This window comes from Hibiscus syriacus, unplaced genomic scaffold (assembly GCF_006381635.1).
Source record: "Hibiscus syriacus cultivar Baekdansim isolate YM2019G1 unplaced genomic scaffold, ASM638163v2 tig00112293_pilon, whole genome shotgun sequence".
Lineage (NCBI taxonomy): Eukaryota > Viridiplantae > Streptophyta > Magnoliopsida > Malvales > Malvaceae > Hibiscus > Hibiscus syriacus.
In genome coordinates, this window is record NW_024063296.1 from 3,609,113 (window position 1) to 3,681,201 (window position 72,089).

At 35.0% G+C, this 72,089-nt stretch overlaps 4 protein-coding genes across 5 annotated transcripts in view; 3 read left to right on the forward strand and 1 right to left on the reverse strand.

Annotated features, from left to right (window-relative positions):
- Positions 1-17,782: 17,782 nt before the first annotated feature.
- LOC120177630 lies at positions 17,783-19,487 on the forward strand. Of its 2 annotated transcripts, none has more exons than XR_005521441.1 (2): positions 17,783-17,961; positions 18,390-18,819. XR_005521441.1 is itself a non-coding variant. In XM_039183713.1 (2 exons), exons 1-2 carry the CDS (start codon positions 17,883-17,885, stop codon positions 19,119-19,121), a joined length of 372 nt encoding a protein of 123 aa, XP_039039644.1. In that variant the 5' UTR covers positions 17,783-17,882; the 3' UTR covers positions 19,122-19,487. The 2 variants fall into 2 exon arrangements, 1 of the variants encoding a protein (XP_039039644.1); XM_039183713.1 differs by lacking the exon at positions 18,390-18,819 and adding an exon at positions 18,829-19,487.
- Positions 19,488-33,083: 13,596 nt separating this feature from the next.
- Positions 33,084-37,064, reverse strand: LOC120177635 (keratin, type I cytoskeletal 14-like). Its single transcript, XM_039183716.1, has 3 exons — positions 36,774-37,064; positions 35,780-35,951; positions 33,084-33,309 (listed from the first exon to the last, which is right to left on the reverse strand). The coding sequence occupies exons 1-3, from the start codon at positions 36,934-36,936 to the stop codon at positions 33,225-33,227; spliced, it is 420 nt and encodes a 139-aa protein (XP_039039647.1). The 5' UTR covers positions 36,937-37,064; the 3' UTR covers positions 33,084-33,224.
- Positions 37,065-39,545: 2,481 nt separating this feature from the next.
- On the forward strand, positions 39,546-40,178 carry LOC120177579. Its single transcript, XM_039183676.1, has one exon. It carries the CDS (start codon positions 39,546-39,548, stop codon positions 40,176-40,178), a length of 633 nt encoding a protein of 210 aa, XP_039039607.1.
- A 29,071-nt stretch (positions 40,179-69,249) lies between these two features.
- Positions 69,250-72,089, forward strand: part of LOC120177605 (CLP protease regulatory subunit CLPX3, mitochondrial-like) — a 6,910-nt gene continuing 4,070 nt past the window's right edge. Inside the window, 5 exon segments of the mRNA XM_039183697.1 lie at positions 69,250-70,233; positions 70,315-70,376; positions 70,504-70,601; positions 70,694-70,773; positions 71,178-71,228. Of these exon segments, the coding sequence (XP_039039628.1) occupies positions 69,322-70,233; positions 70,315-70,376; positions 70,504-70,601; positions 70,694-70,773; positions 71,178-71,228 (1,203 nt within the window). The 5' untranslated portion in view covers positions 69,250-69,321.

Genomic DNA, 72,089 nt, shown 5'->3' on the forward strand with positions numbered 1-72,089 from the left:
ATGTCGAGTCATGACTTCCTGTAACTTAGGTAACAATGATATATTACTAGATGTCACATTGTTTGTAATATTAGAATGGTTCCATTATTACTACTAATGTTATAGGAACTACAGGGTCACACCCAATGGTTGAAAAAAGCAATTTATAAATGAGTATATGCACAATTTTATTCTACATGAATAAATGTCATTAATATATATATATATATATATATATATATATATATATATATATATATATACGCATGTAATTTTAATTACACATTAAAATATCAAGTTTAATTAAATATGTAATTATGGGTAATTATTCCATTTTAAATTCAGATTAAAACCCTAATAGCTAGGGTGACACATGTTAAGGGAGATGTTGGTCTAGTAGCCTTTTTTATCCCCTTTTCAAAAATTTTGAAATTACTCTCAATGGTTTTTCGCCTGAGTGAATTGAGTAGAGGCCGAGACGATATTCGTTGAGGCTAGGATTTGAATCTTTTGTGAGATCATGAGTCGTTGTTGTATTGTTGTTATTCGAGGAAACCAAGTTGAGAAATCATATCTCTTTCTCTCGAATCTCAGTTTTTCTTACTTGGATCATTGGTAAGGCCGTCGTGTTTGTTTCTGATGCGCCATGGGGTACGCCGATGATCCTGAAAATTTGAATATTTGGGATTAGTGTTGTGATAACCTAATTCGATCTGACCCAAAGATCGAAAGATTAGAGTGTCATACGGGGCCATCGAATTTGCTAACCCAAAAGTTTCCTTTTAAAATAACATTTCATTCATCAATAAAATGTCATGAGTTTAAAACATAAATGAAATCAAAAGTATCCAAGTTTACAAAACTAGGAGCTCTCAAATAAATCCCAAAATAAGATGATCATATTCTTATCAAAATAGAATTAAGACTCAATACATTTAAAAAGACTTAAGACGTACTCTGATGCCTCGGTAAATCTAGATTCATGAATCGCTGATAAACTTCTCAAGATCTCTCCTAAGAACCTCTGCATGGAAATGGATTCGGATGATGGTATTGATACTAAGTCTCTTACAAAACTCTTAGATCAAAGTTGGGTTTCTTGCCCATTTCGAGATGATGGTATTGATACTAAAACTTTTAGCATCGCTATTGACCCTTAAGCATCGATAACCACCCTTAGTACGTTTCCAAAATTGTATATTAATATCTAAATAAGCCTTGTAGTATGAATACCCTTTTTGGAGTATTGGTACTTCTTTATTAGGACACTGATAATGAACTAGGTATCAATACCAAAATTAGGTTCAATATTTAGAAATTAATTCAATATCGACACCCTTGCAAAAGCTATTGATGACCTTTATTTGGGTGATATTACTCCCTAAGTATTGGAACCAATATGGCTATTGGAATTTATACTAACATTGTAATGATAATCCACCCTTGGGTATCATACTCAAAGAAAATCAATACTCTATGAACAGAGTATTGATACTACTAAACAAAAAACAATTTGTTTTGGTTATCTAAAGAATAATATCGATATTGTTCATCCAATATCCATATCTAAGCATAGAAATCATGCACTTTTACTAAAAAATTACACCCAACTTTATCCATAAGACCTCTAAGGCCCTTAAATGTTATTTAACTCTTATGTAAGTTAAGAGGGGTCATGATAGATCAATTTACAATTGTATAACATTAAAATTCATAATCTACCATGGATGTACTTACATGTTTCATGAATTCATACAAGCTAACTAGGCATATATAATGATCTACAAGTGGTATAGATGAGTTAAAAAAGTGTTACCTTAGTCCTAAGTTGATGGAAAATGACCTCAACTCAACCAAGAACAATTTTCTCCTTATCCTTGCTCTTCCCGAACCTCTTTCACTAATCATAAGACAAGTAACTGAGTTACTAACTATTTTAGGAACTTAGAAAGAAGTTAAGAAGGTTTTCCTAAACTGAAATCTAAAAAAAGCACACTGATTTGGAAAGGGTTTCTAATCCCCACTAAACTCCTACCTACGGCCACCATGGCCACACTATGGAATTATGGCCTTAAATGGAAGCTTTAGGGATATAGATTTAATCACTTACATTTTCTAATTTGGACTATAGATGTAAACCAATAATGTTTCTACTTTGGTGATGGATATCTTGTAGAAAAGAGAGGGAAATGGAAAGTATAATGTGACAAGAAAATTGAGGTAAATGAGAATGAGGGTGCAATTTTTACTCATTGATTTAGCCGTATGACCTCATCATAGGTGAGGGAATTCAACCTTTAAAATTATAAATGGTATAATCAGTCCCTTGATTCCTCAAACTTTGGTTTCAACTTATAAATACCCTTTTTATCTCTATTTGGGCTCAATACAAGCCCAACCCAACTCAAACTTGGGCCAAGTTTTCCTATAAGGCATATGGGTTTATGGCAAGCCCTCTCAGGTTAACCCGAATTTACTAACATGAGATATGAGGAATTACAACTTTCCATACCTAAGAATAAATTTTGTCCCAAAAATCTACTTGGATAAAACAAATGCGGGTATTTTAGTTGCATATATTCCTCGGTCTCCAATGTTGCTTCCTCGGCCTCCAATGTTGCTTCCTCGGCAACATGGTTTTTCCACATGACTTTTACTAGCGAAATTTTCTTGTTACTTAGTTCCTTAACATCATAAGAAAAATACTTATCAGATCTTCTTCGTAAGACATGTCTTGGCTCACCTCGATCTGCTCTAAGGTTATGATGTGCGAATGGTTAGAATGGTACCTCCTAAGAATGAACACGTAAAACACATTGTGAATACACTCTAACTCTGAAGGTAAATGTATCTGATAAGTTGTAGGTCAAATCCTCTCAAGTAACTCATAAGGTGCTATTAAGCTTGGGACAACTTTTCTTTACATCCAAATCGAATCACCTTCTTCTAAGGAGATACTTTAAAGAACACCTTGTCTTTCACCACAAACTCGATATCCTTATGCTTCAAGTTATTATATGACATTTTATATCCGAGACTTCTCTCAAACGAACTTGAATTAACCAAAACTTCTCTTTGGTTTCTCTAATTAAATTGGAAGCCATTATCTTTCCTTCACTACACTTTGTCCAACATAGTTGGGTCTTACACTTACGTCCATAAAAGTCTTCATACAAAGCCATTTGAATGCTAGATTGGTAACTGTTATTATAGACAAACTCTACTAGCGAGAAGTGGTTATCCCAAATACCCTCAAGGTATATGATAGTGCACTTAAGAATGTCCTCTAGGATTTGAATGACACGTTCGAACTGGCTATCTATCTGAGGATAGAAAGTGGTGCTAAAGTGTAATTTTCTTCCTAATATTCATGAAGTGCTTTCTAAAACAGTGAGGTGAAATGAGGATCTCTATCGGAGATGACGGAAGTCGATAACCCACGTAATCTCATAATCTTTGGCATGTACAACTAAAATAAAATAAGATATCTTGGTCAAATAGTACTATGACTACATTACTCTGTCTAGTCATAGGTAACTCGGTCACGAAGTCTATAGTTATGATATCCCATTTCCACTATGGAATCTGTATTGGCTAGAATAACCCCTTTAGGAACCTAGTGTTCCGTCTTGTTAACATGCTAAGCATCTGAAGACAAACTCGGATAATTTCCTTTTCGTGCCATGCCACCAATACAACTGTCAGAGCTCTAGGTACACCTTGTTACTACCTAGTTGTATAGAAAATAGATTATAGTATGCCTCATGAATAATCTTAATACGTAGCTTCTCTTTAGCATGTACACACAACCAACTCCTAAAAAATAACATATCCCCATCTCGTAAGTCAAAACCTAGTGCCTCATTATGGTGGAATCATACTACATAAGCCTTTATATGGTCGTGGGTACCTTATAACCTTTTAACTTCGCTCACTAACTTGAGTTCAACTCGCAACTATAATAGAAACCCACCATCACTATACAAGCTCAAATGTGCTAATAACGCCCTCAGTTCTGACATCGATTTCTACTCAAAGCATTCATCACTATATTTGATTTTTCCTTGGTGTTAGTCGATCATGCAATCATAGTATTTTAACAACTTCACCCATCTACGTTATCTTAAGTTCAAATCCGTCCACTCAAATAGATACTTAAGGCTCTTACGACCTGTGAAGATGTGACTTTTCACAAACATGTAGCGCCTCTAGAAATTTAGCGGTGAAAAACTATTTTAGCAAGCTCTAAGTATGGGTAGGGTAGTTAAGTTATGAGGCATGAGTTGTCGAGACACATGATACAAACATTTCTATGCAGAACACATCCTAACCTGTTCAACAAAGTGTTAATCCTTATTAGACTCTAATACGACCTGTGAAGATGTGACATTTTCTCACAAACATGTAGCGCCTCTAGAAATTTAGCGTGAAAACTATTTTAGCAAGCTCTAAGTTATGGGTAGGGTAGTTAAGCTTATGAGGCATGAGTTGTCGAGACACATATGATACAACATTTTCCTCTTGCATTAGAACACATCCTAACCTGTTCAACAAAGTGTTAATCCTTATTAGACTCTAATTGGGTCAAGACGGGGGCCTAAGTTAGGATAGCCTTTAACTGGTCAAAGCTCTTTTGTTGCTTCTCATCCTTCACAAAGGGAACTCCCTTCTACGGTTAGGTCATAAGAGATGTTATCATCGAGGAACCTTTAACAAATCAGGGATAGTACCAAGCAAGACCAAAGAAACTATGCACCTTAGTCACACTCTTCAGCAATTCCCAATTCACAACAGCTTGAATCTTTGAAGGGTAAACTCAGATGTCGTCTGTTACTACTACATGACCCAAAAATGAAACATTTGACAACCAAAACTTGCACCTCCCAAACTTAGCAAACAACTATCATTCTTGAGGCATTTGTATAACAATGCAAAAAAGTTGATCATGCTATTCTTCTAATCTCAAGTACACAGGGATGACATCATTGAATACTACCACAATTTATTCTAGGTATGAGTGGAAAACTTGATTCATCAAGTCCAAAAAGTTTCAGAGACAAATTGGAATTACCAGGAATTCATACTGACCATACTTCGCCCTAAAACTCATATTTGCTACATTAGCATTCTTAACTTTCAGCTGATAGTATCTCGATCTCAGGCCGATCTCGGAGAAATAAATGCCCCACTAAATTGGTCAAAAAGGTCGTTTAGCATAGGAAGGGGATAACAATTCTTTGTAGTTAACTTATTCAACTGTCAATAGTCAATGCACAACCTCAGCGACCCACTTTTTATTGAAAAACAAGACTGGTGATCCCAATAGAGATATGATTGGTCAGACGAAACCCTTTTCTATCGACTCTTAGATTTGAGTCTTTAACTATTTTAGCTCAATTGGTGCCATGCAGTAGGGAGTAATGGACATGGAGCTAAACCTTAAAATATTTAAATGCCAAACTCTAACTCTTTGTCGGGTGGTACCCTTGGAAACTCCTATGAGAATACGTCAGGGAAATTTTGGCATCGACCACGTGAGCAAAAAAGGCTTAACAACTCCAATCGATCATTCTCTAAGCTCTTTTGGTTGAAACAATATTTGAAGAAAACCTCGACCGCTCCGTAGTCATTACTAACTTGGTGTCATCAACCCTTCTAAGATTAAGTTGTTTAGCTTTGCACCTTAAACTGGTGTAATATTCGATGAAACTTGTCAACCAGGATGTCTAATCCTAAGGGATTGAATACTCGAACTCTTATTTCTAACTCCAACAGATCATAATAGATATACGGATGGGTGGAACCCGAGTCGACTTAGGTAGTAGTTAGAATGAAAAATACTATAAATGTATACGATATCACATCAGTAACATCACACTCTTCTTAGGCTCTCACTACGTACTGCCTAGAAGCCACTATAAGCATAATATAGGCTACTAATTTAGTTGTTCCTCTACTAAGCTATCTAGATGCAATGTCACCATCTCGCAAGGACCCTAACCTTACTGAATAAATGGTGTTCATCTTTGAGTTAATGTAGGAGTGATACTCTGAGTCTTTGGCCAGTCCTTGATGTAGTGGTTCAATAATCCACAATTGAAATAACCCTCGAACCACGTTGACACCTCACATAATGCCTTCTCTCACTGTTTGCTTATGCCTACCACAATAGTTTGAACCATGTCTTAACCTCTTAGACTGCCATGTTAGGGACCTCCATAACCCCTAAGATTCTCTGGCCCTCTTGGTCAGGATTTGAAGCTCTTTGGGTTTGTCTTGTAGATCCACTCATCTATGTGGTCCTTAGATTCTGGACCCTTTCAATTGTCTTCTCTTGGTAGGTTAAATCTTTGTGTGTGAGAATATTTAGATACAACCATCTCTTAATCTAAAGAAAATATGGTTCTCAGTTGATACCAACTTATATGTATATCTACTCAATTGGAGGAACTCATGCTCGTACTCATATACTGATCGATCACCCTGAACCAAATGTATAAATTGATCACTCATGTCATTTGTGTAAGCCACACGATATACTTCTGGAAGAAATTAGCTAAGAAATACTTTCATGTTGATCTCTTTGGCTCAAATACCATTACTATCATCTCCCAACAATCTATTCATCACCATTCAGTAGAGAGATAAGGTAATCAAGCATACCCTCAGGGATAAGGTGTAGCTTACGGAGTGTGTAGAGGATCTCACTAAGCCACTGGTTGGTTGTTATGAGGTCGTCACCCTTGGAACCGAAGAAGTCTATGGTCTAATATATGTGGAACATCTCGTTTGGAGACTCTTGAGATGATATGACAAGTGGGGCTGGTTATGCTGGTTGGATAAGTAGAACAACTGATGTCCTAGGGATGGCAGAAATTGAGTGCTAAGGTAATATCCAAAAAGAAGTTCATCTCATCGACCTTTGTATCATTTGGAATCTCAAACTCCTCAGAATCTGTAATGAAATTACCAATAGTGTTGCAAGCTAAGGAGGCGCGACTGTCGTCTCTATCCTCATGACTAAGAGATAAATTATCAACCATGAATATTTTCATAAATTTAGAAAAAAAGAGAGGTTATTATCTCTATTCCAGATATTAAGTAATATTGACACTCTAGCGGCATGTACACACATAGACTCTTATTGACTCTAACCAATAGGTCCTAAGAACTAAACCTAATGCTGGATACCATTAGTTCAAAACTAAAGCGACTAACCTAAAAATTTCCTTTTAAAACAAAGTTTCATTTATCAATAGAATAGAATTAGTTCAAAATGTAAATGAAATCATAAGTATCCAAGTTTAAAAAATGGGGAGCTCCCAAATAATCCCAAAATAACATCATCATACTCATATCAAATAGATTTACGACTCAGTACATGAAGGTCTATAAATAGTACATGCCCTATAAAAAGAATCGAGATGTACTCTAATGCCTCGACAAATCTGGATTCACGAACCGGTGATAAAATCCTTGAGAGATCTCCTAAGAACCTATACACAGAAAAAAAATTCTAAACACTAAGCTCACAAGCTTAGTACCATACTCATAATTGTACTATAAAATGTGCATTCATTACAAGAGCATGATAGCATGGAAAGGTATAAGCATATAGAATCACTAACATGCAAACCTACGATAGGCATCATAATGTAGTCGGAGGGTTATACTTATAGGGAAGTATACCCCTAGCCTACCTATGATACCCTTATTTATTTAAGGTGAGATTAGAATTGTATCAGACATGTATACTTGACCAAGTTACTCTTGAGAGTATTTGATGCAACTGCACCCAACCACAACCAAAGTACCTTGGCACAAGCTGCGATATAACTGGATAAAATAATCAATAAGACGATTGTCGTACTGCTAGATTAACATGGGTGTCCTTGATATTTCCCGAGCATCATACAAAATTACTAATTTTATGTTATCTTATTTCATATCATTCTTATCTTTTACTAAATTCATTAGTTGTTGTCATTTCTAAGTTCATTTAAGAAGTTATGGTAATTCTAGACCTTTTCTCAAACCCTGGATCAAAGTTGGGTTTTACCGATCAAGACGATGATATTGATACTAATGAATTTTATATCGATATGACCCTATCTATACACACACTTCGTACTAATACCAAAATTGTATACTAGATTATGAGAAAGCATTGTAGTATCAATACCCCAGTTTAGAGTATTGATATTGCTTTACTAGGGTACCGATACCACCCTAGGTATCAATACCAAAATTAGGTTCGATGTTTGGAAAATAATTAAGTATCAATACCCTTACTTAAGCTATTGATACTTTTATTTTGGGTGGTATCGATACAACCCGAGTATAGGTACCAAAACTGGCTATTGAAATTGGTATCATAACGTTAATATCGATACTTCACCCTTAGGTATCAATACTCAAAGAATAATATCGATACTCTAAGAACAAAGTATCGATACTACTAAGCCAAAAAATCCTTTGTTTTGGCTATTTAAATAATAATATCGGTACTTTTCATCCATTATCGATACCTAAGCCTAGAAATGCTATGCTTTTGCTCGAAAATGACACTCAACTTTACCCATAAGTTACCTTAAGGACTTTAAACGTTATTTAAGCCTATGTAAGTTATTATGGGTCATGATAGATCAATTTCAATGTTTTTAACTCAAAAATCATAATGTACCATGGATTCACTTACATGCTTCATGAACTCATGCAAGCTAATTAGGCACATCTAACGATCTATAGGTGGTATAGATGAGTTAGAAATGTGTTAGCTTAGTACTAAACTAGTAAAAAATGATCAAACCTCAACCAAGCACAATCTGCACCTTACTTTTGCTCTTAGAACTTTCCACAAACTCTTCTATTAACCACAAGACAAGTAAATGAGTTACTAACTCATTTGGGAAATTAAAAAAAAAGTTAATATGGTTTTCCTAAATTTAAATGTCACAAAAACTTGTTGATTTGGAAAGGATCTCTAAAGTCCCACTAAACCCCCACCTATGGCCACCATAGCCAAAACTTTCCTTAAATGAAAGCTCTAGGGATAAGGATTTCATCACTTACCTTTACTAATCTAGACTAGAGATGTAAACACACAAAGTTTCTACCTTTGATGATGGATATCTTGAAGAGAGAGATTGAAATTGAAATGGAGAGTAGAAGATAAGAAGATTGAAATTGAAATGGAGAGTAGAAGATAAGAAAATATATGAAAATGAAAATGAGAAGAGATGGAAAATCAAATGATACTCATGATTGCGACTCAGATGAGTGGCAATGCAAGGAAACTGGGAGATATGGAGATCGAATCAAGAGTCATCCTATACAATATGGATCCAACATCTGATGTGGGAATAATGGTCACTTGGCTCGTCAGTGAGATTGAAGAATTGAATATGAGGGCTAGGCCTTTTCTGTAATGAATTTGTCTTGTAGAGATGAAACTCTTATCTTTAAATGAAATTTGTTCTAAGAATGATCACTTTATGGAATCAATGCCTTCAGACATGCATTTGCAATTTATATACATTTTATATTTTGTGTGGCCATGTTATTTATATTTATTTTCTTTTTGTTATTTATTTATATAATCTTTGCATCTTATATTTGTGTCTTATTGTATTTTACACTTGTCATTTTATTTCATGCAATTTACATTCATCATTAAGGAAAATGTGAAGAAGATGCAAGAAGAAATAGAAGAGACTATGTTAAAAGTATAAGAATACATGTTCCTGAGATTTGCCAGTTACATGGGGAAAGGAACACTGAGCATGGAAAAGGTCTAGAGCATGGAAAAGTTCTAGAGCCTGAAACTGTGATTGAAGATCCAACTTACCCACTAGGATTCACCCTGACTCACACTAAAACTCATCAAGAAACCCTAATTCATACAAAGAAAGTACATATTAATCTAGCAACTGTTTCTATGAATTTGTAACAAGGAGCGAGCTCTCATTGAGAATATATCAATTTGAGTGTGTCCCTAATTTTGATGAAGAGGATAGGTTAGAGAAAGAAAATGGATGAAAGAGGATGAAAGTATTTGAAGAATAAGTCAAGGCTATAAAGAAAGGTACTGATGTGTATATGATATATGCGTGCTTGGTACCTGTTTTAATATTACGCTCTAAATTCAAAATACTGAATTTGGAAAAGTACGATGGCACAAGGGCCCCCTCTGTCCACATCAAGATGTTTTGTAGAAAAATGGCTGGTTATATAGGGGATGATCAACTATTAACACACTGTTTTCAGGAGAGTTTAACATGCTCAACCACTTAATAGTATAATCAACTCAGTAGAACTCACATCTGCTCATGGAAAGACTTGGAAAAGGCATTTATGGAATAGTACAAACATGACAAAGATATCAGGCCGAACCGAATCATGCTGCAAGGCATGGAGAAAAGATCGAATGAAAGTTTTAGACAGTACGCCCAGAGATGAAGATATGTGGTCATACAAGTTTACCTCCCACTCGATTAGGAGAAAAATATGCTCTTTATTAACACTTTAATTACTCATTTCCTAATAGAAGTTCACCCCCACTCGATGCGGAGGAAATAAATCATGCTGCAAGGCATGGAGAAAAAATCAAATGATAGAAATGACTGTCTGAAGTGGAAAACTAGATGGGGGAGAAATCACACGAAAACGAAAGGCTATAAGGAAACTCCAACAATATCACTTTGTCTCGACCTAAGCCCACAAGATCATTTGCCCAGAATATTACTAGAAAATGTCAAGGGGACCAAGGCAGGAAATGGAGAAAATGCATATTTACTCAATCCCAATGATTTATAATGAGCTATTATAAGAGTTGTACAATAGTCATGAAGTGTCGCCCTACCATGTGACACCTCTGCAACCACCGTACCCCAAATGTTTTAACACTAATTCTCACTATGAATACCACATAGGGGCACCCTGACATTCGATCAAAAAATGAACTACCTTCAAAAGGATTGTATAAGTTTTAATAAAGTAAAATATCATAAACCTTGGTGATAATGTACAACCAAACGTGGCTCAGAACTCTTTACCAAACCATGGAGGTATATGAGTCAATACTACCATTGAAGAAAAAGGAAAAAAAGGTCATAGATGATGTGAGTGATGTAAAATCGCCTATGAAGTGGGTATAGGGTCAGATGCATAAGGTATGATTATTGGTCTTAGGTTTGTTAGTTAAGTTCAATGATGAGAGTTCTTGTCAACACCATGATTACAAAGGCCATAACGTACAGAACTGTGTTGAATTCTGAGAGTTAATCCAAAAGATCATGGATGATAAGGAAAAATAATTCTACAAAGAGATTGAGAAGGAAAAATAAGAAAAATGTATTTGTGCTTCTTAGGATTCTTCCAAGGGAGTCTACAATTTCATTTTCCCTCTGTTCATTACACCAAAAGCCTAAGTGCTAGAGAAAGTAACCCTAAAGGTGATAATCATGCCTCCTTCTTTGTTCCCCTACAAGAATAACTAACATGCCCCTTGGAGATATGAATGCAAAATAGAGAATGTTGGGTCACCAGATGGTGTTACCCTCTAGATCAGTCCAAGGAACCTAAAAAACGGTCTTCTGATGATAAAAGGAAGAAGTTTGATAATTTGCTAATGAAAGAGGTTAAACCAACCATAGATGAGCCAATGAAAGAGAAGTAAGTTGTTTAATTTTTAAAATTTCGGATGCAAAGTGAGCATAGTATCGTGTATCAATTACACAAGTTGTCTGCTCGTATCTCATTGCTCGCTCTCTTGTTTAATTATGAGAAACATAGAGATACTCTATTGAAGGTTCTAAATCATACATTTGTATGGAATGAATTACCCAAATAACCTCATAGACCCGGCCTAGCGTTACGACCAGATCTAGTGAATTACATGTGATTGGTGAGTATTCATCAGACTCTCTAAACTTTCCAGAGCCCCACTTATCATCAAGAAATCTGATATAGGTGTTTGAGGAGTTTCTAGGGTTATATCTTCCAAAATCATTCTTAAACTTGTGGGCCAGTCACGAATTACATTCATTGGAGCCTTTTGCTTTGATTTTCTTTCCCATCTTCTTGCACCATGTGTTCTTTATCGATTGGCTGCACTAATCTCTATTGGAGTGACGATTTCTGAGCATTGAACCTTAACCCCTTTATCATCTACCTTGCACCTTTGAATTTCTTGCTCTAAAGGATCCTAGAACTTTCCCTCAAGGTTGCTAGGAACCTTAACTGAACAATCTTGGGCTCCAGTTGTTTTATCCAGGGAACCTCTTTAGGTCCCGGATGTGAACATTTTTAACGCAATTCTTTACACGAAAAGTAGAAGGAGGGAATTAAAAACCCTGTACTTTCTTTTTCTTCTTATCTACTCCCATGATAACACGAGAGATTGATCATTCTTAGCTTTCTTGACCAGTACTCGGTCCTCTTCTATGCCCCTCCTCTTTGAGAAAAGCTTATATTCTTCATTCATTGTTGGTCCTTTTTTGACCACATCTAATTTTTGGAGTTGGCTTGAGATATCTTGCTCCTTAACGGGTTCTTGATTACATGTTACTGTCATTTCGATTCCACCACTAACATTCACAATCCCATTCAAAGCATTTACGACGGTATCTTCTAGTGGTTTCTCTCCATAGATCACGATTCATGGAATTCCTGGAACCTTCTTGCTTGATCGATCATCTCCTGTTGCGTCCTTACGAGTTGCTCCAGAATTCTCTCGATCCTACCAACTCGTACTAATATCTCATTCATTATTTTCTATCTTTTCAGAAACACGCCCCGGGTAACTTCAATTTACTTTCAGAGCTTCTGTCACAGTATCTTTCACGAGTTACTCTCACATTTTCATGATTGATGCATGTAAAAATGCTTAAATTAAATTAATGTGAATGCAAATGTGGATGCCAAATGCAAATGTAAAATGGGTGTGCAAAAATGCGAGATGCAAATGCAACCCGATATTGATTCCAAAATAACTTAGTTTATAAAAAGTACTCAACAACACACAATGTCTAAGAACTTAGGCAAAGAGAGTATATCAACATGGAAACTTAAACGTAGAATCTTGCCCTATTCACTAATCTCTCGAGTTCTATCATCAATTCCATGATTCATCATTCTTCCTCTGGATCACGAAAACTCTTAAGCTTGTCGCTTCTTCAGATAATTCATAGACTTGACGAGCAACACCATTGGCCTGATTCAGTGCTCTCTTCATTGCTTCATGTTGTCTTTGAATAGTATCTTGAGTCTGTCGTAGCGCGGTTCCAAGTTCTTGATTAGTCCATGGTCGACTCTTCTCTAACTGCTGAATTCGCTGATGGCATTTATGTACTGTAACTTTAAACTCAGGAATCTTAGCTTTTAAGGCCTCATTTTCCAGTCTGGCTATCTATTATGCGGATGAGTGGTTCAACCCTGCTCCTACTAGCTCCGCTATCTTCTTCTTTAATATCTCATTTTCTTTTTGAAGAAGGAACTCATTGCTGTTGTAAGGGGTCTGAAAAGACTCATCCAAACTAAGAAGATGTGCTTCGAGCTGTTCAATCTGTGCTCGCTTTTGTGCTAATTCATGGTTAGCCTCGTATTTTTGTTCTCTCAGTCTCTGAGCATGCTACCGGGCTCGGATAATTACATTCTCTGGCAAAATTGATTCTTCGGTAGTGACAAGGATGTCTCTGAACTGCGTATTCCCATACTTGAACTAGGTCTAAACACTAATTGTATTCTCAGTCCTATCGGAAGACATTGTTGTCTTAAGCTCTTTTTATAATAACTAGGTAATCTGGGAATCAATATCGTTTATGAAATGATGTGATGTGACAATGATACATGCAAAAATGCAATAAGAGCATACAAAAGAAAATCAATGTTAGTAGAAACAAGACAACAATAATCAAGTTAGTTGAAATGATTAATCAAAAAATCTTAAATATGAATTAAAGTTGAGACTAAAAAAATAAAGCATACAAAGGAAATTAATGGTCCTAACCACATGATTTCTAGTTCTCCTAGGTTATCCACATGGCTCTAGCGAGGTAAGCTTACTAAATTCTCTATATGAGGTTGGGTTCTAGCGAATGTTCCCAAGCTATTTTTACAACCTGCTAAGGTTGACCCCAATTCTGGCCCATTACAGACTTGCGAATCGGGTTCAGCTCAGGGGATCACACCACTAAAAGTGTACCTCGGAACTGATATCCGGATAGGCAACTTAGAGTGTTTTCCAGAGATACTTTGTCAGACCCACACAAGGAAGCCCAATGCTCCTCGTGAGGTGTGACGTTTCTCCCTACTTAGGTAAACCGGGATTAAGCTCGGGTTTAGAGCTATGGTATGCAACAATTCTAAATATTTCACAGAAGTGTAAGCATTAATCAGAGAATTTTTTTTTTGAAATAACATACAACAACAACAATAACAAAACCCTGATTCCCATATGCAATGGGGTAAGGGGGAGGTAAGGTAGTAGGCTGACCCCAACGCCAGGTTGAGAGCAGCTTACGTGGAAGACCTCCGGCAGTCAGAAAATTAAAAATAAAGATAAGATGCAAATGCGTGTATAAATAAATAAATAAATACATAGATGAACAGTCTTCATATGCAGTCTTAATATGTGCGTCTGTAATGGGGAGTAATCCCTGTAAATAATTCCCTACAAATAATTCCCTACATAGAAATCTCTGCATATAGACTGAAAATGTAAGACCCAGCTAAATTTAAAAAGAGGAAACATGAATAGAAATGATACACAGAAGTCAATAATAGCAAGCTACGAGAAGGAATAAATTCAAATGAGTTAATTCTTAAACTAAGGCAACACTACTCCGATACCCTAGTTCTAAGCCTTCATACATTTCAATCACAGAAACATGTATAAAGTAGAAGTCATGGAAAGTACTACAAAGACATTAAAAAGAAGACAGAGATGTTACACCCTATGGCTGTGAACCGCACTACTCAACTACCCTGGTCTTAAGTCTCCATACTTTCCTATCGGAGGTCATGTCCTCGGTAAGGGCTAATTCCTTCAAATCAGATCTCAAGCAGGCTTCCCACTTCCGTCTTGGTCGTCCTCTCCTTCTGACACCGTCGACTGTAATCGACTCTACCCTCCTGACTGCATCCGACGGTTGTCGCCTAAGGACATGCCCAAACCACCGTAGTCTTCCCTCTATCAATTTTTTGGATACAGGCACCACCCCCAAGTACATCCTAATAGCAGAGTTAGGTGTCATGTCCCACAGAGTCCTACCACATGTCCATCGAAGCATTCTCATTTCTGCGGCCTCCATCCTCCTTACGTGATCCTTCTTGATTGCCCAACATTCTGATCCATACAGCAGCGCTGGTCTTATTGCCATTCTATAAAATTTTCCCTTTAGTTTTAGAGGCACCTTCTTGTCACACAAAACTCCAGTAGAAGCCCTCCACTTTAGCCATACCGCCTTTATACGGTGTGTAACGTCTTCATCTATACCCCCATCTTTATGTATCATAGACCCTAGGTACTTAAAACAATCATTTGAGGGGACAATGTGTCCTTCTATGCATACTTCTACATCTTCATCGTTTTGGTTTCCACTGAAGTTTGAACATACATAATTTGTCTTTTCAATATTGATCCTTAGACCTTTTTCTTCCAAAGCAATCTTCCAGGTAGCAAGTCTACTATTCAGCTCAGTTTTTGTTTTAGCAATTAGGACAATGTCGTCAGCAAAAAGCATACACCATGGAACACCGTCTGGTGTCGCACAATAGATGTCGTCCATAATCAAGGCAAAGATGTAAGGGCTAAGAGCCGACCCCTGGTGGAGTCCAATTTCCACCGGGAATGCCTTGGTGTCGCCAACTGTAGTCCTAACGGTAGTAGTAGATCTACAGTACATATCACGAATCACCCGGATATAAGCAGTTGGGATCCGTCTCGTTTCCAAGGTCTTCCAGATCGTATCGCGGGGAACGCTATCATACGCCTTCTCAAGGTCAATGAACGCCATGTGAAGATCACTATTTTTTCCCTATATTTCTCCATAAGTCGTCGAAGTAGATGAATCGCCTTCGTAGTAAACCTGCCTGGCATAAAGCTAAATTGGTTTTCTGAAACCCTAGTAACCTGTCTCAACCTAGCCTCTATTACCCTTTCCCATAGCTTCATGGTATGGCTGAGTAGTTTAATACCTCTGTAGTTGCCACAACGTTGGGGATCTCCTTTATTCTTATAGATTGGTATCTCGTGGCTCGACTCTCAATTTGTTTAAAAAAACAAAAGATCCCCAGCAGAGTCGCCAAGATGTCGTAACCGTTTCTCGCCCGGAGGGAAAAGACCGATACCGACTCGGGGGTTTTCTCTTTGAAAATTGTTTTAAAAGGTGAAGAGTCGCCACCAATCATTTGAGGTGAGATTGGAACACCATAAAAATCGGATGATTTTAATAAAACATTTTATTTTTATCAAAATACCGAGTTTGGAGGTCTACGAAAATCCAGAAATCAGGTTCGGGAGTCGGTTACGCGTGGGGAAGGATTAGCACCCCCACAAGCGCCCAAAAATTGGTACCTAGTTGATTACCCTATATTTAAAATAAGAAATTTGAAGTTCGATCTTTATTTAATTTAAAAATCATTAAGGATGCAAAGTTGAAAAGGGTATTCGTTTATCGAGACCGATAGCATTTGCCCCCGAGCGTAAATGCGGGAGATCAGCTATTGTGCCTAATAACCAAATATTGCCTCTTTTTTTAGAAAACATGATGTGGTTTTGAAAAGGATGTTGACTTATTCAAGGAATTACTAGTAGTCACCCCTTGAGCACAATCGCGGGAGATATACTATTAATTTCTTAATAAGTAAACAGTGCCTTAGATTTGTAAAAACAATGTAATCAAACAAAATTTTATTTGTCTTAATTAAACTAAAAGTAAATTAAGGCATTTCCTAACTTAAAGTGTCAAATTATGAAAATTAAGGATCCTAGAAGCTCAATTTAAAATGTAAGTTCTAGTATTAATACTTAATGCTATATATTAAAATGAATTAAATATTCACGTATTAGAAATTTTCTTTTTATAATTTTAAAATGATCAAATATTTCCCTTAGTCAATTTATTTCGATTTGAGTTAAATGATGCTTATGAGGATACATACATATCATGTAAAAAATCTCATACGATTTGTAAATTAATCACTTTGTACATATGTAAACATATCAATATGCAAAATAATATAACAACTAATTAAAAAACATAATTATGGGTAACACATGTATCAAAACATTTAATGATTCTATACTAAACATATATATAATAAGATTGTATATATAATATTAAATACAAAGCCATTTTAACACACAAATTATTATATTCACGTGATAACATTTAATGATTCCATATTAAAGATATATATAATAAGATTGTATATATAATATTAAATGTAAAGCCACTTTTGCACACATATAATTATTATATTACACATGATTAAAAAGCATAAGACATATAGTAACACATGTATGCATTACATAAAAAAAATAAGCATAATATATGAATTTAAAATGAACAAACAGTGGTCATAAAATATAAAATGCAAATTTAAACTAAACATGGGACAACCACGAAACAACAAAATTAAAAGCCCCAAATCAAGGATCAAATTGCATAAAACTGTAAATTTGGATGGCCCCTAAAATGAGTAGCCCATACGTGAATAGTAAAGCTGCCCTAGACCTAAACACTGTCGTTTTAATTGATCCTATATGCAAACTTAGGGAATAAAAAAAACCTAATTTCATTTGCTACCTAATATCTCCTCTGCGCCGTTCTCTATCAATCCCACTTCCTCTCTTCTTCTCAAACCTTCTATTCGACTTCTCTCCATTTTGTTCAACCCTCATGAACGACACTGCCTATCACCAAAGCCTTCATCGTTGCCGGTTGGCCACCTCCATCTCCGACGACAAACCAACAAAAGGTAAACTCGAATACCTCTTGCTCTATTTTACTTTCGTTGTCTAACCAACTACCCTTCACACACAAAACTACTAGAAATCAAAGGGAAAAAATACCTTTAAAGCTATGGTTTTCTATGGAACGATATGAAAAGAACAATTTTGTAGAAATCCTTTTTTTTGTATTGATTTCGAAAGAAAAAGGATCCTCTGTTACATTTGTTTTTCTTTCCAAATAAAGGATTCCCAACGCGTTACTGTTTTTTTTTTGGTCGAGAGCCCTCTTTTTTTCTGCTTGCTTGATAATTTTCTGTTCTCCTCCGTTCCTCGTAATAATTTTTGGTTTTCACGGAAAATTCCCTCCTTTCGTTAACTGCCCCCAGTTTTTTATCTCCATTTTCTTCATCAAATTCCTTTGTCGTTGCATGATAATTTCTTTCTTTTTGGTGAGACTTTGATTGGAGCTGGTGAATATTTGGGCGTATGCAATGACGTTCTCTGAAGATTTGGGTGCTTCACGTGATGGTGCTGCAAGGGTGTGGTACTTGGGCTTCAAGCTGGGTCATGTAATTGGGTTGATGTTGAGCTTTGTAATGGGCTCTGAAATTTATTTGTATTTGGCCTGTATGTAAAATATAATAATAATAATTAATAATAATAATAATAATAATAAAATATTAAAAGACGAGACGAAAAAATGAGTGTCAACAAAGAGAATAAAGAACAAAGTGTAAGAGAGAAATAAAATAAATTCTAGACATGTATTTCTCTCTGAAATAATGGATGGAATGAGATGATTTATTAATGAGGCTTACCATTGGAGGCATCTGTTTGGAATAATCATATTGAGATTATGAAAACAACGTAATGCTTTTCTTTTTAATTGACAGGTATGGTCGGCAATGGAGATAGATCAACACAATCATGGGCTCGAGCCATCAAATCCAACAAAAGTGTGAACAATCCTAGTGCTGGCATGCTGAACACGAGAAATAGGTGGTGCCCCCTAAGAATGGTATGGTTAAACTCAATACTGGTGGAGCGGCTGATCCTCGCGCTGTGGAGGCTACAGGTGGTGGAATCCTTGAAGATAGCAAAGGCCGCTGGATATCGGGTTTCAACCGGTAGATTAGGTTATGTTCGACGTTTCATGCTGAGGTTTGGGCTCTATACGATGGTTTGAATCTGGCCTGAAATAGTGGCTTTTAAAACGTGGTGGTTGAACTCGACAATAAAGAAACAGTAAACACCCTTAGCAATGGTCCTCTTACGCAAGAGACTACGCTGATTCGAGAAGCCCGTGAATTACTCCGGAGGCGGTGAACTGTTAAGATCGCACACATTAGTCGAGAAGGTAACGAAAGTGCGGATGCTATGGCATACATCAAAGAAATAGATCCTCGACACCTTGATATTTTCCAGCCCGCCTGCTGCTATCAGACACGTCCTCTCTTGTGAGGAAAGGAACCTAGTGTAGATTTTTCTCATTAACCAGCAGTGTTCTATTGCTACCAAAAAAAGGTGAAGATGATTTCTAAAGAATTTAATTGTGTTGTGGATGGTCTTTATCAAAGATGAAATTGGTTATATCATTATAGAATTTAACATTATTTTTAGATACCATTTTTTAAATAAATTATAAATATTAATTAAAATATTTTAATTCTTTTCTCAATATAAATTATATATCAAAATATCATACTAATAAAAGAATTTTTTTATTTTTTAAATTCATACGTTCATATATAATTAAAGAAACAAAATACATTGGTATTAATGTTACCTAGAATTGAGTCTAAATTTTTAATTTTAGAGATGAAAATTCATGAACTCCCATAATATATATATATATGTATTAAATATAAATCGAATTGAAAAATATTTAAAAAATACATCTATGTATATATATACACACGAATGTATGTATGTATATACGTGTGTGTGAAACAAAATTATAAATATAAATCGAATTGAAAAATATTTAAAAAATACACTTAACTAAATGAAATTAAAAATTAAATACTTGATAACTTGGTTGAAGTCTCAACTAAAAAAAGATGAACAATTCAAAGAACAGAAAAAAAATAATCTTTTACGCCTTTAAATCAGAAATGACAAAACAAAATAAAATTTTCTCATTTAAAAATAAAAATTAATAACTCCCACTCCAACACCATCATCTCCCTCTTTTGGTGACTATATCCCTTATCTCTCATCCGATGAACATCACCCCTTATCATCATCAACTCATAAAATTGACATTACAAACCACTATAAAAACTCCATCCAAGAACCAAAGAGAGATAGGATTTTGGATCGGAAAAGAGAAGTTCAAAAACCTGCAAAAAAGAGATTAGACCAGGAAAGCAAAAACTCAAAAATAAAATAAAGAAGGGGGTTTAACGTTTGACCGATGCCCTCATTAATTCTTGGAACGCACAATTTCAAATTTGAAATTTTGAAGAGTTGTCTACATCGACATTCGTCAAGCACCTCAACAGTCGTCAGTCATATTTATTCATGATTTAGTGGTTCAGTAATATAATTGAAAAATCAAAGTTTAGCTCTATAATTAGAAATTTTGAATTTTCAATGGTATAAATGAATGCCTAAAGTTCGATGATATTTGATGTAGTTTACCCTTAATTTTATTTTAGTATGTCATGTTATTATATTCACTTTATTATATGTATATCATTTTTGTATTTGTTATATTTATATACTATTTTAATTTACGAGATAATAAGTAAAAATTTATTTTCAAACAATCAATGAATCATAAATTAAATTAAATTTTAATTTGTAACTTCTCTATTTTTAAGGCAACAATGTAATCAACTAGGTATGGAAAATACATTGTAAGGATATTAATCATTCTCAACATGTAATCGACTCTTGAATTTATTCTCTATGTAAGTAGATCATAATTTGTTATTTTATTAAAATGATAAACTTTTAGTGATCCAAACTAGGGTTGAGCAATGAACCCGAGAAATAAAAAAATTGATCTGAATCAAGCTAAGTGATTCAATTTGGTTCGAGTTTTTCATTTTACGGTTTGATTTTCGTTCGATTTAAAAAATATAATTTTACAATTTGGTTTCATTTTTTTCGTATGAAAATCGTTTGTTCCAAATCAAACCGAATTAAAAAATAATTATTTAAAACAAAATTTTTTGAATTTATTACAAGACAAACTAAAATAAATAAAATCTTAAAACTATAATTTTTATAAATTTAACATTGTATGTTTGCACTTGTTTTAAGTTTTAAGTTTTTTTTTTTTGTATATTGCTCTTAAAAACTAATAAACAATCAAAAATCGCAAAATCGAACCAAATCAATTCAAACCGAATTGAAATCCGCAATTTTTATGCAATTCATTTTCGATTTTGGTTTCAGCTTCAATTTTTAAAAATTCACAAAGTATGGTTCAGTTCATCTTTTTATAGAAAAATTGAATCGAAACGAATACACCTATAATCCAAGCACCTTAATAATATTTTTTATTAAACTAGGGTAAGTACAAGACAGTATATGTTTAAAGAAAACTCTCAACTTTTCGACATTGAATACTCACACTCCTGACACTTATGGTGCTCGAACCCGAGTCCTTAAGGAATAACAACAATTCCTTTTACCATGGAGGTCACTTGATTCGTGCAATAACTTAATTGCAATTGAACCCAAGATCAGTTAATAACCCAAACACCTTAAATAAAGGTTAGTTTTAATAAAATAATAATAATAATAAAGGTTAGTGGCTACTACACTTAGGGGTGTTCATTCGGTTAAAACGGTGGCCGACCGAACCGAAATACCCTTAACCAAAATTTTTTTCTTTAACCGTTAACCGAATCGAACTTTTTTTTTGAAAGTATTAACTGATATTTTTTTAGAATTTTAGAATTTAATATTTTTAATTAAAATAATAATAATTTACAATTAATTTAAATAATAACTAATTATAAATAATATCTAATTAATTTGATTCAAACATTTTGCATTTAGTATTGAGATTATTTTAATTAATTCATATTGATTTGGGTTTTAAATGGATTGGGCCGGCTAAGTCTCTTAATATAATTATATTTAAAGGTTAATTCGGTTAATTAACCAATTTCGAACCGAATTAACCGTTAACCGAATTCTAAAAAAATCTTTAACTGTTCCCCGACTAAACTAATTCGGTGGCCGACCGAATTAACCGAACTAATTCGGTTCGATCGGTTAATTCGGTTAAAACCGAATTTTGAACACCCCTAACTACACTAACCACAAATTTAATATCCAAAGAAAATTAACCTCCAAATTTTAAGTATGTTTCGACAATCACAAAGTCAGTCTAAGTAGTAATTGCTTCGTTGATTGTATTCTCCACTTATGTGAATCTACATTGCAAAAAATTATTGTTCCACTCTCTTACATTAACAGTAGATCTCTTATAACGTCAGTGTTTCATTTCAGATTCTTTAATTTCTTGAGTTATCGTATCATCGCTGCCAGTGTTTTGATTCATCACTTACTAGTGGGTTTTTTTCATATTTTTTTACTCGGTTGGCTTCTGGATTAATATCTGTAGTTGAGTTCTCATTTTTTTTTTTTGCTTGATCTGGCATCTGATTCGTTCAAATATTCGAATTTACTAGTTCTTACTGTGACTTACATTTTGGATGAGAGATATCAATGGTACTGGTAGTCATAAGTTTTGCTGCATATGCGTTTGATGAAAGTTCCGATGAGTGTTAGTTACTTTGTTTCCTAAATCATATGCAATTTGAGATGCTTAGGTATTGGTTTTGTGGTTATTGATCCCAATTGATGTTGGAAGCTAGTCGATGTGTTCAAGAACAGTGGTTCTCAGTTCAGTTCAAAGATCAAAGATTGTTACAAATTCTTCATCTTGTGTTTTGCCTCTTCTACATGGTAGACATGAAACTAGCAGCTTAGGGAGAATTATGTAGCTTTGTCTTCGTGTTTTCCATTGATCAGACGAGAAGTGTGTTTCTTTTCAAGAAATATAACAGCCTAGCTTTCAAAGGGGGAAAATGATGGATGAATAAGAAGAACAATAATATTTTGGGGAGAGTTCAGTTGAGTGTTTAACAACTTTTCTTTCTGTTACTAAAAATATGGTATTTATTCCTCAAATACGAGATTCAGATTACAACCGAAAGTAGTGACGGATCCATTACGGATAATAGATTCAGGTGGACATTTATCTATCTTAAAACTTAAAGTCTTTTTATATAAATACATATTTTAATAGTTGTGTACACCATGAAATTTTAATTATATTATCTCATATAAAAAATTTATATAGTTGATATATATGTGCGCTTCCTAAAAGCTGTTTTTCTATTCGCTACCGACTATAAGCAAGTCTTCTAACAATCTTGCTTCTAAGAAAATTGAAATTTGAATAGCCAAGGGAGAAAAATGGTAGAGGATAGAAAAATACAGATAAAGAGACAAAACAAAAATATTTTATCCCACAACCAGGAAAATTCTACGAACTCGTTGCATATATTAAAACGACATATTGAAATTTACTATTACTTAAATTGTCTATATTAAATCAATATTAAAAAGGATAAATTATCATTTTTATTGAATTTTAGTATTTAAACTTTATTTTTTTTTAAATCATCGATAGTAATAATTATGTTAATTTTTTTATTTTTTTAATTACTACATCGTTTTTTATTTTTTTAGTTAATTTTATTCAAGCAATTAAATGGTGACACATGTCACCCCCATGGGATAAAAAGATAGAAAACATTACAACTCCTAATATGAATTGATCTTGAGTATTTTACATGAGATATTAGCCACTCAACCATTGAGCTAAAGAAGCCATTTGTGTAAATTTCACCACATTTTGAATTGAACTTATATAACAATAACACTACAAAATCAATATTTTTCGATGATTATAAGATTCAAATTTGGGATACTTTGAATTAATCACCGAAAGCTTAGTCACCTAACTATAGTGAATTTTTTTTATTACACTGAACTTAATGTTTACTTATATAATTATTAAATTAAAAGTTAATTTTTCACTTTATTTAGAAATAAAAATAATTAAATAATTCATATATTTTTATGAAAATTATATGAAATAATTATAGAAAAGGTATATTTATAATATTACAAAAATATTTATTTATTTTTTAAAATATAATTAATTATTTGTTTAAAATAATATTATTTTTAAATTATCTATTTAATTTTAAATAATTTAAATTTAGGATAAATTATACTTTTACTATCCATTAGCTCCATAAAATACCACCTTAAAATTAAATAGATAATTTAAAAAATAATATTTCAAATAAATAATAATATGATTTTAAAAAATAAATAAATATTTTAAAATATTTTCATAATATTATAAATAAACTTCTTAGAATAATTTAATAAATACATACAAGTAATTATTTAATTTTTTATTTCCAAATAAAGTGAAAAATAATTCTTTAATTTAATAATGATACAATTAAGTATAAAGTTTGATATAATATAATTAGATTCGCATTATAGTTGAACGATTAAACTTTATATTATTAATTTAAAGTGTCACACATTCAAATTTTATAATCATCGAAAAATATCAGTTTTGTGGTGATATTATTATATTAGTTAAATACAAAATATGATAAAATTAATATAAATGACTAGCTTAATTCAATGATTGAGTGTCTTGTATTTCATGTAAAAGGCCTAGGTTCAATTCATGTTAAGAGCAAGAATGACAGATAAATAAAAAAATGATGTGGAAATTAAAAAATAAGAAAAATTAACATGTCATACCACATCACATTATTGTTAATAATTTTGAAAAAATAAAGTTTAGGTAATAAAATGAAATAAAAATGATAGAGTAAGTACTAAACATATAATTAGGGGGGTTCAAATTAATTCATTATTGTTAACCGTAATCATTAATCGATGTAACCGCTACATTTTATAGGTTAATTAACCTAAACGTTAAGATTAAATGATTTCGGTCAATTAAACCGTTGAAAATATCGATTAATGGTTACAGTTAATGAATTTTAATAAAAGGTTAACCACTGGTTAACCGTTTATAAATTATAATTAATAAATTGTATTTTTTTAGAAAATAGAATTAAAAATAAAATCAAAATTGTTAGGATCGAAGATGCTCAATTCGAACAACCGAAAAAGTTGAAAAAGATGTGAATTGGCAAAAATGGTTTAGGGAGTAAGCAGAAAGAAAAGATAGAAACTTTTGCAAATCGATATATAGTGGTTCGACTACTTAACTAAGTCTACTTTCACTACCTTAGCTCCTCACTAAGGATTTTCTAACAAATTCACTAATTTGTTTTTTTTTTTTTCAATGATCAAGAGTAACCTTTACAACTCTCTAGTTTTTCACTTGGCTAAACTAGAACCAATCCCCTTTACAAAGGTAAAAAGAAGTAAACAAATAAAACATCTCTAAGGTAGGTGTTTACAAAGAATTAAAGCTCACAAGAACAAAATATTTACAAGAGAATAGGATTAAAGAGTGAAAAGCTCTTCTCTTGTGTTTGATTGCTTGGATAAGTGTTCTAACCCTTCTTCAAGTGTCTTGAACTTGTATTTATATGTTGGAATGAAGTTGTGGTCGTTTCTGTTGGGAGTCTTTTAGAGTCGTTGGGGATGTTTTTCTCTACAAAACAAAACTGCCCAAAACAGAGGGTATCATTACTCTTATAAGGAGTATCAATACTTCCTTTATACTTTTAAATGAAACTAGTAGTTAACTAGCCATTGGGCCTGACGGTATCGATATTAAGCCTATGGTATCGATACTACTATGTAAAATAGTATCGGTATCATTTTTTTATTCTGGAATTTGAGCAATGTTGGTAGTATCGATACTACCTAGTGAGTATCGATACTTCCCATACCTTTGGTATTGGTACCATATGAACAGTATCGATATTGTTCATGAGGTATCGATAATGTAAGAATAATATCGATACTTCTTGTCCAGAAATCATTTTGTGCTCAAATCCACTTTTAAGGACTTTGAATTATTTTTGAAAACTTTGAATAAATTCAATTCAAGTCCAAAAATATTTTGCCTTAAATTGTTATATCAAAATATAGTTCAAAAATCTCCCCCTTTTTTATATAACAAAACATTTGAAAAATTGTTTTTGGCAAAACTCCCCCTTAATAAAATATTTAATGAAAAAAATATCAAATGTATGAAAATGTTCAGCTCCCCCTTTTTCATTAAGAAAATTGAATTTTTCAAACTCATATTTCTCCCCCTTTTTGTTATATAAAAAATAATTCAACTTTAAAGTTCAGAAATAACATTGGAAAGTAAGTGGTAAATTTGACATAAAAATAATTTGAAAAATCAAAAGTTCCCCCTTAAAAGGTGCATTTCAAACAAAAATTTGACTTTAAAGCCTTGACACTTAAACAAAATTGAATTTCAACAAAGAATAACAAGCATGTTAGTAGCACATGAAATTCAATATATCCAAGTCTAAAATAAACTTTATGCAATACCAAATGTTGAAATTAAGTGCATATGCATAAAGCTTTCCAAAAATGTTATGCATATGAAAAATTTGATATCAATTGTTAGAGAGATATCATTTGCATTTTTAAATTACATGCATAAACACTTATATTTAGGTCAAGAACTTAAAAATTTTAAAATCAAAGCATTTGGAAAATTGATATCAATTGTTAAAGAGATATCATTAGCATTTAAACCCAATTTTGACCAAAATTCATTATGATGAACTAAAAATTATGAAAAAATATTAAATCTTTAAAGTGTTCATAATAACACCTTTTTAACATACATGAGATAGAAAACATAAAATCATTTAAAATCACAATTCATGCATGCTTAAATCAAAATGATCAACTAAATAATCAAAAACAAAAGTATTAAGCTTAGAGGTTACTCATTCCTTTTCAAGTATGGCTAGAGCATTTGAGTATTGTCACTTTCATCACCATTGCTCCCACACACCTACAAGAGACATTTAAGTTGATTTCGGTATCCAAATTGCTTTGGATCCTTGAAAGTTAGTTTCAATGCCCCTTGTTCCCTTAGGAACTCATACTTGTCTAATTTTAAAATGTTTTCATTTCTTCAAAGGACAAGTATGTTCCAAATGACCATGAAAATGGCAATGTAAGGATTTTTCCATTTTTAAACATAAGGAGTTATTTTTAGAAATTAATTTTTTTTCTTTTTTCAAGATCTCAAGCTTAACTTTCAAATCAAAATTTTCTTTTTCTAAATCATTGATTTTGACTTTTGAAAGCTCTAAATCATTTTTTAAAATTTCATTTTGATTTTCAAAATCAACTTTTGCTTTCAAAACCAAATCATTTTCAACTTTAAGTTTTGAAATTATTTTCTTATATTTGGAATTCATGGTCTCAAATTCCAAATACAACTCATTGTAAACAACTTGTAACTCATCAAAAGAATAAGAATCAAATTCATTTGAGTTAGAAGTTACCATTGAATCTTCTCCGATGGCCATGAGGCATAGGTTGATTAATTCATCTTCACCACTCCAAGCCGCCACAAATTCCTTTTTCTTACTTGATCCCTTCTCCTTTATGAGGGGACATTCATACTTGACATGCCCCTTTCTTTGACAATTGAAGCACACTGGGGACTCTTCTTCTTGCTCGATTCATGTTTCACTTCCTTGGAAGTCATGAATCTCTTGATTCTTTTGAAGAGCTTGGTCATCTCTTCTTCTTCATCATCGTCTTCATCCACCTCTTCATTTAAATCTTGATTGCTCTCATTGGTGGATCTGAAGGCAATGTCTACCTCATTCTTCTTCTTGTTTTGCTTCTCTTCATCTTCTTCCTCTTCCTTCACCATCAAAGAGAACCAATCAGCTCATCGAGAGTAAGAGATTTTAAATTCTTAGCCTCAATGATCATTGTCTTCTTCGATTGCCAAGATTTTGGAAAAGAGTAGATCATCTTCCTCACAAGCTTCTCATTAGGGATTACTTCTCCAAATCCGTTAGATCGTTGACAATATCAGAAAATCTATCCATCATAGCTTTGATGTCTTTATCGAGTTTCATCTTGAAATTCTCGTAGCTATGGTTGATAAGACTTATCTTGGTTTCCCTTACTTAATTGGTTCCTTCATGAGTGACTTGGAGCTTATCTCATATCTCCTTAGCATTGGAACAAGAGGAGACTCTTCCATATTCATCCGGGCCTAATGCATAAAAGAGAATATGCATAGCCTTAGCATTGAGTTGGAACTTCTTCTTCTCTCTATCATTCCAATCGTCTATCTCACTGGTTGGAATGGTGTATCCTTTCATGATAAAGTTCCAAGCTCCTAAATCATTTGCTTGAATGAAGAGCATCATCATATTCTTCCAATAGGCATAATTTGCTCCATTAAAGTAAGGTGCCTTGTTGACCGGTTGAGAATCTTCCATGTAATAAGCACCAGAGGTTGAAGCCATCTCTTTGTCGGTTGCGTTGGGAATCAGTAGAGCTTCTTCGAAGATCGTCTCAAGGATGTGAAGTCTTCTAACGAGTCAAGCTCTAATACCAATTGTTAGGATTTAAAAGGCTCAATTTGAACAACCGAAAAAGTTGTAAGAGGGATGAATTGGCAAAAAACGGTTTAGGGAGTAAGGAGAAAAAAAGATAGAAACTTTTGCATAATGATTGTAGTGGTTCGACTTCTCAACTAAGTCTACTTCCACTACCTTAGCCCTCACTAAGGATTTTCTAACAAATTCACTAATTTGTTCTTTCTTTTTCAATGATCAAGAGTAACCTTTTCAGCTCCTTAGTTTTTCACTTGGCTAAACTAGAACCAATCCCCTTTAAAAATGTAAAAAAAAAAGTAAACAAATAAAACATCTCTAAGGTAGGTGTTTACAAAAAATTCAAGCTCACAAGAACAAAATATTTACAAGAGAATAGGATTAAAGAGTGAAAAGCTCTTCTCTTGTGTTTGATTGCTTGGATAGGTGTTCTAACCCTTCTTCAAGTGTCTTAAACTTGTATTTATATGTTGAAATGAAGTTGTGGTTGTTTCTAGCCGTTAGGGGTCTTTTAGAGGCGTTGGGGATGTTTTTCTATGCAAAACAAAACTGTCCAGAACAGAGGGTACCAGTATTTTCTTTATACTTTTAAATGAAACTAGTCGTTAACTAGCCGTTGGGCCTCACAGTATCGATATTAAGCCTATGGTATCGATACTACTATGTAAAGTAGTATCGGTACCCCTTTGGGTATCGGTACCATTTTTGCGTTCTGGAATTTAAGCAATGCTGATAGTATCGATACTACTTAGTGAGTATCGATACTTCCCTTACCTTTGGTATTGGTATCATATGAACAATATCAGTATTGTTCATGAGGTATCGATATTGTAAGAACAATATTGGTACATCTTGTCCAGAAAATCATTTTGTGCTCAAATGCACTTTTAAGGACTTTTAATTATTTTTGAAAACTTTGAATAAATTCAATTCAAGTCCAAAAACATTTTGCCTTAAATTGTTATATCAAAATATAGTTCAACAAAAATGATTCCACCTATTTTTTAGTTATCATATTTATCTTATATAATATCACATTAAATTAAACATAGATAGAATAAATACATGGTTTTAAATTACAAAATATAAATATACACACAAGATTTTAAACTGTAAAAAAATATACCTCATAATATATATATTTATAAAATAAAATGCATTTATAAATAAATAAGATTTTTACAAATATATGTTCCCTTCATTGTAAATTTTATGAAAATTTGAAAATTTTAATTTTTGTTATGTTTTAAAAAAATTGTAATAGGTTAACCATAGGTTATCATATAACCGAACCGCTAATGAAGGTTGGTTAACAAAATTTAATAACTTTATAACGATTAACCGATTGTTTAGACTAAACAGTATAGTTAACCAACCGTGAACACCCCTACGTATAATCTATCCTTTTAATATTTACTTAATAAGGATAATTTAGCTAGTGGTATGTTTTGTTATGTCGCTTTAGTGATATGTTGCGGTGTGCGACGTGCGCTGTAGACTTATCCGATTGTTTAAAATTAGTGGGGCCAATATTAGTTGATTAACTGTGTTGTTTCATTGAACAGTTAGTTTGTTAGTAAATAAACTGGTTTTCATCTTTGTTTAGTTTATGGTAAGCTACAATGATCATTTAAGTATGAGTAAGTTTTTTTTCACTAAAATTTTAAGAGTAACGAACGATCAAAATGATCATTATTGTTCAACATCTTTATCCTTGTCACGAAAAAATAACTCGGCATGTTTGAGGCACTGAATTGCCACAGTCCAACCACGTTGGCCAATATTTTAACCGACTAAACACACATAAATGCTAGTTATTAACCCTAAATTCAAAGAAACAGATAATGAAGAAGATAAGAAAGAAATGAGCACCAGTGATGTGAGTTGCAGCTTTGCCAAATCATTCTTTACAGCCACGAATCGAGCATTGATTCACATATATCTGATATTTAACATCAGGATGCCTTTTTCGCTTAATTTCATTCAATTTTCTTTTCACTTGATCCGATGATGACACACGTCTCAGTGATTTTATAGAAGTCACTAGTTTTATTAACAGATGCAATATCCAAAATTATGATAAAGGTGTACAACCATAATCATAAATTAAACATCTAATTAAGATATTTTCCTATAATTATTGACACAAAAACTAGTCGCTTAAGATCACACAAAGATTATACAAGGAAAAGGTTGGAAACCTAACAAAAAAAGCGATAAAAAAAAATATCTTCCAATGAAGTGGTGACACATGTTGTCATCTAATTGGTGATTACATTTTATTAAATTAAATTAAATTAAGATTGTGTATAAATTAATATAATGTGTAAGTAATGAAGACTAAATATGTAGTTATGCTATTTTTTAACATCCAAGTCTACACAATTTTATTTCATAAACATGCAGGTTTTGATGATGCAGATTTTATGGAGTAAAAAAAATGATGAGACTTATGAACATAACCCAGAATAAGTACAAGATGAAGAAATTGATGATGATGATGATGAATTAAACACTCCATCTCGTTATAAAATATAATTAATGAGAGATACCATAGTTTCTAGTTTAATAAATTCACTTTAATTTGTAAGCACTAATATTTTTTTTTGTAATATTCTTTTGTCAAAACAAGTATTTAAATTATTATTCTGTAATAATTTTACATCCACGTGTTAAAAATTATGGATAATATATTTTTCTTAATAAAATATTTCATTTATAAAAATATTATTAATGAGTTATCTTAAAATATTTTTATATTTTTATTATAGTTTAAGCTGATATATTTTATATATCATAGTATTAATAATTGTAAAAATAATTTAAATTATATATTTTTAATTTATAACATAATGTTTATAATAGACATTTTATCTTTTCAAACTCACTTTTGAACAATAATCTCAAACAGTTAAATTTTAAACTGTACTTTTAAACAACACTTTTGAAAGTTATTTTTTACAACATTTCTAAAAGTTACTTTTCAAAAGTTTTTGCCAAATTCCCCTAAATATTAATGGTTGGTGGCTTGATTGCAACACTTAAATAGTTAAGTGGTCCAGTTGACAAAATTAAAAAATTAATTGCCAAAATAAAAAAAAGAGCTATAGTTAAATGGTCATTGATATAATTTATCCTATTACTTATGTAATTATAGGGTAGAATCTCTATAAATTAATACTCGATAAATTAATAATCTCTCTAAACTAATAATTTTTTCAGTCTTGACTTGGTCCCAATAAATTAATAATTTTGATAAATTAATAATATAATAATTTATTGAAAGAATCCAATATTATAAATTAATAATTCTATAAAATTACAAATATAACTAGAACAACTTAGTGAAATATGATTCTATTGTTGTTTGCTTGTTAAAATATTTAAATCTAATTGTATTTCATCTTTAACTTTTCTTAGTGCATCCAAAAGTTCTAATATTGTGTTCTCATACTACAATAAAAAATAGTGAAGAATTGTTGCCACTATTAGTTCTTCCTTCCGTCTAATTAATGACAAATGCATTGTATCATCTTCAGTTTCATCATCAAAAAGATTTTCAAAAACATTAGCTACACTTTTTCTAAACTTTAAACCTCTAACATATGCATCATTTTCACTCGGGTAATCCAATAAGTGATTGACATTCATTTTTTTTGCGGTACCCAAAGTCATTAATCATCGTATCAAATTCATAAAGAATAATGTAAGTTCGTGAAATATAAAAATTCTATTTAAATTAATAAATTATTAATTTATCAATTAATTAATACCCTTAAAATTAATTTTATATAATTTATAAAGATTTTACTGTATTACTATAATTCAAATAGATTTGTATTTCTTCTTCTAAATTATAAATAACATATACTCAAATAAATAGTAACTTCTCACCACCAATCCCCACCACAAATGTTCATAAGAGCCCTAGAAACATCACCATAGTAAGAGCAGAAAGACCAGCTAGCCACCAAGATTTCCATAAAATTTACTAATGTTTTTCTTTTAATAAAAAATAATTACAAATTTTAGGATTATAAATTTATATACTTTTTTCAACAGAAACTGAAAATAACTTGGATGGAAACAAATCTAATCTTGTGATCATACAAATAAAGCCTGTGAAGCTACAAGACATTTGATCCTATCATCCTTTTTCCACAGGCATGGCACAATTAACATACTATGGGCAAGATAAAGAATCATGGTTAGAAAGTTATATTTTTGATGAGGCAAATATCAGATTAGTAATTAGATTGTGGGACCTTTTTTTTTCCTTTTCCAGGAGAAGAAAAGTACCTAGATCCCATAGCTCATAATAAGAACCAGTAATCAATCATGGCCATTGAGTCCAAAATCCATAAAGATCGTCCATTTTGTTTTCTTATAGTATGTGATAAAATTCACGTTGAATATGGAGGCCAATGCAGTTCAACCAAGCATCATACCTCAAAATCTTCAATGAAGATTTCACTGCCTCTGTATTAACTGTCTGAAGTTGAAAACATAGACAATGGCATACCATATCAGTGAGCTTATCTTAAATTATCAAAAGAAATATAAACAGGAGCATATATTAAACTTATAACAAGTAGTCTACATCCAGACCATAGGTTTTCATGCACACCTTACTAGAAAATAAGAGTCCTTTCTTATTCAACATTCACAAAACAGACATTCTTCAAGTTCAATCATCTTCACTTTTCAATTTCCCTAGTAGCTGCTACAGCTACCTTCTTGGTGTTGATCACAAGCTCGTCAATTAGGCCTCCGATTTCATCCCTTTTCATAACAACATACACACAAAACAAATAAAACAAAAGTATCGATGACACAATCCAAATGAAAGTAAAATGAAGGCAGACAGCAAATTGGTTACTGTACATTGTAACATTGCAATTGAATTCTACAATCATTTAGATGCTCACGTGGAAAATGTTGATCTTTGAAACCATATGAAGCATTTCAAAGCAAGGGAGGAACTGTGATTGAAACTAGTGGAAATGATCAGTGTTGGTCACAATTGGTACAAGTGAATTGGTTTCAAGATAAAATTATTGCAGCAAATGCTGAGAGCATAAAATGAAATTTAAGAAGTCCATTTAATGTGTGACAACTACAAGATGTCAGGCCACACAACAAAATGTTACTGGAATCTTCATGTAGACCAAGGACTCTTAACCCAAAGGGACAACAGAAAGGACAAGCACATTCTACTTAAGCCAATATCACCGTTAGTCTTACTAATCAGACTACTTCATGTCGTCTCAAGTTTCCTTCTCCATGCGCTCTTAGTGTCTCGGATCGTCAGCTCTTGGATCACACACTCTGGAGCAACCGACCACATGACTTACTCATCTCATAGTTTTTCCACTTATAGCCGCTGTCCTAGAAATAAAAACTATTATAGCAGTTGGTATTTCCTAATAACAGTAACCAGGTAGCAAGATATCAGCATGGGACAATCCTTAGTCCTGAAAAAAAATAGTCCTGAAATTGTCGATGAATCTCATATCTATCCAATAAATTGAAATACATGAATTAAGCTACTGCTTTACATTTTGCCTACATGAGTTTTTCAGGATCGCAGTAAGAAGAAAATGAAATCTTGAGTTTCCTGTGAATTTACTGAAAAGAGAAGAGAGTTTACAGGAAGAGAGTTGTTTTTTTACTTCTATTCCTCTGCCATTCGAATAAAAAATAAATAAATCAGACTTATTGAAATTGACTGTGTTATAATAGTAGAATCCTACTAGGAGTTACAACATAAGAGTCCTCCTAGGTGTTTACTTTCTTATCTAAACGGATAACTATCTTATATTCTACTTAGGTAAATATAAAATACAAGTATAATACAAAGTAAAATACTAAATACAAAGTACACAGCTATATCCTACACTCCATCAAAGTTAACTCTTGGAAGTGGTTTGGTGAAAATATCAGCTAGTTGTAGTTGAGTAAGAACATATCTTAGTTTGACAATCCCATTATCGACTTTCTCTAAAATGAAGTGTTTATCAGTCTCCACATGCTTGGTTTTGCCATGATGAACAGGAATTTTAACAATATTTATGGCAAATTGGTTCACTTTGCACCTTGAACTGATTACTAAAGTCATCCTTTAATTCTTTTAATAATCACAATCTCAAAGTTCTCGCTTCTTTTAAAAAATAAACCATGACCTGGTGTCATTTTGAGATATCTAAGGATTCGATTGACTGCTTCTAGACGCTCTTCTCAAGGATCATTCATGCTAACTGACAATACCTATTGAAAAGAAACATTTCGCCTTGTATGAGATAAATAAATTAGCATTCCCACTAACCTTCGGTATTGTTCTTGATTAACTGATATTCCTTATCTCTTCTTAGCTTTCAGTTGGGATCCACAAGTGTTTTGTTAGTTTACATCCAAGCATAGAAGTCTCTGTTAGGAAGTCCAGAATGTGTTTTCTTTGTGTGATCACAATCCCAGCTCTTGATCGAGCAACCTCCACCCCTAGAAAATATTTGAGTGTTGCAAGATCTTTGATTTCACAATCAACAACAGGTTGACATTTTAGCTTATGGATTTCTTCAAAGTCATCTCTTGTTATGATAATTCCATCAACATAAACAATAAGTATGGCCTTTTTTACCTTTTGATGAAACCTTCAAGAATATTGTATGATCTGACTGGCACTGATTGTATCCATCGTTAATTACAACTTTGATAAATCCGTCAAACCATGCATGAGGAGAAAGTTTTAGGTCATACAGTGACTACTTTATCTTGCATACTTTGTATGCCATTTGAGAAATTCTTCAAACCTGAAGGTATTTCCATGTACACATCTTCAAGATCCTCATTTAAGAAAGCATTTTTTATGTCTAATTGAAGAAGAGATCAATCTTAATTTACTGCCAATGATAGTAACCACTCAGCTAATTAATAGGGTTCCAATTTCTCAAAGATAAAATCTTGAATTCGTCTTTTCATATCCAAACCAAAGTACCATGTTTTTAATAACTTTAAACCCAATACTCCTAGAAATCCAAAAACCTACTTTACCAAGAGGGATGATAAGTTTATAAAGCAATAACTTGCTATGCTAGAAAGTAGGGAAACCAAGTCATTACTTCTCATCAGCAAAACATGCATTTAAATCAAAGAAAAAACTTCAGTTAAGTTAATTCTATTATTACTACAATAAAGAACTTAGAAGGATATAGCAGAAACAAATATATACACGTATATAAATATAAATACTCACTGCAAAGGACGATGCTGGTTGCCAAATAAGCTTTTAATATTAGAATATGAATGGTTCTCATCATGAGCAACGCCCATACCGACACCATAGCCAAATCCCAAGCCAACCCCGCATCCAGCACCAAAACCAAAGCCAACTTGCAATCCAGGAATTCCAGGACCAAAGCCAGCACCTAATGAGAGAAAACCATTCAAATCTTTGATAAGCAATTAAGAGAAGATCATCATGTCTAACACAGAATGGAACAAAGTTAGAATGAAAATGAATAAATAAATGCATCTTGGGGACCATGCAATCCCAAAATATGAACCACAAAAAAATCATGGTCATTGGCAACTTAAAGAGAATTTAGCAGTAGGCCAGTGGTCTTCGATCTTCCAAAAGCACAAACTGAGACTAGCATTTATATAATTGGAAAAATTGCTTGGATGGGGTGTTGAAAAAAAAGATTGGTTGGTATAGGGTATTCGGATAATTATTTTCTCAACTAGGGTGATATGAAAAGAGCAGGGTAAAAGACGCAGGAACTACATGACGTCTTTGGGAAGACTCATGGAAGACAATGCTTCTTTCCCTTTGCTACCCTACTAGACTTGGGGTTTCAATTGCATGCATTCTGGATAAGATGCGTCGTCTTCCCGGCGTCTATCGAAATACGCCATGCAGTCCCTGCGTCTTACGCTATGCAATGTTCATACCATCTTAGTTGAGAAAAATATTTTTTCAACACCCATACGAGCCAGTTTCTTTTTCCACCATATTATCCTGTCAATTTTGCCCTATTTAATAACTAGTTTGTTCAACCGTTCTTTTTTTTCTCTCAATTATGGATAAAATATTTGTAATCCAATTAATAAATAAACCATATACTATATGTTTTTAACATGCACTTTTACTCGTCATGTCCATGATCATTTCATCTCTAGATCCAGAAAAATAAAAGAAAAGAAAATTCACAAAGAAAATTGTTAAAAATTGATTAGTGAGGAAATACCTCCAATGAGGCCGGCACCAAAGCCGAGACCACAGCCGGCGCCGAGACCGAAAGCAGGGCCAACCTTACCCACATCCTTATGCTTAAGCTGCGGAAGTTTCCAAATCAAACCCTTGTCATCTTCTTCCGCTGGTCTTCGTTGCCTCCTGCCGTTGCCGTTCATCGCCTCCTATCCGGTTCACTTCCGCTGTGGGTTGGGCTTGGCGGTCGGGGAATCAAAGCAATTCCTAACCACAGGGACTGTAAAACAACAAATGGAGGATTTTACAAGTCACACAGCTAACCCTACCATCAACTGATTGACCAATTAGGAAATTTAAATTAGGGCATCGTTTAGTACTCAAATTATTATTATTATTTTTATTTTGTTTTAATTATTAATATTCTTTTAAAATTTATATTTCGTTTAGTATTCAAATTATCATTTTTATTTTGTTTTAATTATTAATATTATTTTAAAATTTATATTTTTTTTTATTAATTGAGATAAATAATAATAATATTTGTTTGTTTCTTAAAATCATATTTAATATTTAATTTTATTTTTTATCCTTAACTATTATAAAAAATTAATAATCATATTAAATATAACAAAAGTGATAATCGACATAATAAACATATAATTTATCCAAAAGATTATCCATTTCAGTTTTTACTCAAGCTATTTAAAATTCGAATTCTATCACGTTGGTTGAAAATTATCATTCTTATGATGTAATTTGTTTTTGAAATTATTTTAAAAGTAATATTTATTTCTGGTAAATTTCATTATTTTTAAATATTTTATTTTTCATACACATAAAAAGTAGAATAATCGAGAAAATGGCGCACGTTAAGTCTTCTCTCTTGGTGCATGTTAGTTGGGCTAACAGTGGTTGAAGACGAGGCCATCTTCACTGCAATTCTTGCTTTTTTTCTACTTTTCTGAGTTTCTTGTGGGGGTTTTATCGATTTATGGCTGTTGAGGGAGGCATGGACTGGAGGAAGCTTTTCGCAGCAGGGAACGATCAGGAGCTGGATTTTTTCTCTTCTTCGGTGGTTGAGGGTTCCTGTGTCGTGAAGCCACCTCGCTTCGTATTTGAGGAAGGGATCTTGGAATGAAGGTTCTCTCTAGTCGGTCAATTTGTTGGCCCAGCCCCGAATTTTGCTGCTCTCCAAAAAACCATCGGCCTGATGTGGGGAAAAGATTCACCGGTGAAGGTGAGTTTAGCTGGTTCGAGCTTATTTGTCTTCTCATTTGTTAATTCTTCTGCCAGGGACTGGGTTTTAGATAATGGTCCCTGGCATGTTCATCATAAACTGTTTTTTCTTAGGAAATGGGAGCCCAATTTGAAGGAACTGCAATTTGATTTACTTTGTATGCCTGTTTGGATCCAGCTTTACAATGTGCCTTTAGAATTATTTTCGAAGAAGGGGCTTAGCTATATTGCCAGTGCAATTGGGAAACCCCTTCACATGGATTCGATTACTGCTAGCAGGGAAAGGCTTGAGTATGCTCGTGTTTGTGTGGAGATCTCTGCTAGGTCTCAGATTCCAAATTATATTGACGTGGTTCTGTGTGATGAGTCTTTGGTTAGGATTATAGTTTTTGTTCCTTGGTTGCCAAGCTCCTGTGCTAACTGCAACCGTTTTGGGCATTCTGAGGAATCTTGCCCCCATGGAAGGAGGGTTGAACGTGTTTGGAGGGCTAAGACGCCTGTGCAGGAAGTTGGTCTTGGAAAGAATGGTGAGGCTCTGAAATCTTTGGTAGTTGTTAACATTACTGGTGGAACTGTGCCTACTGGTGCAAGTTTAAGTACAACTTCAGAATTAGTGGGACTTAGTTATGGTAAAGAGCATTATGATGTTGCATGTTCTAATATGGGCAACCAGACTGCTGTTGTTGATAGTAGCTTGGATGCTACTAAAAACTTGATTACGGTTTCAATGCCTAGAGAGTCTAGCCCTGGAAAGGTACAACAGGGTTCTGCACATGATATAGTAGGCCAGTTTGTTTCAACTGGCAGTAACTTGGCTACTAAGCTTAAGGAGGTCTACCCTGAAACCTTGGATGCCTATCCAGTATTAGATGGGGTCGGAGTTAGGAGTGATTTGGCTACCCTGGGGGTTAATCAGTATGATATTGTGCAGGCTATTAATCCTCCTATAAAAAGAGGCAAAGGAAGGCCAGCTAAGGATGGCAAAACTGTTGGGGGAGGATCTAAGAACAAGTTTGACATCCTTAATTCAACTAACCCTGATAGATTATTGGGTGTTCCTCTTGATGGTTCTAGCAAGAAACAGAAGGATGATGTTTTGGGTGTGTCTAAAGTTGTATAGGAAATGAAGCTGAAGAAAAAGGAACAAGTTGATAAGTTTAAAAAAAATGAGGAAAGGGGTGGTGCTTCTTCCTCTTCTATTTTGGCATGCTAGTGTGTTTTTGGAATGTTAGGGGATGTAATAGTCCTCTAAAGCAAAGTAGGGTGTTGAAATGGGCTAAAAGGTGTCATATTGATGTTTTATGCCTCCTAGAAACTAGAGTTAAGGTGATCAATGATGGGGAAATTCTTTCTAAGAAGTTTGGTGACTAGAGAGTGTGCTGTAACTATGATCATGTTGAAAATGGCCGGATTTGGGTTCTGTGGCAAGTTAATCTGGACTGTTCTATCAGTTCCGTTTTTATCAAAGCATTACTATAAAGGGTAACTTTAGTGGTAAATTTTTTACTTAACTGTGGTGTACGACTCTAATGATGGTCTTATTCGAAGATAATTGTGGAAACAGCTTAGTGATATGGATAATATTGTGAGGAATGATGCATGGCTAATCGGGGGCGACTTTAATGTCATATTTAATATGGAGGAGACTTCTAATGCAGTCAACTCTGGTATTATCCCTGATATATCTGATTTTCAAAGATGTGTAGAGGAGCTGCGGATTTTGGATCATCAGTTTATGGGTCCTTTATTCACTTGGTCAAACAAGCAGCAGGACACTTATTTGGCTTGTAAATTGGACCGAGTTCTCATAAATTCGAGTTGGATTGAGGCTTTCCCTTCCTCAGTTGTGGAGTTTCAGGCTCCTGGTGACTTGGATCATTGCCCATCCCTTGTTTGGCTACACAAGGGGGTCCCCATTGCTAAACCAAAACCCTTTAAGTTTTTTAACTTCTGGGTATTGTATCATAGCTTCATGTCCATTGTTGAAGAATCGTGGCAGTCCTCAGTTGGTGGCAATCTAGCTCAGGTTCTGTTTTTGAAGTTGAAAAGGTTGAAAAGTTACCTAAAAGAACTTAACATGACTCATTTTCACGACATCTCGGGTCAAGTTCAAAAGAAGAGGGATGACCTTTTGTGCATTCAGCTTTTCAATTTAAATGATACTGCTGCTGGCAGCTTTATTAAAGATGAATTAGAGGTTGAATAAGAACTACAAGCTCTTGAACAAGCGGAGATGCTTTTTTACAAGCAAAAGGCCAAAGCTGATTGGATTAATGAGGGTGATCAAGGTACTCGTTTCTTTCATTCTATGGTGGCTAGCAAAAGGATAAGCAGCACCATTCGGGCTCTCTATGATCAAGATAGGGTTAAGATCGATTCGTTTGAAAATATGTCTAATGAGGTCATTCACTTTTTTAAAAAACAGTTGGGGGTACCTAATCCTGATGTTAAGTGATGCAGCATCAACGTCATCAGGGATCTCCTCGGCTACTCCTTACCTAGCGGTACTACTGAGGCCCTTATCAAAAAAATCTCTGATGATGAGATCAAAGAGGCTATATGGGGGTAAGGGAATAATAAATCCCCTGGTTCTGATGGCTTTAATTCTTACTTCTTCAAGAGTGCTTGGCCTATTGTTGGAAATGATTTTTTGGCAGCTATCAGGTACTTCTTTGAAAACTCTTTTATGCTTCCATCTTTCAATGCAACTGCTGTAGTTTTGGTCCCAAAAGTTCCTAATCCGAACATGGTTAGGGATTATAGGCCCATCTCGTGCTGGTCTGTAATATATATTACTGCTACTAGGATTTGGTGAATCGTTTAGCTGTGGTGTTCCCTACCATGATCTCTAAAAATCAATCTAGATTTGTGACGGGAGAAGAATTGTAGATTATACTTTGCTAGCCCAGGAACTTGTTAGGGGTTATTATATGAATAATATTTCACCTAGATGTGCTTTTAAAATTGATTTGCAAAAGGCATTCAATTCTTTAGACTGGAATTTGTGAGGGTTATCTTGCGGGCTTTGGGTCTCCCTGAGAAGTTTGTTTGCTAGATATGGGCTTTTATTACAAGTCCTAAGTATTCGATTTTGCTTAATGGTAGTTTAGTCGGCTACTTTAAGGGTGCTCGAGGTGTTAGGTAGGGTGATCCCCTTTCACCGTATATATTTGTCATGGCCATGAATGTCTTGTCCAGCCTTTTGAATGTGGCTGCTTCAAAAGATGTGTTCAAGATCCACCCTAAGTGTAAAAAAAATAGGGCTCACTCACATTTACTTTGCGGATGACTTGCTCATTTTCTGCAAAGGCTCCATGGATTCTGTTATTGGGGTGCATGTTGTTTTGGATGTTTTTTACTCTATGTCTGGTCTTAAATTGAATGCCAGTAAATGTGAAATCTTTTCTGCTGGAGTTTCAGCACAACAGTGTGGTACAGTGTGGCAATTCAGGAAATTACTGGGTTTAAGCTGGGCAGTCTGCCAGTCAGGTACTTGGGCATCCCATTGGTGCCTAGGAAGCTATGCGTAAAGGATTGTTGTAGCCTCATCGATAAAATTAAGGCTAAACTAAATTTATGGGCCAACAAGCACCTCAGTTTTGCTGGGAGACTTCAACTGATCTGAGCTGTCTTATTTAACATGGCTAACTTTTGGTGCAGGCAACTTATCATGCCAAAAGGGGTGACTAGGACTATCGAGAAATTATGTTCTAGATTTTTTTTGGAAGGGGTCTGACTTCATTGCCAAGGGTACTCGTGTTAGTTGTAAGAAAATCTGTTTGTCGAAATCCGAGGGGGTCTAGGCGTACAAGACATTGGTGGTTGGAACATGGCATGTATGGTTCATTTATTCAAGAAACTATTAGCCAATGAGGGATCTCTTTAGGTGGCTTGGTTGCGAACCTATGTTATTAGAAACGTAGACTTTTGGCAGTTGAATATTCACTCTAACGCTAGCTGGAGCTTTAAGTGCCTCTTGAAGATTAGGCCTATGGTGTCTCACCTCTTCGATGGCCCTGCTTGTGATCTAAATGTGAGGCACATTTGGGAAGACATGCGCTTAAAGGCACCCAAGTTTCTTGGCAGCACTTAGTCTGGTTTTCTGGGCGTATTCCCAAGCATAGCGTCATTGAATGGATGGCCATGTTGGATAGGCTTCCTACTCGGGTTAGGTTGTTGAATATGGGGCTAAATATTGATGATGATAAATGCTTGTTGTGTGACCTTGTGCCTGAATCCAGAGAGCATTTGTTCTTCGGTTGAAGTTTTGCTAAAGGTCTCTGGGCCGCTGTCCTCGCGCTGTGTGGTTTGTACTGTTTGGTTAGTAGTTGGGATGGAGAAGTGGCTTGGGCAACCTGCTATTTCAAGGGCAAATCTCTTATAGTGAAAGTGTTCAAGCTTGCTTGGGCAGGACACGTTTATTGCATTTGGAGGGAGAGGAACAACAGGCTATTTGGGGGCAGAGCAAAGTTGGTGGATGCTGTCTTACAGGACATCAAGGATGCTATTCGGATTCATATGTTGGGGAAGCCAATCAATGGAGCTGATTCAAGAAATATCGCCCTCTGTTTGAGTTGGGGTTTGCCTTAACTGAGTTTTTTGCTTCATTATACCCTGTTCGATAGTTGATTAGTTTTTGTTGTTTCTATTGTAATTTTCTATTTATTGCACGCTGTAATCGGTAGCAGGTCTTCTACTTTCTTGGATAATAAAATGGAATTATCCAAAAATAAATAAAAAGTAGAATAACTAAAAAAAGAGAACAAGATCAATTAAGTTTAAAATATAATTATTTAATAAATAGGATAAATATTATTTATATATGAACTTTTATTATCATAAATTATTTTTATTTTTATTTTTATTTACTTGATTTTTATTAATTTTTTGGACATTTTTAATATTTGTATTAATTAAATTAGTTTCACTTGATTCAGAATATCAATCTCAATCATAAATTTAATATTATAATGAATAAACATTATATTTATTTTTTATAATAATTTATAACGCTAAATTATTGTAATTAAAAATCTTTTATATTCACATGAACCAATCTATCTGAATGGTTAAAGAGATGATTTTTGTCTCTAAACCTCTCAGGTTCGAGCATGAACAACTGTAAGAGATTTAAACATCTATTGTCAAATAATTGAGAATCTCTAGAATATATAATACCACTTGTAATTACTCTATATTAATAAAGAAAAATATTTCATAGTTTGTCATGTAAGTGAAAAGTAATTTTTTAAATTATAAAATTTATTAAAATAATTATCTTTTCTTAGCTCAAGCTCAAATCTAAACTTAGTTTCCTCAGAAAGGACTCCGATCGATTTCATGGTAATTAATTTAATCACAATTTTAAAATTATAATTTAATTAATATTATTTTAATCATATATTAATAAAAAAATAACAATAAATGCCACATCATACATAGAGAATAATAAAATAAGTTATCATGATTAAAATAAGAGCAATTCAAAAGTTGAGTGATTAAATGAAACATTGTAAAGTTTAGTAACTAAAATGAAGAAAGAAGATAGTTAAGTGACAAATGGTGTAGTTTTCCTATTTATAACAGCATTAAACGGACGATTGGCCTTCTTAATGTGCCATGTCAATAAAAATTAATAGAACCGTTAGTCAATGATAGAAAACGTTGGTCAAAGTGATACAATGGATTCTTTTTTCGAGTTGAAGGGTCACATTGATAAAAAAAATAGAATGAGGACTACATTAGTTTTGTTTAAAAATTTAGGGACCTCATGTGTTTTTTTCCTAAAATTTATTAAAATAATTATCTTTTAAATATAGTTTAATTGTATTTAAAATTATTTTCTAGATAAATAACTATTTTCAATGGTATCGGTATAAATAACAAAGAATAAATTAATGATAAATTTTTACATTGGAAACAAGATGATTTTGGTCTTAAATTTTACAAGTTTTTTTTATATTTTAACCCTCATTCTTTCTTGGAGTTAAATATAATTTTCAATCTTTCAAAAAGAAAAAGAACCTATTTATATTTCAGTATCTTTAGTTTCAACAATTTATTTTTCGATGTTTTTATTTTCAATTATTTAAATTCCAGCCTTCATATTCTGAATTTGATTCATTTCGATCCCTGGTTTTCAACTTTATATATATAACTTGCCATCTTGCATTCATTTTGTTTTAGTCTCTACATTATTATAATATGTTCATATTATGTACATACATTAAATATATTTTTATATATTCTAGGTTTCATTTTTATACTTTATATCCTATATAAGATATAGTTTATCCATATTATTTTTATATATTATATAGTATGTTTTGCAAATACTATTTATTTATTTATTAAATATGTTTTAAGTATTATTTAATATTAAATAAAATATGAACTAAAAATATTTTAATAATTTGATTATCCTAGTTTCCTCTCTATCTTTGTGCCACTTAGGGTGCGTTTGGTTCACGGAATGTAAGATTATCGGCGGGAATAGGATTAACGGCATGAATAAGATTATTGTGAATGTTGCATTTTTGTGTTTTGTTTCGTTTAGCATGAATGTAAGATTATAGTGTTTGGTTAAAATAATTAAAGACTATTGGAATGTATATTTTATCAAATTGTCCTTATTATATATTTGTTTTTTAACAAGTTGAATTCTACTATAATTAATTTATATATTTTCTTCAAATATTTTAAATTCATAAAATTTATATAATTTTTTTTACAAAATTAAAAAGATAAATAGGTTTAATGAAAGGAAATTTTTTTTATTTTAACCCCTAAACTTCATATAAAATTCTAATTGTGAACTTTTTTTTTTGTAAATCTTAAATAGTTTAAGAATAAATTTGCAATTTAACCTTCATACAATTTTTTATTCAACGACAGAAGAAAGATATTTTTTAAGAAATTTTTTTAAGAACATTTTAGTCCAAAATGTCGGGAATGTAACAATACCTAAGGGAATGGGGAATCACATTCCCGGTAATAAGCCCCCAAAATACCACTGTTGGGAATAAAGGATTACCGGGGGTTGGGAATGTTTGCAACCCAAACGTGGGAATGACATTCCATTCCCCCGGTAATCCAAGATTACCTGAACCAAACACTCCCTTAAGTTTTTTAAATTTTTGTAACATCGGTGATAGGCAACCAGCACTAACACCTGCCTTAGTGCTTGTAGTCGGTCACCGAAAATCATAAGTTTTTTTTAGTTATTTTTTTTATAATTTTATATTTATGACACATTTTTTGTTTTTATAATACATTTTTTTATTATTTGACCGATGTTTTAATTTATTATTTTTTCAGAGTTGAATTTGACATTATCACAACTGATCAAGATGACACTTATTTGTTATCATGTTGATATTTGATGTTTTGGATACTTGAATTGAATTTGGATACACGATTTGTGTTAATGAATAATTTGTTCATTTCGCTTGATTTTGTTTATGACTTGTCGATGACTTTTTAGCTTTATCTCATTTTATTGTTCGTTTGCCGATGCAGTCACATTTGTTTGTATCTATATTTTGTTCAGGTTGTTTTTGTTAGACTTTTAACATTTTCTTGGTATGATCCTTGTATGATCTTAAACTGTTAATTTTTATATTAATTGTTATAAGAAAATATCCTAATTATGTGATTAATTTATGTTTATGAACATAAACATAAATTATAGTTTTAGATATTTTATTTTTCTAATAAAATTTACAACTTCTATTAAAAAAGTTTTATTTAATATTTTATACAAATCTTAACTATTTTTTTTCATAAATTGCAAGCCAAGAAAATGCATTTCCGTGGCGGATTTAGAGAATCACATCCTAAGTGATAAGATTGTGATTATTAGGATCGTTCATATAAAAGAATATCTTCTTAGTATTTGAACAATTTCAAATTAAGTAAATTTTAATATTTTGATATTAAAACTAAGGTAAATACCCTTTCGGGAGAAAATCTATGAAATCACCTTCTTAAAACGAATTTAGGTGGGTCGGACACCATCTTACCTGATCTTCGTTTTACCAGAAATGTGTCGGGTTCGGGAGTCGGTTATAGTCAAGGAAGGATTAGCACCCTTGAATCGCCCTTTCGGTACCAATTAATTTGTCGGTTGTCTTTTAATGTGAAAATTAAAAACTTAAATTAAAATTTAAGCTACCCGATTCGAATTGCTTACCTTTGATCAATTAAGATTTCTCTAAAAAAAGGATAAAAAATGTTAGTTAAGAAATAATAAATAAATGTTAAATAAACCAAAGAAAAATATGGGAAAAAAACTAAATAAAAGAAACAAAATCAAAAGAGAAGAAATGAAATAGAATAAAATAAACGAAAAAATAAATGAAAATAAATTGAAGAAATAAAATGAGAAAAGAAAAAGAAAAGGAATAATAATAATACTAACGATAAACAAAAAGCATATGAAAAATTATATGTATATATTAATAATAAAATGGACTGAATTGAAATAAAAACCAAATTCGAGGGTCAATTTCATAGGAAATCAAATAATAATTGAGAATTCGGGGCAAACTGAAGACTTTAAAACAACGAAGGACCAGATGAAGCATTTCCCCCATTTCTATCCAAAACACGCGGATCCTAAACTGGGTCGGGTCACGGTACGAGTCGCCTGACGGGTTTGTATAAATCCCACATTTCCTCAAAAAAAAACCCTCATTCCCTCATTTGTTAACTTCCTCCCTCACCTAAATTATCTCTACTTCCCAGAACACGACCACCCTCTCCGATGAGGACTCCACCATCAGCCGCCTACCGGAAATCATCCCGACCACCACCCACGGTGGCCGAAATCCCACAAGCTAGCCCTTTTCAAATCCCTTTTTCCCTTAGCCCTAAATCTAGCCACCAATTATCACAAAATGGCCTCACTCGGCCTAGATCTGAAGAAAACACTTCGGCTTTTTACCTTCCCAGGTGACCCTTCGGTTTTCCGGCGTGCTTGCTTTTTCACTCGACCATTTCGGGGTTTTTACTTGATAGTTTTTATTTTGTGACTGTTTTTGTGGATTTGTTTTGATAGTTTTTATGATTCGATGATGGTATTTTGGCTCGTTGGTTATGTTGGGTTTTTGACGATTCTGTATTTTTATGGCTTGTTGGTTTTCGATATCTGTTGATGGTTCTTGTTGTTCCACCCTTCAAGCGTGTCCTTGCATGGCCTCACCGGGGGCTTTTATAGCCCCATTGTGGTTGTTTTTTTGGCCCCAAAATGGTTGGGGTGTTGGCCGTTCGTGCACTGTGGGTTGTTGTTTGACCGGATACCCCGAGATGGTTCAGTCCCGGGGATCTCGGCCAACTGTTCTTGTGTGCTTTGATGACGTGTATTGGCACGTGCGCCCTTTGACCCCCTCCATGCGACGCCGACTTGTATGACTAGGGTTTTGCAAACCCTAAACTCTATCAGGCTGGGTTAGGCCCAAACCAAGTTGGGCACCTATTGGACCCTTATCGGACCTATAAACAAAACAAAATAAAATAAAAATGTTAATAATAATAAAATAGAAAAAGGAAAAAAAAACAAATAATAATAATATATTATACATAAAAAAACTATTTCCAAAACACTATATAATATATATTTTTTCAAAAATATTTTAAAATCTATATATTATATAATTTTAAAAAATGTTTTCAAAAACTATATATTATATAAGTTTTCAAAATAATTTTAAAAACTATATATTATATATATTTTCTAAAATGTTTTAAAACTATATATTATATAATTTTCAAAAATGTTTTAAAAACTATGTAATATATATATTTTCAAAAATGTTTTAAAAACTATATATTATATATATTTTCTAAAATGTTTTAAAAACTATATATTATATAATTTTCAAAAATGTTTTAAAAACTATATATTATATAATTTTCAAAAATGTTTTAAAAACTTTGTAATATATATATTTTCAAAAATGTTTTAAAAACTATATATTATATATATTTTCTAAAATGTTTTAAATACTATATTTTATATAATTTTCAAAAATGTTTTAAAAACTGTATAATATATATATTCAAAAATGTTTTAAAAAAACTATATATTATATACGTATTTTCAAAAACCGTTTGCAAACTATATATATATATGTATAAAATAAAAATATGGACGAAAATGGGTGTCTACAGTTGCCCCTCTTTGTCCTTTTTCGTGGAACGAAAAATAGGACAAAGATAAAAAGACACAAATTTTCGTTCGGTGAAGTTGAAGAATAACTCCCTATCGAGTTGCAGCATTCGTCGCAAAGTCGAGTTCATCTTGAAATGATATGGAATTGAAGCCGTAGTTCAGAATTTGAATCGGAAGGTGGCTTATCGTTGCCATTCGGTCTTCTTCTTGGTTTAAAGACCTTGGTTTAAAAATTCGACTAGAAAGTAATTCTTTGATTCCACCATGTGGTTGACAGACCCTCGAGCTGAATGAAATCGAACTCGAAAGTCTCCGTTGACAGATTTTTTCTCGACTTAAGCTATGTTGCCAGATAACAGTTTCTTATCACTAAGGCACGGCTAACCCAAGTGTTCTCGACTAGAAAACCTCGACTGCAACTAGACAATAGTATGATTGATGTGTCATCGAGCTGAAGGGAATCGAACTCGACAATTTTGTTGACATATAGCTCTTCTTACCTTGAGCTATGTTGTAAATTTGATTTGCCTTTGAGCTGAGTGTAATCGAACTCGAAGGTCTTTAGCAGATAGCCCTTCTCGACTTAATATATGCTGCAAATAACAGTGCATTGGAGTTGAGCGTAATCGAACTCGAAGGTTTTGTTGACGGATAACCTTTCTAGCCTTGATTTATGCTGTAAATGATATACCTTAAAGCTGAGCGTAGTCGAACTCGAAGGTCTTTTCTTAGCAGATAACCCCTCTAGCCTTGAGTTATACTGCAAATGATGTGCCTTGGAGCTGAGCGTAGTCAAACTCGAAGGTCTTTGGTTGGCAGATAGCCCTTCTCGACTTAAGCTATTCTGCAAATAATGGTGCCTCTGAGCTGAGTATAATCAAACTCGAAGGTCTTTGGCAGATAACCCTTCTAGCCTTGAGTTATGCTGCAAATGATGTGCCTTGGAGCTGATTGTAGTCAAACTCGAAGGTCTTTGGTTGGAAGATAACCCTTCTCGACTTAAGCTATGTTACAAATGATGTGCTTTGGAGCTGAGCGTAGTCAAACTCGAAGGTCTTTTGTTGGCAGATAACCCTTCTCGATTTAAGCTATGCTACAAATGATAGTGCCTCTAAGCTGAGTATAATCGAACTCGAATGTCTTTAGTAGATAACCCTTCTAGCCTTGAGTTATGCTTCAAATGATGTGCCTTTAAGATGAGCGTAGTCGAACTCGAGGTCTTTTGTTAGCAAATAGCCTTTCTTGCCTTGAGCTATGTTGCAAATGGTGTGCCTTGGAGCTGAACGTAGTTGAACTCGAAGGTCTTTTGCTGGCAGATAGCCCTTCTCGACTTAAGCTATGCTTCAAATGATGGTGCCTCTGAGCTGAGTATAATCGAACTCGAAGGACTTTGGCAGATAACCCTTATAGCCTTAAGTTATGCTACAAATGATGTTCCTTTGAGCCGAGTGTAGTCAAACTCGAAGGTCTTTTGTTGGCAAATAGCCATTCTTGCCTTGAGCTATGTTGCAAATAGTGTGCCTTGGAGCTGAGCGTAGTCGAACTCGAAGGCCTTAACTGATAGATAACCCTTATCGCCTTGATTTATGTTGCCGATAGTTTCTAAAAGATGACTTTCATTCACGGATCTAAGCCAGTCATAATTCTTCAGGTGGTTCCTCTGAGCGAGTCTGAACCAAGTAACATGATTTTTGGATGACTCCCCTTCACGGGAAAGCCCACTGATAAATTCTGTCAGCTGGATATCTTCCATCGTGGAATTGAAATCTGGCTTGAAAATGTTAACTGGAAACTTGCTACTTGCTATTGAGTTAAGCTGATCTGGATTCGTTCTGAATTGGCTCTCAAACCCATCTGAAATTGATTCCGAGATCTATAGATATGTGAAGTTAGTTGAGGTGTAGCTTCTCACTGCTGAGTCAAGCAACCACCATTGATCTTTAAAGGAGCTTTTAAATCGAGTATCTTTCGTCATGAATTTGAAACTTAACTCTAAAGCTACAAAACATTAGTATGTGAAAAATTGATAAATGTGATGCTCTTAAGTATGCCTAAGATGCATACAATATGAATGAGTTATGTTTTATCCCTTGGACGGAGTCTCGCGTTTTGTCTGCCAATCTGGTCCTTGGAATCGATCGTGCCCCATTTTCTTCTCGGGCTTCGTCTTTTAAAGACCTTTCATATTTGAGATTGTCCTGTTTGAAAATGTTTTTTTTCCTTTCTCTTATTTTAGGAGAAAAAAGAAGATATGAAAATAGAAGAATTATGTAAAATATTGCCCTTTTATTCAGGCTCGCAATCGAATCAAATCATAAACATGAATTCAAATAATAGCAAAGGAATCAATAGCTCTTTTAATGCTTTCAGATTTATAGCTCTTTTATAAATATTCAAATCGATGAGTTGGCTTTAGGTGGGCCTCCTATTTAGCCATAAAAAATGTATTTTTTTGGTTGTTGCAACATGTTTTTTCTTTGGTTTGGCATTTTAATTGGATGCGGACAAAATGACGTAACTAACATTATGAATTACTAGACCTTCTATTTCGGTTCTCTAAAATCTTCCGTTTGTTCAAGTTTTGTAAGCTTCTCTAACAAAGGTAGTGCAGAAATATCGGTCTAAAAATGAAATTCTTGAGTGCTCGTGTGAATTTGACTATAATAGGTGTTCCTTAACTCCTTTAGTCCATTTTTACCGAAAACTCCTTATTTAAATTTGCCATTGTTTAGATAGCTGAATCTATAAAGCCGGGGCATTTAAACAATTGCTCTAGAGGGACAACTCAATATGTAAACACCTTTATTAGGTGAGCTGAATCTTATCCATGAGTCGGGGCGTTTAACCAATTGCCTTAGAGGGACAACTCAACCTTTATTGTATAGTATAATCGCCTTTATCAGGCTAGCTGAATATTATCCATAAAGCCGGGGCGTGTAACCAATTGCTCTAGAGGGACAACTCAAGCTTTATTGTATATATATAATTATAATTTGGGTATACGAGTCCAATTTCTTAAGTTTGTCAAGAAGAACCTGTTATAGTCTAGGTGTTTTTGAAAGTCAAGAAATCTAATCTTTAGAGTTCAATTTCCAAACAACTGACGTAAACTAGATTTGCTTACTCGACTATTCCATCTGTGAAGATCTTATCATCACTGAACGTCTTAAACAAAAAGTATAATAATGCCATATGCAAAAGATGCCCCACGTTGTCCACACCTATGCATACCTAAATGCCAAGCCTCTTGTTTATACCCTGATGAGAGGAGAAGGCTATATCGATTCTTGTAAAAGAAGGATATGGTGTTCGAGTGTATACTCTGGGTAAGGTCAAAATCCTTTGTTTTATCAGCTTTTAATCGTGTTACTTTGTCAAAGATCTGTAACTCTGAATCATTTACAGAGTTTTTAATTCAGTTGTTAGTCAATGAATTTCAAGTCGTAAATTTAATTCAGTGCTCACTATGAATGCACTTAAATACCCGAAAAAGAAAGTTCAATGTTCAAAAATATGAGAAAGTTAAAAAAACACAATCAAACATGACGCTGCAAAATGGAACAAAGCCTCATTAATATACCCCATTAGTTGGATTAGAGCCTTCATCTGCACTTGCTTGAATGTAGGCCATATAATTTGGCCATTATCTAATCGACCAATGACTCTTGGCTTTTCGTGATTGCATCTAGGGTACTTTGGCTATTCTTATTTATCTTTTCTTCCATATACTTATGTAACCTTAGCATGTTCTCTTCGAGTTGAGCAATTCTAGCTTCCATTTCCTTTCGGTCTGAATGGGGATGACACGTGTCAAAAACTTGTAGAGGTAAACTTGGTGTCTGTTCCTTTCTTTATGAGACATCTCTTGTTAGTTAATGCGAATGTAAAGAAATGAAAATAAAAAAAATGTAAAATATGTTTAAATGCATGATGCATGCAATGTTCGAGGCATTGATCTAAAAATGTGTCTGTTATTATAAATAATCCTTATTGGGGACAAAAGTGTTACGTCTTAAGAGACAAAAAACATTTTAAACGTATAGACCACTGAACAGCTTCAGACTGGTTGATTCATCTTTCACCTTCGTGAATGCCCTGTCGAACCGTCCCAGCTCCTCAGGCTAAACTGGTGCAAGTGACGAGCTGCTTGCCTCGAAAAAAAAGGTCTCGAAGGACTACATCTCCGACTTTCACTCTCCGTCTAACTTGTTCATAACGAAAGTGCCATTGGAGCCCTCCACCCGAAGTTTATCGGCTTGTTTCTTGAATTCGTCAATAATGGTCTCCAGCTTACCTAGGGTTTCGCCATCTTGTTCTCATAGTTTTCGAAAGGACCGTCTGGGTCAGCAACCTTTTCCTCGTCTTGCCCCTGCAAAAGTTGATGTTTGATGTGCATAATGTAAATCCCGGTCCATCATGAGTATTCTATGACCATAACTGGACTTCTGAGCTTTCCATCTCTTGTATTATAACCCCTTTGTCCATTAATACAGATTATTCATGTTTAACAAACACGTTTTTGGTGGGTTAACACCTCTTTTAAATGATGCAAATGATGAAAACAAAATAAAAGAGAATAAAAATAAAAAGAGTTAGTAATAAAAATGAAAAATCCTACTCTACAAGATATCTACCCCACATGTTCATTATTCTTACCCGGACATGATCTCTATCCCGCAAGTTGATTTTGAACAAGTCCTAACCGCATAAATTTCTAGTTCACATGCTTTGAACATGAAATAGAGCAGGAAATAATATCAAAGCAGCCTAGGATTTGAAATGAGGTTTTGGGGTGGGCTCTAATTCCTTGTAGTTTCCCGGTTGAGGTTCTAAAAAGGTACCCGAGTTCTCCTTGCTGGTGCCCCCTTGGGCTTGCCAGACCCTTAGTTATATGCCCATTACAAGCTTGTGTGTACTAAGTTAAACTCGAGATGATACATTCCCTTATGTCTGTGCGGTGAATAAATTCACACGAAGACATAAGGTATATGAATCCCGAAGGTTACTTGCTAGGCCTGTGCGGATAATAAATTTTCATGAAGGCGTCTCTTTCACCCCACTTAAAAGGGTTTGGAGCTCGGGTATAGAGCTTAGATGAAAATTTTGAAAAAAATTGAAATCATTGAGAAAAATGTCAGTACAACTATTTATCTGAAAAATAATTAAAGGTAAATAATTGGAATCGAATAAATAAATTAAAATTAAAATTTACTATTTTTCACATAAAAAGATAACCAAAAATTAATTCTGGCCTAACCCACTTACCTGTCCCCAGCGGAGTTGCCAAGCTATCGCGGCAGTCTTTCTGGTGATTCGGAATCGGGCTTCGCCTTGAAATAATGGGGGTTAGAGTCGCCATCGACCATTTTAAAACGAATTTAGGTGGGTCGGACACGATCTTACCTGATCTGCGTTTTACCAGAAATGTGTCGGGTTCGGGAGTTGGTTACGGACAAGGAAGGATTAGCACCCTTGAACCGCTCTTTCGGTACCAATTAATTTGTCGGTTTTCTTTTAATGTGAAAATTAAAAATTAAAATTAAAATTTAAGCTACCCGATTCGAATTGCTTACTTTTGATCAATTGTGATTTCTCTAAAAAAAAGGATCGAAAATGTTAGTTAAGAAATAATAAATAAATGTTAAATAAACCAAAGAAAAATATGGGGAAAAACTAAATAAAAGAAACAAAATCAAAAGAGAAGAAATGAAATAGAATAAAAAAAATGAAAATAAATTGAAGAAATAAAATGAGAGAAGAAAAAGAAAAGGAATAATAATAATACTAACGATAAACAAAAAGCAAATGAAAAATTATATGTATATATTAATAATTAAATGGACTGAATTGAAATAAAAACCAAATTCGAGGGCCAATTTCATAGGAAATCAAATAATAATTGAGAATTTGGGGCAAACTGAAGACTTTAAAACAACGAAGGACCAGATGAAGCATTTCCCCCATTTCTATCCAAAACACGTGGATCCTAAACTGGGTCGGGTCACTGTGTGGGTCGCCTGACGGGTTTGTATAAAGCCCACATTTCCTCCAAAAAAACCCTCATTTCCTCATTTGTTAACTTCCTCCCCTCACCTAAATTCTCTCCACTTCCCAGAACACGGCCACCCTCTTCGATTGGGACTCCACCGTCAGTCACTTATCGGAAATCGTCCCAGCTACCACCCACGGTGGCCGAAAACCCACAAGCTAACCCTTTTCGAATGCCTTTTTTCCCTAACCTAAAATCTAGCCACCGATTATCACAAAATGGCCTCACTCGGCCTAGATATGAAGAAAAAGCTTCAACTCTTTACCTTCCCAGGCGACCCTTCGATTTTTCGGCGTGCTTGCTTTTTCACTTGATTGTTTTGGGGTTTTTACTTGATGGTTTTTATTTTGTGACTGTTTTTATGGTTTTTTATGGTTTTTGTGATTCGATGATGGTATTTTGGCTCTTTGGTTGTGTTGGTTTTTTGACGATTCTATGTTTTTGTATTTTTGTGGCTTGTTGGCTTTCGATGTTTGTTGATGATTCTTGTTGTCCCACCCTTTAAGTGTGTCCTTGCATGGCCTCATCGGGGCTTTTATAGCCCTATTGTGGTTGTTTTTTAGCCCCGAAATGGTTGGGGTGTTGGCCGTTCGTGCACTGTGGGTTGTTGTTTGATCGGATAGCCCAGAATGGTTCAGTCCTGGGGATCTCGGCCGACCGTTCTTGTGTGCTTTGATGACGCGTGTTGGCACGTGTTAACTTCCTAAAAAGGCTACTTTTAAAGCCTTTTTCACTTAAGTTATTGTTTGTTTAAAAGCTCATTTTAGTCATTTTAGGATCATGTAGTTGCATATAGTTGCATTTGTGGTGGTTGTACTATTTTATTTCTTAATGATGTTGTTTGAGGGAAAGGTGCAGTTTGTCTATGGTGTGCAGGGAATAGCAAGAAAAAGGATTCTTTGGGAAGTAATGCCGCGGCATCACACGTTGATAAAGCAGATTGAAATGCCTTGGCATTTCTAGCGCAGAAAAAGACAAAAAGATATTTCTGCATAAGGACAGCTGGCACTAGACATCTGTCTCTGCAAGTGAAGGACTGCTGTAGCCGCCTGCCAGAGCTGCCAATGGACCACCGCCACTTGGAGGATAAGGATCATGCACAACATGTGATTCTAGGGATATGAGGGGTATTTTGCACCCAACAAACTCATCATTACCCCTAGATATTTTTTATTATATATGACACCTCATGGGAGAGAGAGAAAAAAGGGGACAGAGAGCACACGCATAGAGCAGAAAAAAATCACATTTTTATTTCTTCTTTCTTGGGATATTCCTCCATTGATAAAGCTCCAAGGAGTGGTAAGCTAGGCGCCGAAAGGAGCTAGCGAGCTAGGTGGTTCGTGGTGGTCGAGAGGAGACCTCCGGTGGTGCGTCGAAGGCTTCTTCTCACTTCCCTTTTTGCTGCTATTTTTATATTATTTTGTGGGTTGTTGGAACGAATATTTTCATGACTTTGTGTTTGGATATTTCGAACCCCACCATGAACTAACTTATTTGGTGGTGGTTGGTTGAATGGTTGTTTGAACTTTATTTTCAATAGTATATTTAAGTTTATTTTGGTTCTTTATTTGCTTTGCTTATGAATGCTTCACCATCTAGGCTTGTAAGAGGCATGGAAATGTCTATCTCTTAGATGAAGGTTAGGTATTCGGAAGAATCCTAAGCTAAAAATACTTGTAAGTATTCGGAAGAAACGCAAGATAAGATCCTCATAAGCAATGGGTTATGGTATTTTCAAGGGGCTTTGAACCGGCCTAGGAATATTATAACTTAATCCCTTAGATCTCGGAAGAGACTAGGATAGGATTTCAACGACTAAAAAGGGTGTCTTTATCAATAGGTAGGCTGTCCAACATCGTTGAGTGAGAGCAGATGCCTTGGCATACTATTCTGTTAGGTTCTTTTGAACACCTTAGAAAAGCCCTGTCGAGTAAGTAAAGACAATATAGCTTAAATATACTTGAGAAATAAGTTTAGCAACCTTAGACCAATCCTTACCATTCATCTCATTGGAAGCTTATCACGTGAGGATTATTTTCTTCTTATTTTATTTATCTTTTTAATTACTGTCTTTACCAATTCTCATTGCCTCGACATTTCACTATACTCAACATTAAACATCCATCATTGCCACTGCATTTCCATTTGCTACACCATCACACCATCAATCCACATTCACCAGCATACACATTTCCATTACCGTGACATTTGTATATATCAAGACTAACTATACTTAGATAATTTATTGCGTTGCTTTGGTTAGACTTTCGTAATTTCACTCAATCCCTGTGGAGACGATACTCACTCATCATTATATTACTTGAGCGATTGTGTATACTTGCACATTATTTGCGTATACTTTATAGTACTCACAAGACGCGAACAAGTTTTTGGCGCCGTTGCCGGGAATTGGCAGCCTGAAGTTATTTAGTTTTGCCAGAGCATTTTATTTTGTTTTGCATTTTTATTTTTTTGTATAGTTTACTTGATATTTTTGTTTTATTTTTCAGGTTTATTTAGTGTATGCCTAGAAGAAATTCTGAAGAGCCTTTGGAACAAATAGAACCTGAGATTGAAAGACTCTTTAGAAGAAGAAGATGTGCTCAAGGAAATATGTATCAGATTGGAAACCAAGGCATTGGTCAAGATGACGGAAATTAGAATGCCGCGGCATTAAACAATGCTGAACCTGCTATCAGGCCTCGTGTTATTCGAGATCATTTAAATCCGATGCTGGATGATCTGAATCCTGGGAATGTGGCACCCGAAATTCAAGCTGCACATTTCGAGCTGAAACCAGTCATGTTCAACATGTTGAATTCCATTGGGCAGTTTTGGGGTATGCCAACTGAAGATGCCAGGTAGCACATTCGTAATTTTCTGGAAGTTTTTGATTCTTTCCGCCAAGAAGGAGTGCATGTGGATTTTCTGAAATTAAAGCTTTTTCCGTATTCATTGCGTGACCGAGCAAGGGCTTGGTTGAGTGGTGTACCAGCCGGTTCGATGGAATCATGGGCCGATCTTTGCAAGAGCTTCTTATTGAGGTACAACCTACCGAATATGAATACGCAGCTAAGGAATGAAATATCATCTTTTCGCCAGGGCGACGACAAATCCATGTATGAGTGTTGGGATCGTTACAAGAGTTTGCTTCGAAAGTGTTCAAATCATGGTTTTCATGATTGAACTCAAGTAGTCATGTTCTATAATGGAGTCAATGCACCCACGAGGATGTTACTGGATGCCTCGATAAATGGGACATTGTTGGACAAATCACCTACAGAGGCGTTTGCTATCTTGGTCAAAATTGCTAACAATGATTATCAATTTCCTTTCTCAAGACTTGGGAGTGGGAGGAGAGCACCTGGAGCATTCGAGTTAGAAGCCAAAGATTCGGTGTCCGCTCAACTCTCCGCTATTACTAATATGTTGAAGAACTTACAATGTTCCACTGATTTGAAGGAAGTGAAAACAACTAGTCTGGCATGTCTGTTGTGTCAAGGCAATCATCACGAGAGCGAATGCCCAACCAACCATGAGTCCATCAACTATGTAGGCAATTACAATCGAGGCAGCAACAATCCTTACTCAAACACTTATAATGCTGGATGGCGTCAGCATCCTAATTTTTCATGGGGAAATCAAGGAGCCCACAATGCTAATCAACCTACTAGGCAGCAGAATCACAATGAGCCTCAAAGTTACCAAAATGCTATGCCATGGCATAATGCTAACAAAAGAGCTTCATCTTCAGCGAGCATAAGTTCCTTAGAAGCTACAATTCAAGAATTCATATCTACTACGAAGACAATGCTGCAAGACCATTCTACTTCAATTAAGAATCAAGGAGCTTTACTTCATAGTCAAGGCGCCTTACTTCAAAGCCATAGCTCGTCTCTGAGAGCTTTGGAAGGTCAAGTTGGTCAGATTGCTACGGCATTGCAAGAGCGTCAGCAAGGACATTTGCCAAGTGATACCGAAGTCACTAAAGGGCCTGGAAAAGAGCACTGCAATGTGTTAACTCTTAGGAGTGAAACATAAATTAATCGACAAATCAAGGATAGTGGGCCACAACATGATGATTCTAATCCCACTACTGAAGCTGAATTACAAGATGATAGAGTTTCTGAGAATGACAAGGAGGAGGATTCTGCCAAGGTACCAGATTCTGATGCCAAGGCAAAAGAAAATTCTATTCCTACAGCTAAGGAAGCTAGACCTCCCCCACCCTTCCCGCAAAGATTGAAGAAGCACAATGATGAAGTTCAGTTCAAGAAGTTCGTAGACATTCTTGATCAGCTCCATATCAATATACCTCTCTTGGAAGTTGTTGAACAGATGCCGATGTATGCGAAATTTCTGAAGGACATCTGTACCAAGAAGAGGAAAGTAGAGACTGTTGCCACGGCAACAGAATTTTGTTCTTCATTGAGTAAGTTGCCGCCAAAGAGAAATGATCCGGGCAACTTCATTATTCCTTGTTCAATTGGAGCTAATTTCGTTGAAAAGGCTTTATGTGATCTTGGTTCAAGTGTCAACTTAATGCCGAAATCGATATTCTTGAAGCTTGGCATAGGAGATGCAAGACCCACCTCAGTTATTTTACAACTTACCAACAAATCCCATGTTAAACCTGAAGGGAGAGTCGAGGATGTCATAGTAAGGGTGGACAAGTTTGTGTTTCCAGTTGACTTCTTAATTATGGACTGCGAAGTTGATGCCAAGGCACCAATCATTCTGGGAAGACCTTTCCTAGCCACTGGACGTATCATGATAGACTGTGAAAAAGGTGAACTCACCATGAGAGTGGCTGATTAGTGTGTGACTGTCAATGTTTTTAGAACGCTCAAATATGTTGATGACACTGAAGAATGCCAAGGCATTTCTGAATTGAACTAAGTGATTGAAGAAGAGACTGAACATCTTTGCTAGAACAACTTCATTCAGCTAGCAAAAAATGAATATTGGGTGGATGATGAAAGCTTAGTGGAGTCCAACGACTTTCCAATTTTGGAGGAGCAATCTAGCCTAGTACAAGTTAGATCAGGTATGAATTTTGAACCTCTGAATTTTGATGAATTCATTTCTCCTAAGCCTTCATTATTGCATGCACCCAATCTAGAGCTTAAGACTTTGCCAGGGCATCTTAAATATGTTTACTTAAGTAGCGATGAGACTTTACCGGTGATCATTTCCGCTAACCTTACTGCTAACCAAGAGAAAAGTTTGTTAAGTGTTTTTGATGCAGCATAAGAAAGCAATTGGTTGGACTATGGCCGATTTGAAAGGCATTAGTCCCACGATCTGCATGCACAAGATTCTGCTAGAAGATTGCCACGGCAATTCAATTGAACCACAAAGAAGACTCAACCCTATTATAAAGCAAGTGGTGATGAAAGAAATTCTGAAATGGCTTGATGCTGGAGTGATCTACCCTATCTCCAATAGCTCATGGGTGAGCCCTGTCCAATGTGTTCCGAAGAAAGGAGGCACGACGGTGGTTACGAATGAGGATAATGAGCTATTACCCACTCGCACTGTGACCGGATGGAGGATATGTATGGACTATAGAAAACTCAACAAAGCTACGAAGAATGACCACTTTCCTCTACCTTTCATCGACCAAATGTTGGATCGATTGGCCGGCAAAGCATTCTATTGCTTTTTTGGATGGGTACTCGGGGTACAATCAAATTGCCATCGCACCAGAGGACCAGGAGAAGACTACATTTACTTGTCCCTATGGCACTTTTGCCTTTAGGAGGATGTCTTTTGGACTCTGTAATGCCCCGTCAACGTTTCAGCGCTGTATGCAAGCTATATTTTCAGATATGGTTGAGGATTTTCTGGAGATCTTCATGGACGATTTTTCTGTTTGTGGGGATGATTTTGAACGATGCCTCGGCAATTTAGCAAAAGTTCTCAAGAGATGCGAGGAGGCTGAGTTGGTCTTAAACTGGGAAAAATGTCACTTCATGGTGACTGAAGGTATTGTATTAGGCCACAAAATTTCACACAAGGGTATTGAGGTGGACAAGGCAAAAATTGAAGTGATTGAAAAGTTACCACCACCAACTTCGGTCAAGGGAATAAGAAGTTTTCTTGGACATGCTGGATTCTATAGAAGGTTTATCAAAGATTTCTCCAAGATTTCTAAACCCTTGTGCACATTGCTTCAACAAAACCAACCATTTGTGTTTGACGAATTATGCCTCGGCGCATTTACTGAGCTGAAATGACAATTAATCTCGACACCCATTGTAGTCTCTCCCGACTAGACATCACCATTTGAGGTGATGTGTGATGCAAGCGATTATGCCGTAGGAGCTATTTTGGGGTAACACCGAGGTAAAATCTTTCATGTTATTTATTACTCTAGCCGCACTTTAAATGAAGCACAATTGAACTACACCACCACTGAGAAAGAATTACTTGCCGTAGTATTTTCTTTTGATAAATTTAGACCTTACCTAATAGGCACCAAAGTTATTGTTCACACTGATCATTCGGCTATAAAATACTTAGTTAACAAAAAGGATGCCAAGCCTAGACTTATTAGGTGGATCTTACTTTTGCAAGAATTTGACTTAGAGGTGGTAGATAGAAAAGGAACTGAAAATCAAGTTGTTGATCACTTATCCAGGCTAGAGAACAATTCTGAATGCCATGACACTGTAGATATCCAAGAGGAATTTCCTGATGAGAAAATTTTATATGCCGCGGCAATCCCGTGGTACGCTGACCTTGTTAATTTTCTTGTTAGTGGAATTGTACCTTTTGATTTGAATAGTCAGACTAAAAATAAGTTCAAGGACGATGCAAGGCACTATTTTTGGGATGAGCCATATCTGTTCAAACATTGTGTCGATCAGCTCATTAGACGATGTGTACCTGAAGATGAGCAAAGTGATATTTTGTACCATTGTCATTCGGCCCCAAGTGGAGGCCATTTTGGTGGAGCAAGGACTGCTGCTAAGGTCCTGCAATCAGGCTTTTACTGGCCAACTTTGTTTAGAGATGCCCAAGCATTTTACAAGGATGTGATCGATGCCAACGGACTGGAAACATCTCCAGACGACATGAGATGCCGCTGCAAAATATTTTGGAGATAGAGCTGTTTGATGTGTGGGGCATCGACTTCATGGGACCATTCCCATCTTCTGAAGGAAAATTATATATATTGCTTGCTGTGGATTATGTGTCAAAGTGGGTGTGGAAGCAATAGCAACTTCAAAGAATGACTCAAAGACCGTACTCAAGTTTTTGCACAAGTATATTTTCACTCGGTTTGGAGTACCTCATGCTATCATCAGTGATGAAGGAACCCATTTTGATAACAAGTTGATTGCCAAGGCATTGCTGAGATATGGAGTTCGACACAAGATTGCCATGGCATATCATCCGCAGACAAATGGCCAAGCTGAGATATCTAATCGAGAGATCAAGCTGATTTTAGAGAAAGTGGTGAACCCAGAGCGAAAGGATTGGTCGCTAAAGTTGGATGAAACACTTTGGGCGTACAGAACAGCATTCAAAACTCCTTTGGGGATGTCACCCTTCAAGTTAGTGTATGGTAAAGCTTGTCATCTCCCGGTTGAGCTTGAACATAAAGCTTATTGGGCTATCAAGCGATTGAATTTCGATGCTCAACTAGCTGGGGAGCAGAGATTATTAGAACTTAATGAAATGGAAGAGTTTAGAGCACAAGCATATGAGAATGCTCGGATATACAAGAAGAAAACCAAGAAGTGGCATGACCAAACACTGATGCCACGGTATTTTCATGTGGGGTAACAAGTCTTGCTTTACAACTCCAGACTTAAACTCTTTCCTGGGAAGCTAAAATCTCGATGGTCAGGGCCATTTGAGGTGCATTATGTCTATCCCCATGGAGCTGTTGACATCAAGAGAATAGACAATGGGAAGATCTTCAAGGTCAATGGCCAGCGTCTGAAAGCCTACAATGGAATTCCACCACCGCACAACAAGGACGTGTTATGGCTACACGATACTGAAGCGTGCCCAGAGGAGAACCAAAATTCGATGCCTCGGCATTGAATTTGTGTCTGTGCATAAATAAAATTTAACATTCAAGTTTTTTTTCTTTAGTTTTATTTTATTTTATTTTGTAATTAATTTTTTATCTGATTTGTAGGGACCACATTGCTGCAAACCGTACAAGGAGCGGTTACCAAAGGGAGGAAAGGACAAAGCATTAATTGGAGATATATTCTTTTGATTTGTTTCTTTTTATCTAATTTAATTTCTGACATTTACTTTTCTCTTTCCACAGTTTTTGTCCCATCATCATTATTGCTTTTTAGCAGTTTTTCCTTCCCCATACACGCACAACCCCCACCCACTAACTTCTCTCTTAACCGTCCTATCACCCCTTCTCCTTCTTAAATTTTTAACTTTTTCTTTTATCTTTCATTATTCATTTTTCTCTTTCATTTTAACTTTTACCTTTTCTCTTTCTTTCATTCATCTTCTTTCTTTGTTATTTCTCTATAGCCGAAATACATCCAAGTTTTTAAAGATTTCAAAAGCTTCTTCCTTTTTCATTTTTCTTATTTCAAAAACACAAAAAATGGTGCGCTCAAGACCGGCTCCAACCGACACGACCGCTTGGCAACAGCTTGAGAATGATGAGGCCAAAGCTCGGTTCCAAAACTTCAAGAACCGAAAACTCTTTTTTGAGATGGGATTTATTTTTACCGAGGAAACTGATGGTGGTTTTGGACCCGATGTTATGGACATCGTGACGCCGCTCAAGTGGCAGAAGTTTGCCCGTCATCCTGGTTTGGTGAACGCCTCATTAGTTTAGGAGTTCTATGCGAACATTTCCAAGCCCAATCAACACTCCATCTTCGTTTGAGGTAAGAAAATTCGTTTTACATCCACTGCTATTAATCGTTATTTTCATTTACAGGAGGTAGTAGACGGCCATGCCATGTTCGAAGAGGAAGCCGATAGCAACACATACGATGGGGTCTTGGAAGACCTTTGTTTTGAAAACACTGAGTGGAATGGACGCCAGACGAGCCGATACTCGGTCAACTGGGAACGTCTTTAGCCGCGTGCCAAATTGTGGAATCACTTCCTCAAGCATAAACTCATGCCCACCTCCCACAACACTACGATATCACTTTCACGCTTATTGCTTTTACATTCTATAATGGTATCCCGTTCGATCGATGTGGGTCGTATCATTGTTCAGCAAGTTCACGACTGTTTGGGTAAAAAGGCAAGTGCTTTGGTGTTTCCTAATTTAATTACCGCTTTATGTCATAAGAAAAAGGTTGAGGAAAATGCTTTTGATGAAATTTTACCTGGATTATCGGGCATCACTAGGGCTAGACTTCCACTGTTGTTGGGAATTGAAAATCCCAAGTTTAACGACCTTGTTCATGAGCAATCTGCAGGTGCTACAGAATCGAATGTCGAGGCAAGGTTACTTGCTCTCGAGGAAGCTGTGACACAGACTCAAGCTCAACTGCATGCTTTACACAGTGACATCCGTAATTTCTTTGGATACGTGAAGCATAGAGATGCTGTGGTGGAATCGTTATTTCAAGAAATTATTCCCCACGGTCAACGAAATTTCTCTGGTTTCCCAGACGAAATTCTGCCGGCATTCAATGCTGAGACATCTCCAGAGCCTGAGCACGATGCACCCGATCCTCCTGCTGCTGACCCTACTCCTGATACACACCGGTCCGAGACTCCTGAATTTCCGCCCACTGTCCATGTCGAAGAAACACCCAGCCTCGTCCCAGCACCCAATCCTTCTCATGCACAACGTAGTGGTCGCCGCACCAAGACCACGGCTGGATGCATTGCGCACTATTACTCCAATTCTTCCGAGTCCAGCCCAGCACCTATCCGAAAGCGCACCCGACGAGGAGCTGCTAGCACCTCCAAAGCACCACCACCACGTAAACATTGAGGTACCTCTTTTGCATCCATTTTCATTTAGTTGCATATCATTGCATAACATATAGTTTATAGTTGGTTTAGTTATCTTTAAAGCATTGAGGACAATGCTTCCCTTAAGTTTGGGGGAGGTATTGTTCTTGGTAGGTCATATGTATGATAGCATTAGCATAGTATTATGTCATGGCATCAGTAAATGGTAGGACAGTTAGATGAAATGTTTTGAGGATACTCGATGATGATAATTTTGTTAGGCTAGAATCTGAATGTAAATGACTGTTGAGAATGATAGAACTCACTCTAGGGCTTGATACTTTGTGAAAAATATTTACACGATTTGTATGTTTTCTATACTTAGAAAATTTAGGAAATTTTTATGAAGGAACTTTAGTGGTGTTTAAAAGAAAAATCAAAAACAAACTCCCTTAGAAATGAAACTGTGAATAAATGCTTAAGCATAGCTGTAGAGGGACACTCCTCTTTGCCGTGGCATTTCCTGGAACTTTCTTTAATAAATGGAAGCCTTGTGAATATGAGTGAATGAAAGAAGTCACGGGATGACTCTACTTAACTAGCTCGGGGATGGAAGGTATGCTCCCTTTCATCTAGAGTGTGGGAGAGTAGGTGTGATGAGCTGACTCCCTTCGTAACAGTTTAAAAAAAATCAAAAAAAAAGGAGTAAAAATGTGCTTAATGATAAGTAAATGCCTTGACAAAAACTAGGGGACTTGATTAGAAATTGTCTAAATTCGCTAAGTATAGATTGGATACAATCACGCACACACACTACCACAAAGGATTTTGACCTAGGGAAAAGTACTTGAATTCTTGATAAGTCTAGCATGTTGAAGCCTATCGTTCTGAGGGTTGAAATTCAATTTTGTCCTACTGTCTTACTATCGAACTTTGCCATGACATTATGCTTATGTAACTACTATCCATTGCTTGAGGACAAGCAATAACTTAAGTTTGGGGGTGTGTTAACTTCCTAAAAAGGCTACTTTTAAAGCATTTTTCACTTAAGTTATTGTTTGTTTAAAAGCTCATTTTAGTCATTTTAAGATCATGTAGTTGCATATAGTTGCATTTGTGGTGGTTGTGCTATTTTATTTCTTAATGATGCTGTTTGAGGGAAAGGTGCAGTTTGTCTATGGTGTGCAGGGAATAGCAAGAAAAAGGATTCTTTGGGAAGTAATGCCGCGGCATCACACGTTGCTAAAGCAGATTGAAATACCTTGGCATTTCTGGCGCAGAAAAAGACAAAAAGATATTTCTGCATAAGGACAGCTGGCACTGGACAACTGTCTCTGCACGTGAAGGACTGCTGTAACCGCCTGCCAGAGCTGCCAATGGACCACCGCCACTTGAAGGATAAGGATCATGCACAACATGTGATTCTAGGGGTATGAGGGGTATTTTGCACCCAACAAACTCATCATTACCCCTAGATATTTTTTATTATATATGACACCTCATTGGAGAGAGAGAAAAAAGGGGACAGAGAGCAACACACGCATAGAGCAGAAAAAAATCACATTTTTATTTCTTCTTCCTTGGGATATTCCTCCATTGATAAAGCTCCAAGGAGTGGTAGGCTAGGCGCCGAAAGGAGCTAGCGAGCTAGGTGGTTCGTGGTGGCCGAGAAGAGACCTCCAGTGGCGCGTCAAAGGCTTCTTCTCACTTCCCTTTTTGTTTCTATTTTTATATTATTTTGTGGGTTGTTGGAACGAATATTTTCATGACTTTGTGTTTGGATATTTTGAACCCCACCATGAACTAACTTATTTGGTGGTGGTTGGTTGAATGGTTGTTTGAACTTTATTTTCAATAGTATATTTAAGTTTATTTTGGTTCTTTATTTGCTTTGCTTATGAATGCTTCACCATCTAGGCTTGTAAGAGGCATGGAAATGTCCATCTCTTAGATGAAGGTTAGGTATTCGGAAGAATCCTAAACTAAAAATACTTGTAAGTATTCGGAAGAAACGCAAGATAAGATCCTCATAAGCAATGGGTTATGGTATTTTCAAGGGGCTTTGAACCGGCCTAGGCATATTATAACTTAATCCCTTAGATATCGGAAGAGACTAGGATAGGATTTCAACGACTAAAAAAGGTGTCTTTATCAATAGGGTAGGCTGTCCAACATCGTTGAGTGAGAGCAAATGCCTTGGCATCCTATTCTGTTAGGTTCTTTTGAACACCTTAGGAAAGCCCTGTCGAGTAAGTAAAGACAATATAGCTTAAATATACTTGAGAAATAAGTTTAGCAACCTTAGACCAATCCTTACCATTCATCTCATTGGAAGCTTGTCACGTGAGGATTATTTTCTTCTTATTTTATTTATCTTTTTATTTACTGTCTTTACCAATTCTTATTGCCTCGACATTTCACTATACTCAACATTAAACATCCATCATTGCCACTGCATTTCCATTTGCTACACCATCACACCATCAATCCACATTCACCAGCATACACATTTCCATTACCGTGACATTTGTATATATCAAGACTAACTATACTTAGATAATTTATTGCGTTGCTTTGGTTAGACTTTCGTAATTTCACCTAATCCCTGTGGAGACGATACTCACTCATCATTATATTACTTGAGCGATTGTGTATACTTGCACATTATTTGCGTATATTTTATAGTACTCACAAGACGCGAATAGCACACACACCCTTTGACCCCCTCTATGCGGCACCGACTTGAATGACTAGGGTTTTGAAAACCCTAAACTATACCAGGCTGGGTCAGGCCCAAACCAAGTTGGACACCTACTAGACCATTTTATTGGACCCTTATCGGACCTGCAAACAAAACAAAATAAAAACGTTAATAATAATAAAATAGAAAAAAGGAAAAAACAAATCATAAAAATAATAATAATAATATATTATATATAAAAAACTATTTCCACAAAACTATATAATATATATTTTTTCAAAAATATTTTTAAATATATATATTATATAATTTTAAAAAATGTTTTCAAAAACTATATATTATATAAGTTTTCAAAATGATTTTAAAAACTATATATTATATATATTTTCTAAAATGTTTTAAAAACTATATATTATATAATTTTCAAAAATGTTTTAAAAACTATGTAATAAATATTTTTCAAAAATGCTTTTAAAACTATATATTATATATATTTTCTAAAATATTTTAAAAACTATGAGAAAATAACCTCAGTGACCAAAAATGCCTTATAATATATGATTTTAACCAACTTTTTGGATTTGCCAAATGACCAACTAAATCGCATGTGATCGATAATTCACAACGCGATCTCCGGTATCGCAAATCAGTTTCCAAATTCGCAACGTGAACTTCGACTATCGCATTGCGATTTACATATTCGCATTGCGATAGTCCAAGTTTGCGTTGCGATAGTTGAAGTTCGCGTTGCGATTTTCCAAATTTGCGTTGCGATAGTCCAAGTTCGCGTTGCGATTTATTACAAATTCGTTGCGATAGTCGAAGTTCTCTAAAAAGATAGTATTCGCGCGGACGTGTCGAAGACACATATGACCACGACCACGACCCGAGACGAGACGAGACGAGACGAACGACGACAGTGGTGGCGCGCGAGAGTCCCCCTTGTTCTCTATCACTCAACAAGGAAGTGGGAAAGTCAAGCCTTAAATATCATTCCCAATAGTATTTCCAATACTATGTGGGATTGAGCATTACCAACACTTGTTTCCAATACTATGTGATTATTCAGGAAACAATTAACAATCATGCACCTTAAAACAACTGAATCAGCAACCAATTGCATTAGTATTATACGATTAAATATGTCATAATTAAAAGTCAATTTACAATCAATCGCGATTATTGCAATTTTAAGCAAAACATTAAAAAAAATTGCATCACTCGCGAGAATAAAAAAAATTGTTATCGTGTAATTACAATCAATTGAAAATAAATTAGAATTGCATGAAAATTAAATGAACCACAAATACTTTTCATACAAATACTACAGTCATTAACTATAATTCACAAATAATATCACTATTTAAGGCTCAATCCCACATAGTATTGGGAACAAGTGTTGGTAATGCTCAATCCCACATAGTATTGGAAACACTATTGGGAATGATATTTAAGGCTTGGCTTTCCCACTTCCTTGTTGAGTGATAGAGAACAAGGGAGACTCTCGCGCGTCGTCGCCACCGCTGTCCGTCTCGTCTCGTCTCGGGTCGTGGTCGTGGTCGTGGTAATACGTGTCTTCGACACGTCCGCTCGAATACTATCTTTTTAGAGAAAATTCTTAAGAAACAAATGCAATACCATCAGTCGTTGCGATTTTGGACTATCGCAACGAATTTGGAATAAATCGCAACGCGAACTTCGACTATCGCAACGAGCTTGGAATAAATCGCAACGCGAACTTCGACTATCGCAACGAACTTGGAATAAATCGCAACGCGAACTTGGACTATCGCAACGAACTTGGAATAAATCGCAACGCGAACTTCGACTATCGCAACGCGAACTTGGGCTATCGCAACGAATTTGGAATAAATCGCAACGCGAACTTCGACTATCGCAACGAACTTGGACTATCGTAACGCGAACTTGGACTATCGCAACGAATTTGGAAAATCGCATTGCGATAGTCGAAGTTCGCGTTGCGATAGTCGATGTTCGTGTTGCGAATCTGGAAACTGATTTACGATACCGGAGATCGCGTTGCGAATTATCGATCGCATTGCGATTTAGTTGGTCATTTTGGCAAATCCAAAAAAAGTTGGTTAAAATCGTATATTATAAGGCATTTTTTGTCACTGATGTTATTTTCTCTAATATATATGAGCGAACTAAAAAAGTTAAGATCTAACCATAGTTTATGATCAACAACTGACTCGACAAAAGACTCTATTTAAATTAAGAGACTAAGTTCATAATGTTTTAATATTTAAGAATTAAATTAATATTTTATATAAAATCAAACTCGATAAAAAAATAAATATTTATAAATAAAAAGTGACCATCGAAACGTAGGAAGACAAGAAAACGTTTACCAACCGCGAAGCCTCCTCTAAACACTCGTCCTCACAAACTCATCCCCGAGCAATGCGCAACCCTTTCCTCTCTCTCTCTCTCTCTCTCTCTCCCTCCCCCTCTGCTTTTTTTTTGTTAATAAATAAATAGAACATTTTCTTTGTATGTATGTAAAGTGGATATACTTTCCTTTGAAAAAAAGAAAAAAGTGCCATTTCTATAGGTTAGAAATAAGTAGTAATATTATTATCCAAATCCAGATCCCAATCCCAAGAAACCAAGCAAATATGTCTGGAGGAGTATCGAGGAGATGGAGGAAGCTGGTGGCGATGGAGCATTTGAATTGCTTGGCCCATTGGAGGAGGATTGCCTTTGGTTTAGGAGGAGGAGGGATTCAGCAACGTTTCTCCTCTGCTGGCGGAGGAGATGGCGGAGGCGGGGACAATTCCGATGACAATACCAAAAACGATACTACTACTACTAACAGGAATAGAAGCAAAGGAAAAAACAAATCCAAAGGCAGCACTGCCACTTCTGCTCTCACTCTTAAGATTAAAGCCGAGATTAATTGCCCGCGCTGCTCCAATCACAATTACTTCAATTTCAGTCTTCCTCCTGCTTCGTTAGATTCGTCTGACGGTAATTCCAGCAACGGCAAATCCACCGTTAATTTCTGCCCCACTTGTAGAACCGCCTACCACTTTCGCCCCCACCGTGTATACCCTCTCCAGGGCACCTTCTTGGAGATTAAATCCAATTCCAAAACCGCTTCTCCTCCTCCTCCTCCTCCTCGCAATAGCGTTCGGACATCGTTTTGGGACAATCATAGATCCGGGAATTCTCCGCCAACGCCACCGCCTCCGCCTCCTGGGAATGGCCTCGCAGTTCAAACTCCGCCTGGGCCGCCCTTTCCTCCCGGAGTTAATTTCCTAAGAATTGATGGGCCCAAGGAAAGCCACGTTAATGGGAATGGCGCTTGGTTGGGCGGGGCCAATTTGGGGAAGGATTTGCCGACGCCGAAAGAAATTTGCAAAGGCCTTGACAAATTCGTTATTGGCCAGCACAAGGCAAAGAAGGTGCGTAATTTTTGAATTTATGACTAACTAAATAAATAAAATCCAAATCCTTCGTATATTACTATAAATCGATTATCGCAGGTACTGTCAGTTGCCGTTTATAACCATTATAAAAGAATATACCATGCCTCCTTGGAGAAAGGGTTAGTTTCAATGTTCTTATAAAATTTTGAATCTGATTTTTATTATATTAGCTTAATTGTATTCCATACGGTAAACTGATATGCAACATAGTCATTAGAAAACTTGGGTCACGGATTTGAATGCTAGGTCAGGAGTAGAAGACGCAAGTTTAGAAGCACTTGATAACAATGAAAATGTGGAGTTAGAGAAAAGCAATGTGCTATTGGTCGGACCAACTGGCTCCGGTATACAGTCTTCCCTATTCTTATTCCTATGCGGATGCATGAAATTCCTTAATTGCATTACCTTTCTTATACATGTACATATCCTACAACAGGAAAGACTTTATTGGCAAAAACTCTGGCTCGCTTCGTCAATGTCCCTTTTGTCATTGCTGATGCAACATCTTTGACGCAGGCAAGTCCATTGTGCACTTTAATCTTTGAAAATTGTGTAAAATAAATATTTTGGAACTTTTGAAACCCATTAGCCTTGGCTATGCAAGGGAAGCTGGTTCTTTCTGATCCTTTATTCACCACTCTACTCCCCCAAGGCTTGAATATATCTCTTAATTATCATGTATAGAGTTATCATGGTTGCCACGTTCAACAATCATATTGAGCTCGTTGAAGTATCTTCCTAGTCATAACAAAACCTTACTGTGGAAAATAGTTGGCCTTTTGCTAAATACCTTTGACGTCCTAGAAGTTATTTTTACAACTTATTTTTTGTCTTTATGATTAATCATAAGTCTCTTTTCTTAGCTAAACATTCTTAACTTTGGCTGTCCTATTTAATGAGGCAAATTCTTCATTTTGCAGGCTGGTTATGTTGGTGAAGATGTTGAATCAATATTGTACAAACTACTCACGGTATTAACTTTATTCTTTGCATCATAGAACTTATTGGTATATTCCCATTGTCCTCATTTAGTGGGACTCAAAATATCTTTAGTAAGTAGTATGATGAGGGAGTGGGAAGACAAATTTCCAGTTCCAGGCATCTGCTCCAACCAATGAGACTTTGATACCCCCATTTACAACCAAAACACACTGAAGTTTCTTCTCTTTTATACCTTTCCCCTAGTTATTATGCCTCACAACTTATCTAATTGCTCAGTGCCTTTTGAGTAAAATCAAACATGCTGGAACTAAAGAATAGTGAATGTGAACCAAAACCATTGATAGCATTCCTTCAAGATTGTATAAGAAGAATGCTGCAAGAGAGAAACTAAGCAAAGAAGTTTGTATCTTGTGAATTTGATTGTACCTCTTCTAAATGTACACAACATTTGAATGATCCTTGGCTCCGGGAACCAGCAAAGATTTTAACCAGAAATCACACCATGTGAAGCTATATGTAGAGAAAAGATGGTACAATTAAGACAGATTACAGAGAGAATCAGGGCTTGAAAAAATAAATCATTTTTGGATATATTACCCAATGGCAGTGGAGAAGATTATAGCATTTTGAATAAATTTTCTAGAATACAAATGTATTTTGTTAGGCTTGATTGCAGTACTGAGATATAATTACATCTGTTTGCCTTAGTGAGACGGACTACTTCTCTTTTCTCTCAATGTGTTTTTCCGACTTTAATTTTACATTGTAAGATGGATAGTTATTTTCCAAGTTATGGTATATCCTTAACTCAGAAAAGAGTACACACTCAAGCTTGAAGATAGAGTGGGGGCAAGAGTGTGATCTAGGTTATGTATTCACACATCTGCAGT

Bases quoted from the DNA above. Each gene is read 5' to 3' on its own strand.
- LOC120177630 (XM_039183713.1), top strand. From the start codon at position 17,883: ATGAACGACACTGCCTATCACCAAAGCCTTCATCGTTGCCGGTTGGCC. The intron at 17,962-18,828 runs GTAAACTCGAAT...TTTAATTGACAG, and splicing joins CGACGACAAACCAACAAAAG to GTATGGTCGGCAATGGAGAT.
- LOC120177635 (XM_039183716.1), bottom strand. From the start codon at position 36,936: ATGAACGGCAACGGCAGGAGGCAACGAAGACCAGCGGAAGAAGATGAC. The intron at 35,952-36,773 runs GTATTTCCTCAC...TTCTCTCATTAG, and splicing joins TGGTGCCGGCCTCATTGGAG to GTGCTGGCTTTGGTCCTGGA. The intron at 33,310-35,779 runs GTGAGTATTTAT...TGTTATGAAAAG, and splicing joins AACCAGCATCGTCCTTTGCA to GGATGAAATCGGAGGCCTAA.
- LOC120177579 (XM_039183676.1), top strand. From the start codon at position 39,546: ATGGATAATATTGTGAGGAATGATGCATGGCTAATCGGGGGCGACTTT.